This window comes from Magnolia sinica, chromosome 5 (genome assembly GCF_029962835.1).
Source record: "Magnolia sinica isolate HGM2019 chromosome 5, MsV1, whole genome shotgun sequence".
NCBI lineage: Eukaryota > Viridiplantae > Streptophyta > Magnoliopsida > Magnoliales > Magnoliaceae > Magnolia > Magnolia sinica.
In genome coordinates, this window is record NC_080577.1 from 74,001,399 (window position 1) to 74,073,487 (window position 72,089).

A 72,089-nucleotide genomic window follows, 5' to 3' on the forward strand; every position below is an offset into this window, starting at 1 on the left:
GAAAATAAAATCATTATATTTAATTCAAATGAATTAAAATATTTAATAGAAAACTAAAATATCATCATAAGTCCCTCAATTCCTATCAGCGGGGAGATTGTCACTATGTGTTGTGTAGGGTTGAACACCAGTAGCAACAAAACCTTCAAATAAGGCTCACCTTATATTTATATGCTATCCAAAATCGTTTATAAGGTCATTCCCAATTGGATGAAGTGAAAACACCTAAAATATTGCTTGATACAAAACTTTTGTGGCCTATTTAAGTTTATTTTCCATCCAATATGTTCATAAGGTCACAAATACCTGCATGAAGAGGAAAAAAAATAAAATCTTCAATCCTCGCTACTTTTTGCAATGTGGTCCACTTGATAGTTCGATGTCTTATTTTTCATCTCAAGCTTTAATACAAGCTCACCAAATGGATGGACAATTTGGATATAACACATACATCGTGATGGGACCCACAGAACTTGCTAACATCAATAAAACAGCTATATAGCTGGTGTGAGGTACACCAACCAATCCGTATCCTATTTGACGCGGATTAGCTACTAGGAGGTTGAATAGCGAGATTCGTTACGGAAGTGACGTCCTCAAGTTCCATGTGCCCATGTATGTGGGCCCACTGTGATGTATGTGCTTTATCTACACCGTCCATCTATTTGGAGATTTAATTTTAGATTATGAATTAAAGAATTAAGCAGATCCAAATATGTAGTTGACCCCACCACAAAAAAATAAATAAATAAATAGTGGGGAGATTGATGCCTACCGTTGAAACCTTCCTAAGGCTCACCAGGATTTTTATTTAAAATCTAACCTGTTCACAAGTTAACATAGACATGAAAGAAAGGGAAAAAAAATATATTAGCTTGATCAAAAACTTTTGTGGCCTATTTAAGTTTTTAATGGTGGGTGTCACTCTCCCTACTATTTTCTGTGGTGAGGTCCACTGGAGCTTTGGATTTGACTCATTCTTTAGATCTTTACCTAAAATTATATTTTCAAATGGATGGACAGAGTGGATACAAAACATACATCATGATGGGGCCCACGTAACTTAGCAACATAACTTTGGTAGCGAGTCTCGCTACTCAACCTGTCAGTATCTAATCCACATCTGCGGCGTCCGTGGAAACAGATTGGCTACTCCCCTGCCACAGCCAATGGCTGGTGGTTGGTGCTATGTGGGGCCCCACCATGATGTATGTGTTTCATCCATGCTGTTCATCTATGCTTCTAGATCATTTGATGGTGTGAGACCAAAAATGAGGTTTATGTAAGTGTTTGATTTCTAGCTCCTATAATTGTCAAATTTTGTAGTGCCAAAACATCTTAGAATCTGTGTCTTGTGTAGCGCATCAATATATTCAAGACAGTGCAAGGACAATAACGTTCTTTACTTCAAGATCTTCAAATGCATGATTACTTGTTCCTGTTCAAGTACAACATCAAGTGTGAATTCAAGCTTTCAAGCTTCAAAAGTTCAAGTTTTTCAAGGCTTCGTAGAAGTTAAGAAAAAGTTTCTATACTTTGATCCTCAAGCTCAAGCTTCAATATGTCACAAATTCAAGCTTCAGAAGTCTTGAGTTCAAGCTTCTACGAATGTTAAGATCTCAAGTGTCGTGAACTTCAAAGAACATCTATCAACCAAAGGAAAAGAAGTTTCAATGTTCATACATCATGTATAAGGTATGAATGACCCTAGATTGACCATAGGGTAGGTCATTTTGTATACATAATTTAAATTGAGTCACTTTATAAGTGCATTGGCTGTTTCTCGACTAGTCTTGGACTATGTTCGACTATTCCTAGCACTGGCTCGACCAGTCCAAGAATTCCTCGACTAGTCCTAAGGTTGTTACTGATTTTTGGAAATTTTTGTTAAAGCCTCTACCAGTCCTGGAGACTGCTCGACCAGTCGTGTGAACAGTGCTTGACCTGTGCTCGACCAGTCCTGCAGCCTCGACTCAAAGTCCAGCAACTAAAAATGGTTCCACACGACCAGTCGTGGACAGGACTCGACCGGTCATGGAGGCCACTTGACCGGTCGAGCAGAGCCTACGACCAGTCGTGGAATGACTTTATCCTATCACGCTCAAAATTTTAAAAATCTGTTGGTCCTATGACCAGTCGTGCCTACCTCAAGACCAGTCGAGAGTGTGATTTCTACAATTATAAATAGAGCACGAATTTCAGAGTTTGATATTCAATTCAAGCTAAATCAATATGCCACTCTGAAAGATAAGTTAGTGATATTCTTAAGCTATCTAGTGCTCATTTTATATTCTCTTTAATTAGTTTTTTTTGTATTTGATTTTGTATTCTGCATTCCAATTATATTTGAAAGAGGGATTGAAGTATTCCCATTTCTTGGAATCAAAATCAAATCAAGCTAGCCCAAGGTGCTTTAAATCTAAAATCTATCTAGACCTTAGAATCATTTCATAAGTGAGTGTGGACATTGAACTTTTACGTTGAACTTCTACTTTGATTTGGTTCTTCCGGGCTACATCTAAAGGAGAATATCTAGGTATTTTACATTATTGTAAATTTCTGTCTTTTGGTTTCATTGAGATTGTGCTAGAAAAATCTCTCTGTTTTGGTTTATCTAAGTTGATCCAGAAAACCAGGAGTGTGGGGTTTTTTGAATTGTGTAAGCCCACTTGAAAGACACAATTGTGAGGGTTTTAGGTGAACCTTGAAAAACCTATCTTCATAGTGAACGCTAATATCCACTGTGTGAGGATATTAGGAGTGGAGTATTTGTGTGGCTGTTTTTCTAAACAGTTGGTGTACACACAAGCGAACCACTATAATTTTTTGTCTTGTGGATTGAATGTTTATTTCTTTTTGTGCATGTTTGCAATTTCCTTTTTTGCATTTGTGAAGAATGTTGTAATTTCTTTTATGCAAGTGTGGGAATGTTGTAATAGTTTAGATTTCTTTCCTTGCTATTTATTTCTTTATTCCTCCGTATCGGTTTGAGTTTTTAATACACAGAACTTTCTAGGAATCAGGTTGTCCTACCATAAACCTTTGGTTTTTGGTGTAAGGTTGTCCTTAAAACAACTTCCATATCAATCTCTCAATACTCGTACATTTGAGGTAGTATTTAATTTCAGCATTGTGAGATTGTTTATTGCTATCAGTATTTATATTTGTTTAAATTCTGTCCATCTATTTTTTAGATCATTTTCGGATATGAGACCAAAACTAAGGTATATCCCAATCTCAAGTGGACCACATTACAGGAAAACAATGTTGAATGAACGTCGACCATTAAAAACTTTTTGGGGGCCATAAAAGTTTTGGATCAAGCTGATCTTTGTTTTTTCCATTCATCTAAGTCTATATGACCTAATCAATAGATTGGATGTCAAATAAACAGTACATTGGGCCTTAGGAGAATTTTAATGGTGGATATCCAATCACTATTGTTTTCCTGTGGTGTGGTCCACCTAAGATTTATATTCCTCTCAATTTTTGTATCAAGCCCTAAAATGATCTTTAAAAATGGATGAAACACATACATCATGATGGGCTCAGAGAAGTGCCCCATGTTAAAAGTTGGGGATGTGTATAACGCAAGGGAGAAAAATCTCTCTAGCAAAGGATAATTTTGGATTAAAAAAATAATAATTACAAAGCGCATTCTTCATTCCGCATTAAGCTAGACTCCTATCATGGAAAAATTTCAGTGTAAAGGACTCCCATCATGGAGCGCTTTCCTTTTTATGCGTTAACAAACGCTACTAAACATGGAATATTTTCCAAATGCTGTATTAAGTGTAAAAATTCAGCGTTAACAAACAGGCCCTAAGTGCTAAACACTTCACGTGTAGATTTGGATGGTAAAAGAGGTCATAAAATATTTACAATCTATAAAGTGTTTCTAACTTTGACCTCACACTTTTTTTTTCCTACATGAAAGGAAAAGATTTAGACTATTAAGTAATGAATTTACATGCAATTTTTAATACACACACCCTTGTGTGTGTGGAGCAATGTATTGGGCATATGACATCCAATTCGTCCATCATTCCGTCCCTAATGTAAGCCTAACCTTTTAATAGTTTGTGGGACCCACCATGATGAGTGCACAACATCCAATCCATCCATCATGTGCGTTGAAGCTGGCTCAACCTAATGCTATATTTCATATCAAGCCATGTGATTTAAAGATTTTGGTAGGATTTAATGCTCTAAGCACTTTTTGGCAAATATACTTGCTTTTACTTAGTAAAAACTTTACAAGTTAGACGAATATAGAAAGTTGTTTTAATTGTAAGTGTTGTTATTCAATCAAACATGAGACCACACGTATTAACGAACAACCCATATTTAATCAAACGTGTGCTATTCGAATAGTACGCCATGCCAGGGTCATACTCGACTCGAGTTCAATTGAACGTTTGCAACCCTAGGCGCCAAATCAGTCGTAAGAACAAACCTATGAAGGTTGATCTGACTGTACAGCCACCAATATTGCAATGATCAGGTGATTTAGAAGGAGGGGGTTAGTCATTATGAATGGATTCTTTTTACCTTGAGTCAAAGACTTTTATTTTAACGATGATTACATGCCTTACGTTTCTCAATAATGTGGTAATGGAAGGGAAGAATTGAAAAAATTTAAGGCTAAATTGCTAATTTTATTGATTTATAATTGAAACTCAGTACAATCAGTAGATAAATAAAATAAACAGAGAAATAAATAAAAGATAAATACTTGTGATCGCTTGTATGGACAAACAATCAAAGCGAATAATATGAGTAAGATGTAATCAGGGTGTGATCTTTTAAGTAAGGACTCGATTAATCGAAGATTCGACAACAGTAGGCCATGGATGTTTATACTACTCCTAAGCATACTGCAGCGATGACATTAGACAACAACAATCTATCCTAAACTTTGGACATTCTGTAGTGGGACTGGACAAAAGTGAAGGAACTAAAGCTAAAAACTAAGATAAGCAATTTTACGCTATTTAGAGATATTGTGTTTGACGAGGGCCCTGATCTCTTTGTTGGGTGCTCCTTATATAGTTTTGAGAGGGTGATGGTCTGTATCAGGAACTTCTTTCTAGTAACATGATTGTAGAGATTCTCGAAGGTTATAGGATCAATCTGTATCATAGTCAAACTCGGATTCCTCATTGCGTCATTTAATTTCCTTCTGTTTTGGGAGGAATCGACTTACCGAACCTTCATAGTCATCGTAAAAACATCAATCGTTTCTGGGAAGTATTCACATTTTGGTAGGATTGTATGAGACAACCCCACTAAGAGTATCCCGATTGTGATAGACCTCCTATCTCAACGGGTCTTTATAAGCTTGTCGAGCACGCTGCTTCGACCCCACGTGCCACTCGCATTAGGGCTATGACCCCACGTGCCACTCGTGTTAAGGCTATGTGTCCTTTGTCACAATGTCTTATCTACAGATGTGCATACGACTATAATCCATTCTACTTTTAGTGGGTGACGTGTCGCCGAAAAATTTGGGGTGAAAGATATCCTTAAGGTGCAAGCGAGATTTTGTCTGTCATTTGTTCATAGTGCAGACACATGGCGCCATTTTATTGGTCCGTGTGGATGTGCTAGGACGGGTATAAACAGTAGGTACCTTACCACTAAAAGCTAAATAAGGCAAAATGTAAATCCCTTGGGAGTAAAGTTTTTGCCACTTAAATTTAATAAGTATCCAATCCACCTCTTAACAAAATTCATTCCAACTTAAAGAAGAAGAAGAAATAAAAAAGGGTAAGAACCGTTACATTCGAAAGAGCCAACAATCATACCAATGAGAATTGGCTTTTATTCGAAGAGTTAAAAAAAAAAAATGCAACAAGGCAACAAGGACCGTCACTAAAGCTTTAGTGCGGACGTGAATTGGGTACTACCACAGCCGTCCCTATCTGGACAGGGGCTTTGAGGGGCACCATGATGTATAGTTTTTAAACGCAGCATCCATCCATTTTTTCCATATCATTTTAGGTTAAATGCCCAAGATGAGGCAGATCCAAGGCTCAGGTGGACCACACCACAGGAAGCAATGGTGATAATGACACCCACCGTTCAAACCTTCTCGGGGCCCACCGTGATGGTTAATTGCCATCCAACATGTTCATAAGGTCGGATGGAGGGGATACAAATATCAGCTTGGTCCAAAACTTCTGTCGCCCTCCAAAAGTTTTCAATTGGAAGGTGTTGAACCGTCACTGTGGAGTCCACTTGAGCCTTAGAACTACCTCATTTTTTCAGCATGTAAATGGTATGGAATTGCATTAGATGGGATTAATACCATTATTATACAATGATTTCATGTTCGGAAATACCATGGTATTTTGGCTATCCAATCCCCATGTCTGGGATAAAACTCTTGCTATAAGAAAAACACTGGATTAAGCAAAACTCTGTTTGGTGGACCTTGGGATTGTAATCAATGAACAAAATTCACAACGAATGTCGGTTACTAGTACACATATATAACCAGAATGTTGCATGTAACGAGTGGTGTATATAGATGGACGGCATGGATAAAATATATGCATCAATGTGGGGCCCATGTTTAGTGAATTTCAAAATCTACATAAATCCATCCCATCTAATCTCAACTATTTCCATCCTTCCCCAAACATTTGGATGGAATTTGCACGAGACCAAATGCAATTCCATCATACCTAATCCCATCTAATAACATGCACCAAACACCCTTAAAAGCATCAGTATGGAATGGATTTATGACATGAATATCTTTGTCCCTTTCATAAAGTGGACTCTTAACTGTAGACAATACCTGGGTGCTGCCATCGTTTTTATTTATTTATTTATTTTTAAAAGACTCACTCGGATGAATCCCACATGACTTATCCGATGGGTGCTGCCATCGTTTTTATTTATTTATTTATTTTTAAAAGACTCACTCGGATGAATCCCACATGACTTATCCGATGTCTGACTGGCCCCGTTTGTTAAATCTGAAGTTTAAAACCGTTTGTTAAAATTTTTGTTTAATGAAAAATCACGGAGCGCATTCCGCTTTCACCATTAAGCCATACTCCTATCACGGAAAGAATTCAGTAAAAAACCACTTAGCACTTTCCGTCTTCCACATTAACAACGTATTAACAAACACCACTAAACACGGAAAATTTTCCCCATTCCGCGTTAAGTGCAAATATTCGGCATTAACAAACATGGCCTTAGAGTTAGTCGGACCTGGTCTTGTTTGACAACATGAGTTAGGGCGACTGTGCTTTGCTTTTTTCTAGTTTCTTTGACATCTGCCCGAAAATGAAGGCTGAAACAAGAACCTTATTGGCAGGTCTTAGGCTCTGTGCTGAGAGTGGTCTTTGATTGATGATATCAGGGGTAAAAAATTTAGTTGAACCAGGACTTTTGTTGATGAGGTTCGTAAGCTCATGACAAAGCCTCTAAACAACAGTCACCGTTTCCAACCTGGCGTGTGTATGAGCATCTAGACCATGTATTATGTGGGATAACGATCTGGACACAAGTTCAAGATAATAGATGATTTTATGGGCCCCTATTACATAGCTCTTCTTTGCAAACTTGTTAAAATGATCAGTGGGACTGTCTCAACATTGACACAGACGATTAAGAAAAGAGGCAACAACAGCCACCATTTAGCTGAACAAGGTCCTAATATTGGTAGTCGGGAACTCCAAATGTGGGAGGTTTTGAGGGAATACTCGGTCCAAAAGAACCAATGGTCTAGATTTTTGGGTCATTGGATCCATTTTGTCATATTAGAATAGCCATGAATCAAAAAAACCAACGGTCTACATTTTTGGGTCATTGGATCCATTTGTCATATTAGAATAGCCATGTATGCAATGCGTGGGTTTTGGAGCATGGTACTCAAAAAAAACAAAAAAAACAATGGTATAGATTTTTCAATTAGAATATAACATTTCTCCCTCCAAAGAGGCCTAGTTTCCCTATTCAGTCTTAACAGGGAACCTCCTTTTCGGTGACTAACAAATATCTTTTATTCAATATCCCTGAATGTCCCTGCATATCTTGGGGTGAGGAACCTTTGAAATATTCCCATCAAACAAAGGATGTTTCAATTTCCTTCTTAATAGGATCTCTTTCTAATAAGTCAAAGGCAAGCCCCACTTCACAGCCTATTAAGTAAATTTCATTCTTAATGGGCCTTTCTTTCTGATAAGTCGAGGCAGGCCCCACTTCAAGCTCTATTATGCAGAAGGCACTAACACTTTCATAAGTTTTTCAGCTGCACATGAACCTCGTTTGTAGATGTAGGGCCATGGTTGGTCTATCCAAGCCATTTATCTGACAGCTACCACCATGGATGGACCGTTGCAAGAATATCCTATCAATTGATCCCTCTTCTAACTTTCTCGTCGTGTCATGCGAATACACGAACAATCCACATTCAATGGAGGAAATACCAAAGATGCGTTGGGTAGGATATTCTAATTCAGGAGACTGGGGCAATGTCCATCCATGACAGGTTCCCTACATCAATGGCTTGGATAGACTAAAGATGTGTTGGGTAGGTGTGGACGTGGAGGGTAAATTTCCTAAGGGGACCGTAGATCGAGTCTCTTTTCCACTGGTTGCCTCGCTCGATGGCTTTCGTTTGAGCGTAAAAAGGTATTCTATTTGACCAGAGTTACCACTAACCAATTATTACATTCATATAATCAGTTAGAACTTGTATAAACGCTTAAAATTGAGAACTAAAAAAATCTTAACTCTAAAATGACTCGTGAGTTTACGTTAAAGAGATTTCGAGTAAAGAACCACGGTTACAAAGAGTGAAGGTGCTAGGCATCCACTCTACTTGTACAAGTGTATGAAGAATATCTGACTAATTTTTGAGGAATGGAACTACTTCTCACATACAGAAAACGTAATGCGATGCAATGGCAATGGTGATTGATCGATTCGAATTTTTGATAGGCAGGATCCGCTTATATCAGCAAGTGGCAGAACATATGTTCAAAACAATCGAGTGCATAGTATGTATTGATACTTATAATAAAATGATGACTAACCAGCTAAGGTTTCTGGTGGGCCTGCTTCGATTATATCGGCAAGTCTTAGAGCATACATTCGCTAGTCAGATATAAGAAAGTGATAGAATGCAATGTATATATCAAAATGACGGCTAACCGGCTAAGGTTTCTAGTGAGCAGGACCTACTTATATCGGCAAGCCTTAGAGCATACGCCCGCCAATTAGATGTGAGAAAACAATGAAATGCTGATGTATATGAGAAGCAAATGGGTTGAGAAATAAATGAATATTGCACGATACTAATGCTCTGATTTGATAAAAGTTATTAAAGCTTGAATGGTTGGATGAACGATAGTATCGCAAGACTAGATCGAGTGACTCATATTTGATCTTAGGTGGCTCAGGAGGCTTAAGACTTTGACTAGGCTAGGCTAGACCAAGGCTGGGTTCTGTCTCTCTCACTCTACTTAGTGGAGGGATGGCTAGATAGCTAAAGCCCTGAGGGATGAGGAGGGATGCTTGATCCTTCCCGAATGCTCTGGATGGAAGTGAGGGAGTGTCTCGAAATGAGAAGGGATTCCTCAAATGAGAAGAGGGACACCACCCCAAAGAGGGGGAGTGTCACGTGGGATCATCTCATGGGTTGAAGGGGGTGGTAAAAGTGTAATTTTGAGTAAGGAGATGGACATCAAAGCAAATATACTTCAACCGCACACTTGTGTTTTGAAAAAGGGAAACTCCAAGTGCTCGAGGGACGCCACCCCAAAGAGGAGTGCCACGTGGCCAACAACAACCTGGTTGCCGCCGGTCCCCACTTGGATTCCCGGCTTTGGCAGGTTATCTCCTCCAAGCATGTGGAGGCTCTGATGTGAAGCTTGTTATTTTGAGGTTTTGCCTTCTTCTCCGATTGGTCTTGGGTTCGGGCTTAACTAGGTGAGTTGATTGGGTTGTTGGATTAGTTAGGCTGACCGGGCGAATTAACTCAGTAAGTTGACTCGCCGAGCTAACTGAAGGTTCTGCAGTTTTAGGTTCCTAAAGTTTAAGGTTAGGCTAACTGGGTTGAATAGGCTAAGTTCAAGGTTTAGGATTGAGATTCCTAAGGTTTAGGCTTATAGAGTTATGGGTTTAGGTTTGGAGTTTGGTTGTCCATCCATCAGTTCAAACTTAGCTTATCAACCTAGGGTAGGGTGTATACAATAGGATATTCTAATTTGAGAGACTGGGGCAATGTCCATCCATATCGGGTCCTTGGCTCGGAAAGACCAACCATGGGCACCACATCTACAAGCAAAGTTTCCGAAGAGGGAAGTAATAGGAAACCTGATCTCCCCTTAAAAACATGACAAATAGCCTTTTATATATGCGAAGAAAAAAAGAAGAATAAAAGCAGTGTTTTATCCTTTGTTATTCCCTATCCTCCATATGAAACTATCTTTGCTACTCTATCCTTCATCTCTCTTGTATCTTTGTATTAGTAGAAATAGAAGAAAGACGATGGGGAGGGGATGGTCACTGTTAGGTTAAAGGGAAACCAGTACTAGGCAAGATAGATAACGTCCCCCCTCTCTCAATTTCTCTCCCTCAAAAATTCCACAGCCACCGTGAATCAACATTATGCCAAGACCCATATACAAAGAAGGGTGGAATTAAAGATGTAAAACGAGTAGAGATGCTTCAAAAACTCTTCAAGCTATACATTCTAGAAGGTTGGATCTAGTATATACAGAAACATCACGTCTATCATCACAGCACCACATGACCAGTGTCTATCTCAGAATTGCAGAACCGTCTTACCAGATTTGATGGCCCACCCAGCATCCCAGCATTAGGAATCTTGCAACTGAGCTGCCCGACTTGTGAGTGGAACATAACGAACAGACGTCTCACTCCGGATGTTGACAGACCCGTCCGCCTTCTTGTCTACAACCTTCAGATCCTGAAAAATGTTTCCAACTGGAATCACCATTCTGCCACCTGGCTTTAACTGATCGATGAGTGGCTGTGGGATTTCCGATGCTGCAGCCCCCACATGAATAGCATCGTAGGGTGCATGTTCTGGCCAGCCAAGCCTGCCATCTGCAGCCACACAGGATGTAATGGTTACGAACTGACTAGTCCAGACATGAACGGGTGCAATCACAGGTGAATCTGTAGTCTAGTTTGTACATGGTACAATTGCAAGGTTATCCTAGGTTGCATTTGGGTGTTCAATACAACAGAATTGCAACAATTCAGTTCAAATCCCTGCGTGGAAATCAAGAAAGTGGGGCTAGGCCCATCACATTTGTAACTATGGTTTCAAGCCCAACTTAAAATGATGTATGGAATTGAAACTAAGGGTTTGGCTATCATTATGACTAAGATAAGAAGGTTGCCACCTTTGGTTATTTCTTCTACACCGAATGGCATATTGCAAGTTCAACTGAGCATGGAAAAATGCCCTAATCAATTTTATACCTGGATGTAGCAAAAACTGATGAGAACACTGCAGGAGTTGCATAAGTGTACTTTATCGTAAATCTTAGTAGAAACTTTGCTGCTTTGGGTGCAGTATCAAATTAAATTGCAACAATTAGCATAATAAAGTGGAAATGACCAAATTTCCGTGACCATCCTGAGCATTATTAACATCGAGGGATCTCGCTTCAAATTGCTAGTACTTACAAGTTGGACCTGAAAGGAATGTAAATGCATTTCTCAGATGGTTCCTCACTCGGATACTGCACATATATCATCACTATCATTGATGCCAATATCATCAATAAGATAACCTTTAGGCATGTCATTACAATTTGGCCATTTCCTATTGCTCAGTGAATTGGATTCTTGCAATTCAATAAACTTTTGCATCCAAATGCACCCTATATGTTCCATTTATCGTATTAGCTGATATCACATCACTAATATGGCATTTGCCCACAATTCTGACCGAGGACTTGCATTCTTCACAGAAAAGAAAAATAAAAATTAAAATTGGGATTGTCACCAGGCTGAGCCTGGATCAAGCAAAATCAGAACTTTGAATAGAGCCGCGCTAACAGGCCCAGCCCGTTCATTTCAAACATCTGGTTCCTGACCAACCGTAGGCCTCGACAATTGCTAATCCTAAAAAACACGGGTTGTAGGACATACCGCCAACATGTATAGCTAGGGAACCATCCTTCAGCATTGATGCTGCTGCGCTCTTTTTGATATTTTCAATGGAAGTAGTGACCAGCTCAGGAATGTGTTCTATACCGATTGCAAGGCCTTCTGGTCCAACCATCATTGCAAAGCATGCTGTCAAGTACCCAGTTCCTGCAGAAAAATCACACGTATAAAAATGCACTAGTTTTTATATAATGATCTGGATGATCAGATAACAATTCATATAGTTGCTCAGTTTTCAAAATGACAATCTAACCACCACCAAAAATAAAAACTGATCCTAAAGTACAAAAATAAAATACGATCTAAAGTTCTATCCTCCCAGCACATGGTAATGTCACACCCACCCATCCATCAAAGTTGACCAAACCATGCATGTACCATGGTCTGAAAATGAGGTTGTTCCAGCTATCAGGTGCACGCACACATGCATTAAAAAAATAATAACAAAAAGAAGAAAACAAAAAAAAGATGTCTGAAATGAATTGAGCAACAGTGCACATATGACATAAAATACATGTGCACAGGTGCAACCACTTGATGAGACTAGATCTCTCCCACATGCCAAAATGCCACGTGGATAGGGCTGAAAGTAGGGCAGGTTCAACCAGAACGACCTGTGACCGACCCAACATTGGGTTAGGCTCGGGCAGGATGTATCGGGTTCAGTTTCGGGCTTAGGCTATACAAACACCAACCCAATAAAACTTGGGTCGGGCTCAGGTTGCCCGACCCAACCCAAACCTGATCGATATATAAGTTATAAATTATAATTGAATGAGGATCATCTATGTTGAAGGCACACAAAATTCTAGTGCCATCGAGTCTCATTGGTTCACATTGATGACTCAAGATAACAAGATATACCGAATTTCTCTCTCCCAGATAGATTGTGTGCTGCACAACACGACTTTTAAAGGAGTAGTTGTAGTATATTTTAGCTTATTTGTTTAGAAACAATGAAGTTCTTTAAGATAAATAATTTTATATATATATATATATATAAAATTAATAAAATCATATGTACAAAAAATAAAACGTCTATTGAAATATAATAGACTAATATAATAATGAAAATATTAGCATGTATCCACCCGACCAACCCTACCGAGCCCGCTCGGGTTGGGCTTGGGTTATAGGCACCTTGGGTTGGGCTAGGGTTGAGCACCAACCCGACCCAACCCACCCGACTTTCAGCCCTACATGTGCAGAACAGGATTCAAGGTCCTACTCTAACAAGGAGCCTGTCAAGGGATCATGTTACTTTGCTAAGAAAGATTGATGAATAGTCTCAACTAGTTGTTTGATGTACAAAAGGTGTTATGAAATCCCATAACGTTGCATGATATGGAAGTTGATGAGATTTATGGTAAGAGGCATGAGGGAGGGGAAAATATGAGAGAATGGAAACGAGGATTAGATCCTACCATGGTTTTAAGTATTGGTTACAATGAGGCCACAAGGGAGGGGAAAAGAGGATTAGATCCTACCATGGTTTTAAATATTGGTTACAATAAGGCCACATAATCCCTGCCCACCATGGTTTTAAACACTCTATGGGAACCATATTAGCTACCCTGATTAGATCCTACCATGGTTTTAAAGGTGTTATGAAAGCCCATAACGTTGCATGATATGGAAGTTGATGAGATTCATGGTAAGAGACACGGGGGAGGGGAAAAGATGAGAGAACGGAAAAGAGGATTAGATCCTACCATGGTTTTAAGTATCGGTTACAGTGAGGCCACATAATCCCGGCTCACCATGGTTTTAAACACTCGCTGTATTGGAGCCATATTAGCCACCCCGATTAGATCCTACCATGGTTTTAAAGGTGTTATGAAAGCCCATAACACTACATGATATGGAAGTTGACGAGAGTCATGGTAAGAGATACGAGGGAGGGGAAAAGAAACGAAAAAGAGGATTAGATCCTACCATGGTTTTAAGTATCAGTTACAATGAGGCCACATAATCCCTGCCCACCATGGTTTTAAACATTCACCGTATTGGAACCATATTAGCCACCGTGATTAGATCCTACCATGGTTTTAAAGGTGTTATGAAAGCCCATAACGCTGCATGATATGGAAGTTGATGAGATTCATCGTAAGAGACACGAGGGAGGGTAAAAGATGAGAGAACGGAAAAGAGGATTAGATCCTACGATGGTTTTAAGTATCGGTTACAATGAGGCCAAATAATCCCTGCCCACCATGGTTTTAAATACTCGCCGCATTGGAACCATGTTAGCCACCCCCATTATGCAAAATGGGGGCTGGGGTACTAGCCTGTTACAAAGGGGGGAGGGATGCACAATATATTGGCAATGATACAAGGCATTACGGCCAGTTTGGCCATAAAGGCCCCTTTTTAAAAATTTTATTTTCAAAATTTCTCTCATTTTTCCACTTTACCTTCATTTCAACCATAATGGAAACTTAAAAACTAATTTTAGACTAGATCAAGGCCTATATTGTGGATCAAAAACAAGAAACAAGTGGGGCTTGACAAATCGAAGCCAAATGCACTGTTTTGGGAAATATCGTAAGGGGCAGACCATCATTTTTTTTCCTTGGTTTTTCATCTTCTTTTTGTTGTATTCATATGTAATGGGCCACAATCCACCAAGTCATGCTTGATTTGTGCTCCATCAAGACATTTGGTTGAATCTCAGTTACATTCTTATAAAAAATTATCTGAACACCATTGGATATGTTAAAAAACACACACAATGATACACACATACAATGACAGACAAACACACACAGACGATTATATAGTTTGACATGTTTTCCTAGTTTCTCAATGAATTTCTCATGCTTAAAAATCGGCCAATTAGCCCCGCATTGCATATTTTGTGTCTGGCCGGTATGCCACCAGTATTGTTATTTAAAACCTTGTTCTCCACCCATGAATTCTTTATTATAAAGAAACCCTAAACGAATATATATGTGATGGGATTCTGTGGAAATACCTACTACAAAACACACACACCTTAAACAAACATATAGAATGGTAGAAAACACAAACACACATGTAGCCTCCCACACCGCCAACCCCCCTCCCCCCTGGAGGTGGAGCAAAAATGTTCCACATACCCAACTTGCACACAATATCCTAAAGATGTTAAGAACTACAAGCTTTAGTCAGAATATCAGCGATTGATTATTTGATGGCACGAACAAATAAGAAACTTGGATGGCAACTTCTACTGCACAAAATGACGGTCGACCTCTATATGATAGTTTTTTCATGAAAAAAAAAAAAAATGAAAGAAAGAAAGAAAGAAAAAGAGTTTAGAAGTGATGTGGACAAGGGATTTCATAACAGTAACAATAGGCGTAATGGCCAAGCCAAAAACCTCTACACGTAATTGCTGTTATGCTCTTGTAACAACCTCTTTTTTTTTTCTTTTTTTTTTTTCCTTTTTTTCTTTTTTTTTTTTTTGAAAGGTGTATCAATCGATTTTTTTTTTCAAGAAAGAAATCTGAAAAATGTCGAAAAAATCTGCAATATTGGGAGGATTCCAAATATGTATTCTTTTATTTTTTTTTGGAAGTTGTTTACGATAAGTGCAACGGTCCACTCTTTTGTAAGAATCTTGTGTCACTTGTTAGATGATCTTATTAACTTGACAGGCTTAGATTGACACCAAATTGGCCGAAATTTATGCAAGCTATTATGGGTAAATCCGAACTGAGCAGCGTCATGAGCCGCGTCGAGGCCAACGTAGGCACCAATGCTTAAGGCCTCAGACTGACACACATCCGACTCAAAATGAGTGTCCGACATGAGGGTTCTCGCAACACTATGACACCGACTCGGTCTTCATATCCGAACTGATTCATCCATTTCCTCTGTCCGAGTCGATCCTCTACTTTGTCATCATCCACCTACCCATGGGCTTGGCTCAGATCACCGAGCAAGATCCGAGCCAGGAGGTCCAGTAACACACGACCGGAGCTCTCATCCGAAGGACTACGACTCTGGATCGGAGACCAGGGCCCTACCTTCAGCCTTTAGGCCTGAGACCGAGTCTAAGATGGGCATGCCTAATAGGCTTCGACCATGAACTCCGACTACGGGATCCATGGGATCTGGCTATGGGCTCGGATATGTTAAGTCTGAGGCCCGAGTAAGGTTAGTCCCATTGTGAGCTCAAGGGACCAAGTCGCGAGACTAGCTCGGGTAGGAACGTGGCCGAAGACCTCAGAGGTGCAACCCAATGAGGCATATGGAGAGAGTAATCTAGTGCACAATCAAAGAGTAATGGCCGATATCTCCGTGAGCGTGACATCCGCTTGATGGAGTATATCGTGCTGAGTTTAACGGCATCAAACCCTTCGATCCTCAAGTATAAATACCAGAGACACCCATTACAACAGGTACACAATATCTCGCACCCTCTCTACTCTACGTAACTGAGACCCGGATTCCCTAGCCTGACTTTGGCATCAGAGGGTCCCCAGGTTGAGCCAGGGTCATCTTCGGTTACCGTCTTGTGTAGGTCCAGGGTTCACTCCGAGCACGCAGAGCTCGGCGGAGGGTGGTCCAGATTCTTGCATCAACACAAGCCATGACACTTATCCCACCAATGCACATCCCTAAGCATTTGACATCATCCTCCCAAGTAATTTTAAGGGCTTGTTTGATTTTCCTTGATACCATGAAAATAATGTAATAATAGTAATTATATACTTTACCAACTGTTTGAATATGGAGCCATATGCAGTAATTTCCATCCTCGATAACTGGGAAACATATCCTGGTATCAGAAGCCAAATCCGGCACTTTTCAATCAAAATCCAGGACGAAACGACACAAGGGCAGCTCGTCTCAGAAATGACCCCGATGCGTCTCTCTAGTTCAAGAGACTATGGCTTTCTGTATTCCACACCCAACCAAATATAAACAGAGCTCCTTCCATTTTGGTCTTCCCCTACAACCTTCTCTACGAAGCCGCGTCTAGACAGGGAGCCCTTTTGGTAAGTTAAGATGATGGTGAATTCGTTATGCAGTTTCCATGCCTATCCACCCCTTATCTTCCCCGAATGGCTTAACTGACGTACTTAGAATCGGTTTTTCAATGTATTTCATCGAGAATTGGAGTCTCCTTCCCTTCCTCATTTTGCAAGGATAGACAATAGTAATTTGCAGAGACAAGGTCCGCGGAGGACTAACCGGATTCACCAAGCCCTTTTCAACAGCAGTGGTTGCCAAGGGTATGCGACCTTGAAGACAACCCATCCTCATCCCTCTTTACCTTCCCTTCTGTTTTCAATAGAAGCAAGATGTGATCATCCTCTGTCATGCAACCCCTCCTTGTCAACCTCGTGTTCTATTTTCTGTGTAGTGTACGTCTAGAGCATCAGTATCTGGAGTTCCTCTCTACGAAGTTCGATCCAATCACATAGAGCCTGCTTCAGGTACCAAAAACCCCCTTGATTCCAAGCATTCGTCTCTTTTTCTCTCTTCCGCATATTATTTATAATGAAATCTCCTCTTTTAATGTTGTCAATCCTATCCTCCCTTCCCCACGCATCAAGGAATGTGTTATCTGTTACATGCAATGACATGCATGCAATATTTGGAGGTTGATGTCTCTTTGATGTAATCGTCTTCCTGATGTCACTCATGTGTGGAAACATGCATGCATTTTGGCTTGAACTGTTTTGCATCGATTTCAGTACTGTGTAGTTCTTGGCAAAACACATTCTCTGATTTCTTCAAATTTTTGGTGCATGGACAGATGATTGTGACCATCACTAGTCATAGATGAATCTGTTCAATTAGTTTGAAATAAAACTCTATAAATGTGATCCTATAGTCAAAATTATAAAAGGTATAATTTTATTCCAATCTTGATTCTAAAGTACATCTTCTTTTCTGAATGTAATGAGAAAATGGACTCCTGAAAACTTATTACATTCATTTGAACAATTGGGCCCCATATGTGGTGTCATTGTCAACAACCTGAAACATGAGAGATGCCGAACGATCTTCCTTCAATTCTTTTTACATGGTCTGAATCTTTCAGATATGAAATTGACGATACGACCAATATACATATGATATAGATCTAGGTATTAGGGAAATCATGAAGAACTTTGATTGCTATGTTGAAGTCCAGTTAATATTTACTTTGTGAGTTCTTTTTTTTCTTCTTCTTCTTCTTCTTTTGCTATGATCTTTATTATATAATCGTGTCGATTGAAATGAAAAGAAGGTCATGATAGAATGTGGTTTGTACTTTCTACAGAATTTTGAAAATTTTCCAAAATATTTAACTCATTTTATGCAAACCTCTATGATGACAATTTAAAATAGGAAAGATAACATTAGTATAATTCCCTTGCTTTGAAGGCTTTTCTTAATGTTGTACGAAGCACTTCATATCATTACATCTACTAATTGGTAGTGTTAATTGGGAATGAACATAGAAGATGGACATGGATTGGAAGGCTTAGTTGGTAGGTGTTACAGTTGAACTTGAGGGTGGGGATGGGGGGTAGGGGGTTTACAGGAACAAGTAATCCCAACTGATATATACCGCCCCCCATTACTTGGTTGGTTACTAGTTTCTTGGCCACAGTATCATCTGTACATTTCATCAAATGCATCCAACTAATTTCCTTATGAATATCGGTCATAAGGCACAAGTAATGAAGTCCATTTGAAAAGTGCGATGGACCACAACAACAATGCCAGATTTCTACTTGAACAGACACCTTACAAAACGTGCTACAGACCACATAATAAAGTTTTAACCTATGGGAATTTGGTTTGGTAAGAAGATGTATTGTCCTGCGTTATATCACCATTGTAAGGATTGATAATTACAACTCCAATGGTAAGCTCAAGGCCATTCGGAATTGCGTCACTTCATGGCTCCCTTCACACTAGTAGTTCAGTTTACTTACAAGATCTTCAAAATCAGGTGTTGGCTCCTTCAAATATATTTTAGCTTGTTTACTGTACAATTTGCACCTAACTAAAATCCATTCCATCTCTTGTACAAGAAAACAACTTAACATGGGCCAACATGGATGGACCGAAGAAGAGATGGCTGCATTTGCAGCCACCGTATCTGCCACAACGGCAGTAATTGCTGCAGGAGATTACTGTCGTAAACACTTATTTCCTAATCCTTCAAAAAGTGGGGATATCGAATGAGCCCGCATAATTAACGGTATTATTAGATCTCAAGACAATGATTGCAAGGAGTAGTTACGAATAAACAAGGTGACATTCTTTCACTAATGCACGCTACTGAGGGATCGGAATGTACTACCCAAGGTATTCCGTAACGATAACAGTGGCCGTAACGGCCACCACCGTTACATTTACAATACGGGTCGTAACAGCTATTACAACCCCCGTAATGGCTGTTACGGTCTCTCTTTTTTTTTCTTTTTTTCCTTTTTTTGAAAGAAAAAACCCGAAAAATCTTTATCTACCCCTCAATGTTGAAAAAAAGACTGAAAAACCTGTATCTGGCCTGTAACAGACCATTACGGGGCTTTTATGGCTTTCATGAGATTAACGGGCTGTTAACAGTGGTTACGGGTCATTTTTTTCCACAACGGTTGTTATGACTTACGACCCCGTAATTACATAACGCCCTTTACGGCACACAATAGTGCTACCCGATGGAAAATGTGTCAGTATGGAGGAACAACTAATTATGTTTCCCCATACAGTTGGTCATAATGTGCGCAACCATGTAATTGGATGTCAGTTCATAAGGTCGGGGGAAACTATAAGTTGATACTTCTCGAAGGTATTAGATGCCATTGTATCATTATATCCAAAGTTCGTGAAACTTCCTCGTCCAGAGACGCCAACGGAAATATTCATTGAACCCTATTTGGAGCTCCTACTTTTAGGTACGAGCAATTACATTTATTTTGTTCAGCTATTGTTGCTGGCTAATGTAGATTGCACATTATTGCTAATACACAATTAAACATAGGATTGTATTGGTGTAATCGATGGTAAACACATAACGCGAGAGCATTTTCACACTGGGCTCAGTGGGGTTGCCTATGGGATGTAGGGACACACTCAGGGTGGGTGGCCCGTGTGAGGCGGTACCCATGTGATGTAGGGCCCATGAGGGGGGTTTGGTTGAGGTCCTAACCCTGTTGTGCGGCAGCACAACAACCTTCTTGGAGTATGTATATTGACAGTTGTGTCTCTTACAAGATAAGAATTCCTCGCGAATTGATCTCATATGCGAGTTGGTCTTTTGTACTTGTATTCCAAGCATGTCAATGCGGAACAAGGGGTCTAGAACCCACGCAACTCTTGTCATTGCGACGGACGTTTGGCAAGTTGAAATGCTGCCGAACTCACTATTGAACTATTTTCCTTTCTTTTATTATATTGATAAAAATGTACTTCGCTTCGGAATCAAGGGAAACACAAGGGATGTAATATGAATTCAAAATCAATAAAATGATGATAATGATTGTTCTTTCACATTCCTTTGTTATTATTGAATGTAGATATTCCAATCCACGATACATTGTTTCTTGTCAAATCAATAAGCTTATTTTATTGAGAAGCTGCTTAACAACTGACAAAGCAACAAATAAATTCTTTTTTAAAGGCAAAAGGGAACAAACATTACAGCTCCATTAAAGAAGAAACAACATGAACTTTAACATGTTTGACCCCAGCTGCCCAATCTAAGGTGTCCCTCTTTAGTTTTTCAAACAACTTCTTCCCAAGGCTCCACTTTGTTACGATTTATGAAAACATCGTGCATTACGCTCTCCTTAAATATTCCAAAGAACTGCAATCAGACTCAAATGCCAAAGAACTATCCTCTCCTTAACAAGCTGGATGCCATGCCACATCTAGAACATTTGGTCTAATTGTTCAAGGCATCACCTAATCAATGTCGAAAGTCTATTGTCAAGATGCAACCACACTTGACATGCAAAGAGACAATGCATGAATAAATGATCGATCGACTCCGCATCATCCATATAAAGAAAGCAAATGTTGGGAAGAATCATGGCCAACTTCTGAAGGCCATTAACAATTAGGATGTGCTTCCTCCCTACCAACCAAGAAAAAGCCACTTTTGGGGAAGCACCTTAAAACCAAAAAGCATGAAAAAACTCATGACCTCTAACATTCACCCCATCCCAATCTTGAAATAGAGAGACTTAGACTAAGAATTCGCCAGACAGGAAGACACTCCAAACCAAAGAATCAGAAGAAGACGGAGAAGGATGGATATTATGAAGCCACTCCAATAATCTAGCAAAATTCAGCACCTCCTTACCAGATTCTGGAAGCACAATAGTATGAAGATTTCTTAACCTACCAACCTCCCTCTTCCATTTCGTACTTGGGAGGCAATGACTTCCCTCCATAGCTTTTCTTCTTCAAATTTGAATCTTCACTGTCACTAGCCGAGACTGACCACATTCATGGGTTCAATATTTCTAATACTGGGACCTCCCTTGGCTATTGGCTTGCAAACTTCTTCCCACTTGAGTATCTAGAACTTATGTTTATCTTCAGCCCCTTGCCATAGAAAATCCCTATACAATTTTTCTAGCCTATCCAAAACAAATTTCAGGCATTTATATGAAGACATGAAATATATTGGGAGATTGGATAAGGCTGTCTTGATAAGATTGATGTGCCCCGCCAAAGATAAATGCCTCTCCTTCCACTTAGATGGATCCACTTGAAGTCTCGAACCCTTATATCATGTAACTCCACACATTTTGTTACCCATATCCAATTTGCAAATAATACATTTCTCTTCTGCAAAGCTTCTAAGGTCGTTGTCGACAATCTCAGAAGAGGTCTTCATTGTTTTGAGACCATCGTGGGTCTCAAGATTAATCTCTTCAAAAGTGAAATGATGGGCATTAACCTCTCCTCTACTCGTCTCTCTAGGTTAGCAGAGGTGTTCGGTTGTAAGGCGGCCACATCTTTTCCGTCTTTGTATCTCGGTCTTTCCCCATGCATTGGCAAGCCTGCCAAGCATCTTCGAGATGTGGTCATCAAGAGAGTAGAGGGGAAATTATACCCTTGTAAACGTTACTATCTATCCCTTGGGGGGATGTCATTATCTTATCAAAGCAGCTCTATACAATCTCCCCTCTTTCTTTCTTTGTATTGCTGCTCGAAGTCCATCTTACATAGCTAGAAAAGCTTCAGAGAGATTTCCTTTGGAATAAAAACTCTGATAGTCACAAATTTCATCTCCTTGGTTGGCTTAAGGTTTGCAAGCCCTATTCGGAAGTGGGAGCAGGTACCTGGGTTTTGGCAAATGTAAGCTTAACTCTCCTAGGCAAATGGCTTTGGCACTTTGGCACAAAGGTGGGAAAATGGTGGAAAGAAATTATAGCTTGCAAAGATGGTACTGATGAGATATGGTGGTTCTATAACTCCTCTCTCTATATAGCCTTGGCAGTGTGGAAGGCCATTGCTGCCCTTAAGCCTCTTTTATTGGCAGCAATCTCTTTTGCCCTTGGAGATGAGAGTCAAAAGAAGATTCTAGCTAGACTGGTGGATTTCAGATAGACCTCTTATTTCTATTTTCCTCAGTCTAGCCAGGGTGGTCTCTGATATCTCCTTGTCTATTGGAAATTGTTTTTCTAACAATGGTTCGGGGGTTTGATGCCCACCTTGCAAGAGACATTTGTATGAGCTCGAGTTGGAAGATTTTTTGGATCTCTTCAAGCTCCTCGAAGGGATTTGGAAATCCCCGATGTGGACAATGACTTATCTTGGTCGTTTTCTCCCTCGTCAGCATCTCTTCCAAGTCCTTCCTCCTCCTGAAGGAAGGTTCATCGCTTGATTAGGTTTTGGTTTTCCTCTCCCTCACCTAGTCATATGAAGGCCCACCAAAAGTTGTCGCCTTCGTTTGGCTTCTTGCAAGAGGCAAAATTACTCATGGTGACAACTTATAGCACCATAGAATGGTTCTTCCCAACATTTGTCTTCTATCGTGGCAATGCAGAATCTATCAACCACCTGTCTTTTCACTACCTTTCGCGTGTGAAGTGTGGTTTCTATCTTGGCTAGAGTTCATTCCCCTCAGGTAATGCTTATCTCTATTTCCAACTTGTTGTTTGCCTAGCATGTTTGTGGTGTTGGTAAAGATTTTTTTATCTCTTTGGCGTTTGGCAATGTTGGTGACTCTCTAGGCTATATGGAGAGAAAGTAACAATCCCTATTTCTAGGATATCTCCTCTCCGTTATCCAAGGTGTTGGATATGATTCTTCGAGACGTGGGAGATTGGTCGGAAGAAGGTAGGTTTTTTTCCCCTCCTTGTTATGGCCCCATAACAGTTCATAATGTTGCATTTTTAAGGGGTACCGATTATGCCATTGTGTCGCATAACACGTATAGTACACCTTGATTGTGGATTGTAGCTTGGTTATCGCAACGTAGCGAAACCAAAGCAAGGACACTAAAACTCATTTCATGAAGAATAGAGTGGAAGCATATAATCTCACACAATACAATCCATCAAACAATACTTTGCCTCATCAGTGGAACATGCCACAACAATTTGCTTTTTTTACTCTTCCAAACAGTGTTCCAAATATCACTGATATTATTAATAACATCAATGATTTATCGATATAGCCACGTGGCCGATACAGATATTAGATGATTACTATTACTATAATTATAATTATTATAATTTACTTCTATTGGCGATAATATCACCCATAGCGCCAAAATAATGTCGATATTATCGATATCGCCGACATAATGATGACCCACCAGTACAAGCCAACACGAGACATCATTGAATGATTTAAAAATTAAGACATGAATGTTGTTCTCTAATTACATGTGCATGCATGCATGCATGCATATGGACGGAAAGATCAATGGATGGAGGAATGCATAGATGTATCATGTATGTATGGATGGATGCATGGATGTATTATGTATGTCATGGGGCCAAAAATGACAAGCCATCCTATAACTCCAAGTGGATTTGAGGTCAATGTATGTTTTTTTTTTTTTTTTTAGTTCTTGTAAGTTAGTAGATGTATTGCTTATATATTATTATAAGCATTGTTATTGACCAAGTACCTCAGCAACACCACCACGATGCTAGCGCCACCATGGCCCCACGACGGAGTCACGGCACCCAAGCGGTGGAGCCCTAACTCGGCACCACCGCGGCCCCACGCAAGGTGACCTCCTTTAACTTCTACAAATACCACTCGGGGGTTTCATTTGATTCATTCAGAAGAAACCTCTTTGAAGACCTCCAACTACTCTCTCTCTCTCTCTCTCTCTCTCTCTCTCTCTCTCTCTCTCGACACTCGCTCATGAATTGGTGAAGAGAGATGCACACTCATTAGGCTAGCGAGTTGGGGTGATGGCCCCGGCGGGCTACCGGCATGGTGCTTGCCACTAGATCTAGACTCCCCTATCCAAGTGAGGATTGTTCATATTGTGTCGGCTGTACAGAAACAACTATATGCTCCCTGCTTGCCCAAACACAACCCAAAGCTCCTTGTCTTGCAAAAGGCACAACACTAAACTGCCTGCCTCCTACCTAGCATAGCCTTATGCTGCCTGTCTCATACCTAAATAGTGTCACACACCAATCCTTTTCACTCTCACTTCCATATGGCCCCGTGTTAATCCGAGTTCAGCCACACATTTGATACTTGATACTGGCTCGTCATGAGGGGAAGGCACATTGAGCACGCGTCACTACTCACTCGGATGACAATTCAGCTCTCAGGAGACCCTATGCTCATTGTTAAGGCACCATGTGTCATTTATATAGATACACAAGATAGACGCTAAGGTCAATTGTTCCTTGACGCAACAAAGGCTATGACTAGTGATTAGAACATTCTGAATACGAAAGATCTCCGATCAAGGCACATGTATTGAATACATTACTTTCTTTTATACTCAAAGAAACAATACTTTTTTTTCTCTCATTTTAATGAAAAAGCTCTGTATTGTTGTCCTATGAAGTAGGCATACTGCCGAACCACATAAATCTTTGTGCCACTTGTATTTTGGTGCTTTGATTGGAGGGGAAAGTATATAGTGCCATTATAAAGGTTCTACAGCCTGTATTAGGTGGGCTCGTCTCCCTCTCGTGGTTGGCCGCCCTTGAAGCATATGCCCCCTAGGGTTCATGCCCTTTCAACAACACCTCACATTTCCTCAAAAGCTCCAGCTTGTACAGGCTCATGGACCCTTCATGCATTTGGATTATATCGATACCCCTTAAGTGGTGAGTTCATTCTAGTTATTATCTCATTCATATGAAGCATGCATTTGCTATAATTTATGTTGTATTAGAATCAAGGGTATTTTTTATGGAATGTAATTAAGGGCATGTGCTAGACCACAGCTTGGAATGTATATCCAAACCCATATCAATAAAAGCCTCTTCAAAGGGGTGTATTTTCTTTCTTTATGTGTAGCTTGATAATGCTCTACAAATGCCCATGGAAGTCATCCCCATTCCCCCAAAAATCCATCTCAACAATTGTATGGTATTTGAATGATATGAACTCATTTTGATAATGATTGCATTGTATTTTTTTAAGAGAACATGTTTTAGGCACCTATAAAAGAGAAACTTACTAGGTGTAATTGTTTTTTGCAATATTTTGATTCCTATTTGTGAAAACATGCGTGATTCAACATCTCCTAAGGCTACGTTGGAAAACTCCACCTTTTTCCCAATGTTTCCCTTAGTCATCAATATTTTCCCGAATATCGACAATATTAAGATGTTTTAGTATCATCGGTCATCGATGCATGTAACTATACCAGTACTCTGAATATTGCTTCCTAGACACCGAATTGCCCCAATATTACTAACAAGCTTACTCATCTCTAAGAACACTCACTCCAGCCAAATGAGGATGGTTGAAAGTCGATCCATCAAATTCAATTTCCCGCACCTGGAAAGCGCAAGCTTTATCTTAACCTCACTTTTCTCAAGGATAGTTTCCATAATTACTTACCAGTCCTTTAATAAATACAATGTTAAACCCCTTGAATTTCTTCCTAACAAGAGCTCATTCAATGAAATAGCCTTTTATGACATCCTTAGGCTTACCCATAGGAGATACCACATTACTAAAATGTGATTTTAGCTAGGATGAAGGATATTTTAATTGCTCAGTAAGGATATTCTAAATTGGTTCAAGCATCCATTGTTAGGTAGGGTATCAATACCGATATGCAACCTTCACTCTTTAATAACCTTGCACCCATAAATTATAAGGTGGCCAAGTAATTTGCAAATGGATATATAGTTTGGCAACGAAATTGCTAGTGTTTTGAAGGCAATTGAATATTTAAGAACTCTAGTTAATACAAGTGTATGTGGTATGCTGCTTACAGATCTTCACTTCCTTTGTTGAAGCCTTTTTTTTTTAATCCTTGATTGACCTTTCCCATCCTTCTAACAAACCAAAACCAAACCATAACGGCCGAAGTGGAAAGAGATTGGACTCACGAACTCATGATGGTTTTGACCTTCATTCTCTAATTTCTAGAAGTGGGCATAGCTCCTCTTGGGCCACAGTAACTTACACAACTACTAACTCGCAAAATTCTGATTATTGATAAATGCACAACTATGGTGGTCAACAGATCAAGTTCAAGTAGGGTACAATATTCAACATACCGTACCAATCAAATCTTGGGGGGAGGGAGGAAGGGAGGGAGAGAGGGGGAGAGAATAATATTATCTTAATCATACTAGTATACATACGCATATATTAATTTATATGACCTTATTATAAATATTAACAAGGTACCCAATCCGACCTAAATTTAGACCGGTGTTTGGATTACCATAAACCATGTCCTATGGACATCAACAACATTCAATTCCCTCTAGCAACAATCATCCAAAATTCAACAAATTTTGATGGCTTTGGTTGCCCCCAATGAGCCTATATTTGTATGAACCATATTCCTTGTTCCGAGTGATAGGTTAGTTCAATATATAGTTTGAACAAGGAACATCAATGGCATAGGTCTAGAATATATAGAGTGATCGAGATACTCTGAAGGGCCAGCAAGACAGTGTAATTGATATGATTCTGATTCTAATGTTAGGGTCAAGACCCTGTTTATATTATAGGCAAGGTACTGCAGGACTTGAGGATTGAAGTACCTACTGATAGTCCTGTGTGCATCTATAACACCTATAAATAGCAATACTTCTATATTTTGATGTTTAGATTTTCCACATTATATTAATCATAACCAAGGTATGCCGCATCGATTTCGATGGCTGGATCAGTGCCCACAGAAACTGATACGCATATCAGCCGTCACGGCCGATACTTGTGCTCCCCGTAGTGTGGTCTCTTTTTTATAATTAAAAACCAAAAAACAAAAACAAAAAATTGAGGAAAATTTTCAAATATTTAGAGGATTCCAATTATGTATTCCTTTTTTCACCATGTTTATCATGGCGTAACAGCCCAGTCTTTTGGTGAGAATGTTGTCTCGGGCTGTCTAATGATTTCATGAACTTGACAAGCTTAGACTGATACTAGATTGGCTTGAAGATCAAGCAAGTTATGGCACTCATCCCATTAATGCACGTGCCTAAGCATTTAACATTATTCTTCCCAAGAAATTTTAAATTAAAAAAAAAAAAATCGAATGAATACTATCGTCGATTTGGGGGACCACTCTAATGCCCCCAAATTGACCTAAAATTCTTGCAAACTATGACACTCATTCCACTAATGCACATCCCTAAGCATTCAACATCATTCCACCTAAGTAATTTTAAGAAAAAATTAAATTTAAATTCGAATGAATAATGTCACCAATTAGGGGGACCACTTGAATGCCCCAAATCAATCTCAAATTCACGCAATCTATGGCACCAATCTCACTAATACATATTCCTAAGCATTTGACTCATTCTCCCCAAGAAAGTTCAAGAAAAAAAAAAAAGAATTAAATTTGGATGAATAGTGTTGCCTATTTAGGGGACAACTCGAGCGCCCCCAAATTGGCCTGAGAGTCATGCAATCTATGGCACTCATCTTGCTAACAAAATGGGCTCCAAATTTTGCTTATTTCACCATTCGACTATTAGATCGGTGAACATTTATTGGACAGTGAAGAATTAAAAATTCCAGTTGTCCTATTTCAATAAACAAGTGTCCTCAAATCAATGGCTATGATCATTCAAACAATCTAATTTTGTAATTGTAACTTAGCAACAACAGTCTCCACATTTTAATGGTTTAGTTGATTTAATACATGCATGTGTACAAATTTTTTAGTGTAACCATATCAAGTTTCATGCACCACCAGAGCATCTTATAAGGAAAAGAAAGTTCTCAAGTCAAACTAGTTGGACCACGATCTACAGTCCACCCAGCAATAACTTGGAATTGGTAAGTGAATGCAAAGTCCAACCTTTCCAATAGATTGGTCCCAAAATGAGGGCCACCTGGTGCAAAAATAATTCATATCTACTCATTGGGTGGGCCATACCATAGACAAATTTCCAGCCACTGATAAATAACCAAAAATACAAGTGTGGTCCACTCAATAAGTGGATATGCCTGAATTTTGCAACAGTGATTCTCGTGATGGGGCGAACCTATTGGATGGAGTGGATTTCTCACACACACAAGAGTTTGGAAGTTATCCGCCGCTGGACCATAACTTGTTCAACTGGTTGGACAGATTTTTACTTTTTAAACACATGGACACAAAGCGGCCACTTATTCACTTAGAGAGAGAGAGAGAGAGAGAGAGAGAGAGAGAGAGAGAGAGGAGGCACTTGCACGGCTGCAGCCGAGAAAGAAGAAGAAGAGTAACGGCTCCTTTACGACTATTATGGGTCTGTAACAGACAGTTATGCAATAACAGCCGTTAAGATGTAGTTTTTCAGGGCTCACCGATACAACCCGTTATCATGTAACGGGGTCGACCGATACCGTTACGTGATGGCCGATATGGCCGTTACATAACCATTTCGGCACACCTTGAATGTAACAATACCGTAACATGTAGCAGGGTATCATATCTAATTCATTTACGAGCTAAAAATGCTACTATAAACCAGTTATAGTGATCAATATTGTTGAATACGTTTATTTAATAAGCAACATTGTTGAGAAAAACTAAAACCACCACATACAATTTCCACCAATAAATAGTACAAAAAATAACTCAGTGACATAATTCCTTTCAAATTCTAGGTGATGATCATTAGGCATAAGCATTTCATATAGTCAGCTTGCAGAAGTTACAAAACTTTCTACCAAATGAAGTGGAAAAGTCGAGCATCCAAGCTCAAACACGGATAATAAGACGGGAAAGAATATAAGCATAATACAGATGTGGAAAGAGTTGCACGTATACATTCTGCCACAAGCTAATATTCAAACTTGTTTGAATTGTTTACTTAAGCATTTGATCCACTAAATTAATTTGTAGTTTTACAAACAAGATTTTTTAAGTCCTCGTAGCATGTTAAATTTGATGAGACTAATCATGTTGAGAGAATTTCTATGGTAACAATCTTATAACCATCCTTTCTATTTATATTATTGTATGATAAGAATAGAAGGAAAATGTTAGGATTTTTATTTTTATATTAAGAAATGAACCTCAGAGGATTCAGTGAAAATCATTTTTTAAGTACTTATGAACATCTGCCTATTATAGAAATTGTGCTTTATCCAACACTACATGCTAAGATATACAGACAAATAGATCATTTTTTAACAAAATTATTAGATATAATTTTATATTATGCAAAAGGGTTTACATCTTAGATATGAAACAGAAATGCAAGAAGCAAGAATCCAATAGAAAATCCAAATCTGTGTTACATAGACAGTTGGAGGGTAAGATATCCGAAGCAGCAAGAAGAAACTATAGCAGAAAAACATGTTTCTATATCTTCTCCAGACACAATATGCATTCATAGCCATAACAAAGCATGCAAAGCAGTTGTCACCAGAAACTAAGGGAAAGAACATGTCCTCTGGATTTCAAATAACACACCCATATTCATAACCTAACACAAAAAACATAGGTAAGCTCTTTAAATAAGATCAATAGACAAATGGCTGTTTCTATGTTTTGTGTTCTAGTCAGATCTGAGTTGAAAAGTAAAATGTTAGAGACTTAGAGCAAGCAGAGTATAGAAGTATGGATAAGAAAGTAAAACCTGAACCAACATCTAATGCACGCATTCCAGGCTGCAAATGATCCTCCAACAGTTCTAGGCATGTGGCATGCATATGAGGTGCAGATATCGTAGCATTATAGCCTATCTGCATAGGGCTGTCGACATAAGGTGGGTTCCCATCAGGTACAAACAATCCCCTATCAATGGTCTCCATTACTTCTGCTACCTTTTTTGACTTGATTACGCCATACTGCTGCAAATGCTCCACCAGTGCTTTGTTCTTATCAATGCCACTTCTTGTCCAAAATCGCTACAAAGACATCAGATAAAACTTCAGTACCCAATTTTTCTAGTAACTAAAAGAAAACCAAATAGGAAACAACACCTCTTGCATTAAGAATAGATCAAAGGAATATCATATTTGCCCATGAAGAACAAATCAACGTACAGGCCTATATTGCAACATAAGAAGAAATCCTCAACAATATGATCCTCGGCCCGAGGATATGACTGGTATCCTCTTGTCCTAAGTTTGTAAAAGAGTAGCTTGCTATCCAGTGATTTAGAGTGTTCAACTGATGAGCACCAACATGCATGTGTTGTGCTCCATAGATCAATTTAATGGGACAACCATAAGTGCATAACACTTTGATCCGTGGCCAGCAAATAGATGGTTAAGAAAATAAATATAGCAGTGGTCCACATTCAGTGAGGAACCATCATCATTGCCATCTAAGCCCTTATTAAATGGGCTTGGCTACATGAATCTTGTTCCGCCATTCCACTCCATCCATATCCTTTTGGGCCTTCCCCTTTACCTTTCAGAGCCTTCAAATTCTACCAACTCACTCCTAACCAGCGCGGTTCTTGGGCTCTGTTGTGCACGACCAAACCATCCAAGTCTACTTTCCCTCATGTTATTACCTATTGGTGCTACATCACGACATCCACATTTCAGCTAAACTCAGACTATGAACATGTTTGTTCCTTAACTGCCCAACATTCTGAGAGCCCATAAAGCATGGCTGGGCTTCTAGCTATCTTAAAATATTTCCTTTTCAATTTGAGCGGCATGCGACGATCACATAAAACTCCAAAGGCACACCTCCATGCCTTCCACCAAACTTGAATTATATGGGCAACGTTCTTCTCAATCTCTCCACTCTCATGAATTATTATTGTTATTATTTTTTTTATTTTGAAAGATCACTCGCATGGACTATTGACCCAAGGTATTGGAAGTGGTCATTTTGGGAAACTTCTTGGTGAATAATCTGAACTAATTCCCCATTTTCACTCCTATTGATATTAAAATTGGACTCCATGTACTTTGTTTTAGTCCCATTACTTTTAAATCCTTTATATTCTAAAGCATCCCTCCATAAATCTATCACTGTGCTTACACCTTTCCTTGTCTTGTCAATCAAAATTATATCATTTGCAAACAACATACACCATAGGATCTCTTCCTACAGATGCCGCATCAACTCATCTGTAACCAATGCAAAAAGGCATGGGTTCAATGTCGACCCCTGGTGCAAGTCAACAATAATTGGGAACCCACTTGTCTCTCCACCAATGGTCCTCACATTTGTTATTGCTCCCTCATACATATCCTTAATCACGTCAATATATCCTCTTAAAACTCCTTTCTTTCCAAACATCCACCAGATTAACTCTCTAGGGACCCTATTGTATGCTTTTTTTAAGTCAATAAAGACCATGTAGAGATCCTTCCTCCTCTCTCTACATTTCTCCATCAATGGCCTAAGTAGGAAAATATCTTCAGTGGAAGATCTCCTTGGCACGAAACCAAACTAATTTTCTGATACATTTGTCCCATGGCTTAGTCTTTGCTCAATCAAACTCTCTCGAAGTTCCATCATATGGCTCATAAGTTTAATCTCACGATAGTTAAGTCAACTTTGCATGTCTCCTTCATTCTTATAAATAGGTACCACGGTACTTTTCCTCCATTCATCTAGCATTTTTCTTCGATCTTGCAATCTTCATGAACAACTTTGTCAACCAAAGTAACCCAATATCCCGCATATAGTTCCAAACCTCTATTGATATACCACCTAGTACAAGGGTCTTTCTTGTTTTCATCTTTTTTAAAGCATCTTCCACTTCAAACATCATAATCCTACGAAAGTATCTATAATCTCCAACACTATTTGAGTTTACGGTTCCTTCTATCATTGTGCTCTTAGAGTGGTTGCGAATTTAATAAGTTCTAAAAACAGCATGGTGTTCCTTAAAGGCTGTTATGGGGACATAAAGGCCATTACGTAAAGGTAACAGTGGCAACCGTTACACGTTATGAGGTCGTAAAGGTCGTAACAGCCGTTATGGAAAAAATGACTCGTAATTGCCGTTAACGGCACGTTATGTCCCCTATAAAGGCCGTAATAGCCCGGTAATGGTCTATTACAGGACAGACACAGGCTTTTCATACTTTTTAATCAACACTACGAGGCAGATACAGGTTTTTTGATGGTTTTTCAATAAATAAATAAATAAAAGAGACAGACCTTAACGGCTGTTACGAAGCTGTATCAGCCGTTATGCCCCGTATCGTAAAGGTAACGGTGGTGGCCGTTACAACCACCGTTGCCGTTACGAAACACCTTGAAAAACAACTTCTAAACATTTCACTAGTCTCATTTATTAATAACATCCTTTGGTTATTGCTCCTAACACATATAACATAATCTAGGTCTCTACCCTTCCTCTCTCTCACTTTTGCAAGTTCGATGACATCTTTCTCACCTTCTATTATCCCCAATCTATTGTAAAGATCATCAAAGCCTTATATTGCCTCACTACTTTCTTAGCAAACTTTTTGTCATTTCTATATTGTTCAAAAAAATTCATCATTTTTAGTCCCTAATTAGGCTTTGAAACATGAACATTTCTCGTGAATAGCTTCTTATAAATCCTCGTTCTCCACTACTAAGTTTCCTTATAAGCTTTTCCATTTATATACTCTTAAAACATCTTTTGCCACTTTCCTAATGCACTCAGCCATCTCATGTCACATAACATTTACTCCTTCCTCAACATTCCACTTTCCTTCTTCCATTAATTTATTTCTAAATAATGCTCTCTCCTTTTAAATTCCACTACCTAGTTTTTGGACACATTAATTTCACTCCCTCTCTTCTCTTAATGTTAACATCCATAATCATTAACCTATGCTACATAGTCAAAATCTCTCCCAGCATTAAGCTACACAGTTAGAATCTCTCCTAGTATAACCTTGCAATCCTTAAATCTATTTAGCTTGTATATGATCCACTTTCGAAATTAATTAAATGTACATTTCCTTTTTTTAAGTATGTATTCCCTAGAGCTAGATTGTAGCCATAGCGAAATCAAAGATAGCATCCCGCATTTCAGTTCTTCTAACAAAACCATATCCTCCATGTATGCTCTCATATCCTCCATTTACTTTCTTTCTACATGACCATTTAAATTTTCATCCTACAAATATTCTCTCTCGTTTGGAATTCCTTGAATGGTCCATCCATATCCTCCTGGAATTGACTCTTGATTATATCCTCTAAGCTTACTTGTGGCACATAAGCACTAATTACATTAATTATCTCCTTTCCTAACAAAAGTATTATAAATAAAATCCTATCACTTACTCTCCTAACATCTACAAGTTTATCCTTTAAATCTTTATATACTACTATCCCTACCCCATTTCTATTATTGTCCTTTCTGCTCAAGTTTATATTCATCAATTTTTCTAGATTTGGCCCCTTTACACTAGGCCTCTTGAATGCAATCTATGTTAACTCTCTTTCAATTCATCATATCTACTACTCTACACTCCTACTTGTTAATGTTCCTATATTCAGTGTGGCAAGACGAATCATGTTATCTTGGACTAGCTTCTTACTGGCATGCATCTGAAATGGCACAGGAACCCTTGCCTACTTCTCACAACAACCAGGTGCTGTTGTGGCGATCGCTTTTGGACGATGTCGTAGCCAACCCTTGCCCATTTCTCACTACACCCGGGTTCCAATGCAACGCATCATTGATAGGGAACGACATAGTATGAGTTTGGTATGTCATATTATTTGGATTCATGATGGAAGTTGTGGCATAAGCTTCACACTAGCTGCCAACCTGACACAACCCCACTTTATCTGGGCTGGGGACCAGCAATGAGAGTACAAGGCTCCCACAGGCACAATGTAATAGACTATTACATAGGTTGACTACAAGCAAGTGCAGAGTTTGATTACAATCAAGGAGTTTGGGATACTTTTGGGGTGTTGTCCATCCACAGTAGGTCCAATCAGATCAACGGCTTAGATCATCAATTCAAGCCCACCTAACAAAATCAAGGCCCAAGGACTAAGATATCGTCAGACTAAGGATCAATTACTGTCTTTTCTAAAGGTTGGCACCAGCTGCCTAGGTTGATGATGTGTTAAATTTGGTGCAGTTAAATCCTCGCAAGTAGAATGTTCACTAATTTAGTCATCATGGCTCTGCCCACTATGGAGAATGAAACAACATACCTCCAACATGAGCAAGGATCCAATATGAATTCTCACTATTTTTCTTTTCTTGGTTGAGTGAATTCTTATTAGCTTGTTACAAGTGAAACCCTATGTGACACCCATGTGGGCGCACCATGATCAGCAAAGACCATTCAATAGAATCCAAACATGGATCACACAAGACCTAAAAGTAACCATGTTTATATTCATAGCCATAGTATCAAATGAATGAAAAATGAATTGTCCATAAAACAACCCTCATTCTAACCTATTCCACGCTCCAGCCCATATACCTCCGTTAACAGATAGTTGTGCAATCCTTGAGGGCATTCTCGTAGTTTCTATGTACCATGGGCCCATTCTCATTATCTTGTAAATCTTTTACATAGGCATGAGAAGTATCCAAGAAGCCTATAAATATCATACCTCTATTCAATCCATTCAATAGAGATAACAATTCCTACACTTCAAGGTTCTCTCTTGTTATGCAATGGTCATGGACTGAGTATGTGTTAGTTCTTTCGTATCTACCAGTACCTACTCTCTCTTCTCTATTACACTAGTTATGCAATGGTCTTGGACTGAGTATGAGTAGTTCTTTCATGTCTTTCGTGTCTGCCGGTAGCTACCTTACATTGAGTTACATGTCATTCTTCGCCATAAGAAGCTCGTCTTCAATGCCACTCTACATTGAGGTCCAGTTTGCCTCCCACTCTTCTTACTCCACATGGCCATGGTGATGGCTGCAATGGTGATGGTCACTTCGGATATCATAATGGAGCAATATCAGTGCTCAGCAAAATGGTCGAGCTGGTGGCTTTAGTTTATTTCTTGGTTATTAGATGACATGGTGGTTTGGCTAAAAGGTCACGGTGGTCAAGATGATGGCTATTGGTCCACCTATTTCCAGCCCAACAACATTCTTTGTGCACCCATTTCCAGTCTCAGATCATTTGTCACATTTTTCAGTTTCCCGGTCACTCAACATTAAAATGTCATCGCCTACCTTCTTTACATGCTTCTCCCTTCCATCCTCCATAGGCTCATACCGCCTCCTACAATTAATCTTCTCAATCCAATGCACTAACCTTGGTTGCATGATCCTTCTAATCTGGTGCTGCTTCTGCTTAGAATTGCCGGCACATTTCTTAGCTGTTTATACTTCTGCTAACATTTGGAAACAGATGCTTCCCTGCACTCACACCTGAATCTGTTGCTGCTTAGCTTCACACTTCATGCAACCATAGCACTAAAAACTTTCCAGAATATCTCGCACTTTCCTGATTTATCCAGATTGGTACCCTGACAGGATGCTACTTCTCACATGATCAATGATCCTGATATGCTTCCTTGACTAACACCTTACACTGTTCACACTCTTATAATGGTTGGTAGTGCTACTCGTCTCCATTTGTATTAGATCCGCCTCCATTCCATCTACTAGCGTAAAGATAATTATACCCAATGATTTGCATTATATCTTCAAAGAACCTAATGTTTGTTTCTCAAAACATGAAATTTTTTGAGTTACTTTGAATTCACTCCTGATACATTCTTTGTAAGGATCTGACGAATGGTTGATTCCTTGCTCTGGGAACTAGATTTGGTGGCCTCTATGTGTTTCTCATCTGATTGTGTTCCTTTCGTGGCGTCATCTTTCTCATCAGTTACTCTGTCCTCCATATGGCATCAACATCTTAGTCATCTTGCTACTCCCACTCTCCATTTTCTGCAGTCTAAAATAATGCCATTAGTGTTAGTCCCAAGTGCCATCTTCTTTACTTTGTTTGCAGGAGCCGTCACATTGGCAAAAATTGTTACCTTTCCTTTTCACTTAATAACAAAAGATTTGTTATTAACTTGAAATTGGGCATCCTGACCTATTGGGTCCTGGCATCCCGCACTTAGTTGCTAAATCCTTCTAGTTAGTTGGAGCTCTTGCTTTAAATCATGCTTTAGATCTGCGCTCATCTGATTGTGTTCCTTTCGTGGCGTCATCTTTCTCATCAGTTACTCTGTCCTCCATATGGCATCAACATCTTAGTCATCTTGCTACTCCCACTCTCCATTTTCTGCAGTCTAAAATAATGCCATTAGTGTTAGTCTCAAGTGCCATGTTCTTTACTTTATTTGCAGGAGCTGTCACATTGGCAAAAATTGTTACCTTTCTTTTTCACTTAATAACAAAAGATTTGTTATTAACTTGAAATTGGGCATCCTGACCTATTGGGTCCTGGCATCCTGCACTTAGTTGCTAAATCCTTCTAGTTAGTTGGAGCTCTTGCTTTAAATCATGCTTTAGATCTGCGCTCCCACTCCTATTTCTTAGCAGTTTATACTCTCTAACATTTTGAAACAGATACTTTCCCACTTCATGCTACTATAGTCATCTGCCTATTTCCTCAAATTTTGTTTTCACTTCTATGCGATAATGATAATTTTAGTTGATATAATCTACAAAACCAACTCAGTGTTCCAAAACATACCTGGCACATGTCATAGCATTATGTGCACAAAGTAAAGCTAGTAGCATAGACTAATTATGCTTTTGGTACTCACACATTGTGCTAGTAGCACACTAGGTAAAATAGTGCTATTTTGCATGCCTTCTTTTCTAGTGTTAATTGGCCGCGTTATGCCAACAATTGTATCTCAAGAAAAACTTTGAATCCAACTATTTTGATAAGAAAAATTTTAGTGCCTCACACTAGCCATGTGAAGGATGGTAGCATGAGTGAGATCCAAACCATCCCATCAGGTGTGCCACCTCATTTTAACACAGAAGCCCAAAAATTAAGCTCATCTAAACTCATGTGAGCCACAACATAGGAAACAATTGGCATGAGGATGCCAACCATTACTGACGTATGGGCCCAAACGTGGTTTGTATCTGATATCCAATCCATTCATCAGATGTATCCTACAACAATGAAGGGACACTCCAATAATCAGGCCATTCCAAAAATAAGATGGACCCCGCCACAAACTTAAGTAGTCATGATTTTCCATCATTAACTGTTTTCAGTCCTCCAGAGATTTTGATCTGCCTGATTTTTGGGATCAAGGCTAAAAAAGGTGTGATGCATCTGATGGACAGTGAGGTGTCAACATAGATCATTCATCCCACGTCAGAGGTAGGCGCACCCCTCGTGCACCCACTTTCTTCCACATGAGGCTTGACTATTGGAACTTCCAACTTTACAAGGAACGAGGCTAAAATGGTTGGTGGAGTATAATGGTTCATGTACATGCGCTCAAGAAAATTGTACTTGTGCAATGATTATACAACAATCCAGACCTTCCAAATCATTGACTAAACTATGGATGGAGTATGACCAAAAAATTGAACTCCACCTTTGACATAAGTGTTGATTTAAGAAAGTATCCATTTAACACTTTGCACTACTGCGCCCTTGCCAAACTCCATGTATCCATTATCATGACAACTTTTATCATCACAAAATGATATTATCCAGGCAACACTATCCAAACAATTGTATGACACATGCCTAGTGTTCCTGTCATCGGCGATAATAATGATAATATTGCTAGTATCGCCGGGTTGGCAATACCAGAGCTTTCTTTAATCATAGGATTTCCAGGTATTGGTGATATATCGTCGTTATATCGCTGATTTATCGACCTTTTTTCACATACAGCTGCAGTATTTATGATATTATTACCAACATTGGGTTGGGGGTGTGTAAATAGTGATTTTGGAGAATTTTTTGTGGGGATCTTGTTTGGGACTTGATTTCGACAATTTTTTTTAAAATCTTGTGAATCAAAACAGATTATTGGAGGATAAATGGAAGACCTAAAGGTTCATGGGCCAGAACCCTCAAGGTATGGAAGTTTGTAGAAATTTGTGGTTTCTTTCTTCTTCTTCTTCTTCTTCTTCTTCTTCTTCTTCTTTTTAACATTGAATTTATTCCCAAATCCAGGTCAATGCGTGATTCTCATTCTTTGACATGGATTTGAGTGGAAATTCGAGAGATTAGATTATAAAAATGGGAGAAATTTGGGGAAATTGGAGAAAACCAATTTTCCCTTTTTCTGCCTAAATTAAGTAATTTGGGGCCTAATTTTTAACATGATAATGAGTGATGGCTGATCTATCGATTCAACTTTTTTCATTTAGATTCCTGTTTTCTTATGATATTTTCTTATTATGGTTCCATGCTTATGATAATGGGTTGCATTGGTGGAAATCAGTTTATTTAAGAAAAATATTTTCAAAATATTTTTTATTTAAAAAAAAAAAAAAAATTCCACTGAAAAACTATGTTTTGTATGAATGCATGGTTGTATCATGAAATGCATGAATGTATGTGTGTATGTCTGGATGCATGCCTGGATGGATGGATGGGTCATGGATGCGTCCATTTATGCATGCATGGATAGTTTGATGGATAGATGGATAGTTAAACATGTATGGATGGATGGATGGTTAGACATGTATGTACGGACGTCCGTATGTATACATGCATGGCTGGATGGATGGATGGTTAGACATGTATGCCTGAGTTTATGTATGTATGTATGCATGCATGAATGAATGGATGGATGGTTAAACATGTATGTGCATGTATGCACGAATGGATGTATGTATGTATGTAAGCATTGGATGCATTTATGTATGTATGTATGCATGGATGGATGGATGGAAGGTTAAACATGTATGCATGTATGTATGGATGGTTAAACATGTATGTATGCATGGATGGATGGATGGTAAAATATGTATGTATGCATGGATAGATGGATGGTTAAATATGTATGTATGCATGGTTAGACAAGTATGTAGTATATATGTAAAAACTTATTTTGGTTATTATTGCACTAATTTCTTACAACAACACATGCTTTAGGCCTCCATTAAATGAAAATTTATTATTTATGCTTCTTCTTTTTTACAATTTTTTTATTCATAAATATGTAAATATGTGTATTTTACCATATCCTAAAGTTTCACTGAAAATTTTCACAATTTTCCCCATGTTTCCTCAATGTTTCCCTGAGTTAGCGATACGTTTCCTGGTATCAGCAACAATATCAGTGATGTCGATACATGGTTTCATATCCCCAGTCAGCGACACATGCAACGATAGCGATACTACAAACACCATGCACACATGCAACGATACCGATACTACAAACACCATGCCCACCAAACAGGCCCATAAGCCCTCAAATCAACCCACATCATAACCTATAGCTCAATCACACATCACTTTTTAAACTTAAAACAATCCTAACGTCAGCCCAAACCTATCCCTATTAAATCTTATTCCTCACTCCTAAGGCAACAAAAAATAACGCCTATAAGTAGTGGGACTTGTGGATCTCTTTTTAGTCCTAAGATGGTGGGGGAAGATCAAAATGAGAAGATAATGAAGAAGATCAAACAGCTAACAGACCAAATGGGTGCTATGAAGGGTTAACTAGATGCTAACGGGGATGTTATGACAAATTGGAAGATTGTCAAAGAGGAAAATAGCAAAATAGATGAGTCCCAGCCACGAGGCAATGGACTATCTAAGGAACCCAGAGGTCCAAAAGGACATGTGGAGACGGGTAGCATTTCTCTAGATAACTCATGTTTCTCACACCAAATAGGGAGAAGGGAGTACGAAGTTATGGCCCACCTTGAACACCAACCTCCATGATATCCTCGACAAGGACCATGGGTCCCAATTATTATAGCTGCATTATCCATGTCATTTGTTATCTTCAGCCTCATAACTTGAAGACTCAATGAACCACATTCATTTTGAGATTGTAGTCGTCTTTGGGGAGTTGCACAAAGCATGAAGCAAAGAGGCAAGAAATTTGGTTGCGAAAGCAAGTAAGCAAATGCCTCCTATTAGGAAGTGGGAACAGGAACGTGGGTATTAAAAGTGCGAGTTGAAGTAGGAGAAGAACTTTGACCAAAGGATCATGCAACTGATGAGAACAAAAATGGAACTAAAGGGTTCGACTCTTTTTTCTTTTTCTATCGGTAGGGCTCTACTCAATATTAGTGGCACCATTTTAAGGCACAATTGTGGTGACGTGAATACCCTCCTATGAGCACTAGGGTGGAATGTGTAAGCTGAAAGAGAGGATTTTGACTCTTTTAACTATGAGTCACATTTAGAGATCTTATCTAACTATGTTGGGGACACCTCAGTGTGGAGAATGCATTGAGACCATCCCACTAACACCTTGTTGTTGAGTGCATCAAGACTGGCCTAATGCAAGGTATCAGAAAATGGAAGTCAACACGTAGTCCGTTGTTGCAACAGCTTGTAAGGAGAGATCCAAACAGAGATGGCAACGATTAGATCTCATAGCATAGATGAGATTTATTAGCTTTTCCCAAAAACATGAGCGTATTAAAAGAGCGGCCACTAGAATGATCTTCTTTAAAAGTCCACCCATACACCTTCACTCCACAGGGTAATAATGGTCGGCATAAACGGAAACTATCAATTATCCACACAAACACAACAATGCAATAATTTCAGAGGCACAACAATCATAACCAGCTAGGGGAGAATAACTAACAAGTAACAAGTGTGGAGAACCTTGAAGAAGCCAAAATGAAATATTAGAGTCAACCGATATCTTCCCTACTTGAGAAGGGAAATTTTGTACATGCTAAGCGGTGGGGTTACCTCTCCCACTACTATTGGTGGGTTAACTAGATGCTAACGGGGATGTTATGAAGGGTTAACTAGATGCTAACGGGGATGTTATGACAAATTGGAAGATTGTCAAAGAGGAAAATAGCAAAATAGATGAGTCCCAGCCACGAGGCAATGGACTATCTAAGGAACCCAGAGATCCAAAAGGACATGTGGAGACGGGTAGCATTTCTCTAGATAACTCATGTTTCTCACACCAAATAGGGAGAAGGGAGTACAAAGTTATGGCCCACCTTGAACACCAACCTCCATGATATCCTCGACAAGGACCATGGGTCCCAATTATTATAGCTGCATTATCCATGTCATTTGTTATCTTCAGCCTCATAACTTGACGACTCAATGAACCACATTCATTTTGAGATTGTAGTCATCTTTGGGGAGTTGCACAAAGCATGAAGCAAAGAGGCAAGAAATTTGGTTGCGAGAGCAAGTAAGCAAATGCCTCCCATTAGGAAGTGGGAACAGGAACGTGGGTATTAAAAGTGCGAGTTGAAGTAGGAGAAGAACTTTGACCAAAGGATCATGCAACTGATGAGAACAAAAATGGAACTAAAGGGTTCGACTCTTTTTTCTTTTTCTATCGGTAGGGCTCTACTCAATATTGGTGGCACCATTTTAAGGCACAATTGTGGTGACGTGAATATCCTCCTATGAGCACTAGGGTGGAATGTGTAAGCTGAAAGAGAGGATTTTGACTCTTTTAACTATGAGTCACATTTAGAGATCTTATCTAACTATGTTGGGGACACCTCAGTGTGGAGGATGCATTCAGACCATCCCACTAACACCTTGTTGTTGAGTGCATCAAGACTGGCCTAATGCAAGGTGTCAGAAAATGAAAGTCAACAAGGAGTCCGCTGTTGCAACAGCTTGTAAGGAGAGATCCAAACAGAGATGGCAACAATTAGATCTCATAGCATAGATGAGATTTATTAGCTTTTCCCAAAAACATGAGCGTATTAAAAGAGCGGCCACTAGAATGATCTTCTTTAAAAGTCCACCCATACACCTTCACTCCACAGGGTAATAATGGTCGGCATAAACGGAAACTATCAATTATCCACACAAACACAACAATGCAATAATTTCAGAGGCACAACAATCATAACCAGCTAGGGGAGAATAACTAACAAGTAACAAGTGTGGAGAACCTTGAAGAAGCCAAAATGAAATATTAGAGTCAACCGATATCTTCCCTACTTGAGAAGGGAAATTTTGTACATGCTAAGCGGTGGGGTTACCTCTCCCACTACTATTGGTGGGTTCGAAAATGGCATAGGAATTGCTGACTTCATCCAGGTGGCCACTGCAATTACGTCTCGATCAGATATCCAAGAGGTGACTTGTACACCAACTATACTGTTGCTAGCTCAGAAGTTGATGGATCAACGGTCAATTCCGCTCTGGGCCACCTCTTACTCTACCATTATTATAGGGGTACGAGGTCCGAGACAAATAAAGATTAATGTTATTGGGGATGAAGTAGTATGAATATTCCCCCACAAGAGTTGGTCAATAAGTTGCGGCTTAAGGTGGAGATGAACCCAAAGACAAGCCGGATTGCATGGACAAATGATTTTATGTGCTAACACTACAGAAATCCTTGAATTTCTTGTCCATCGAGAAATTATGGAACAACGAGTATGGATGAGAATCTTGTTACCTTTCTATGACCATATAATCTTATATGGTTACTATTGTTCTTCGACCTTTAGATTAAATTTGTCTATCATCTCTCTCGTAACCATTTTTTTCGCTACTATCACTGTTAATAATTGCAAATGCATACCTTTTTCAAAGTCAATCTTCTTATCTTATGTTGGATGTTATGGTAAAAGACTCACCACTTTCAAGATCTAGCTCAAGATTGCCCTGTTTGGCATCTCTTTCTCTCTTCCTATATCCAATGTCTTCTCCTAGAAAGGTAAGTGTTAGTGCACTGATTTGTGCACCTTATTTGTCAATCAAGTGAGTCCATATGTCATGTAGCCGGTTGAGCCCTTGGGAGCTGAAGACCGAAGACACAAAAAGACGTGGAGCATCAAGGAGCAAAGAATAGGTATATGAGCCCTTGACCTAAAACAACCTAAACCTTTAAATGATTTTAACCCTAATAGGTAAACATTTTTATTGATCATCATTTAGCCTTAGGAGCCTTAATTGAACATGCTTAAATTGGCTTTAGAAGTCCCAAGTTGTTGGAAAACAAACTGCACAATTTCAGGCAACATTCGGTCCCACCAAATCCCCATTCGGTCCCACCGAAAGTGCTCAAAATAGGACAACAAGAAAAGCCCTGAAATCTAGTGTAATTCGGCTCCAGCCAGAGCGTCATTCGGCTGGCTTTGAAGCGACCGAACCTAAACTTTGGTCTGACCTAAGCTTGAACTTATAGTTTTCAGAAATGACCATGTCCTGACAGTTCCAGTCAAACTAACCCTGCACCACCAGTTTTAGTCGGACCGACCCTATTTTTGGTCGAACTGAAGATTAGCCGTTAGAGATCCGTTGCAGCCTTTTTATTATAAATATTGCATCCGAATCTGTGGACAAAGGATGAATTTTTGGCATTTTAAAGACTCTAGTGCATACAAATCTCAACCAAACATCCTAGGCTCTATCCCAAAGAGATCTATGCTATCTTTTTATTGATTCTTCACTCTAATGAGCATTCCAAGCTCTTGTAAAAGAAGATCATGATCTCAAGCCCTCTTTAGAATTTAGACACCAATTTGATTGGCAAATCCTAACGTCTATCAACCTCTAGAGTGTCCATCAAGGTGAATCCCCTAAGAGTTCAACTTTCCATTAGTTGTAGGAGATTCTACCCTAACTCCGATCACCTTGGTCACCTCAATAGAACATCGCATGCAAAGTGTTTAATCTTAGAGTTGAACCATTGGCAAAGCATCAATCTCAACGATCGGGGGAGCAAAAGAGGAGCTGATTGAAGCACGGGAGGGCATCAATCAAGCAACTCGAGACGATGGGTCAAATGGGCTCAATTCGACAAGTGTCAATCAGTGAGTCAATACTCTCTTTCCTTGTGTCGAATTGAGGGTAAGAGTTTGTAACCCAAACTTAATAGGTTTTTGTGTAGGACCTAGGCTCTTATGTAAGGTCGAATTCGCCGGACACGAGTGTGTACGTGTTAGTCTCCATAGGAGATTCCGGCAGGAGCAAACGTAGGTTGTTGGACTAAGACCGAGGTTGTTGGTTAGTCGATAAAAAACCAACTAAAGTCTCTTGCAGGAACCTCCGACAGGAGTGTACACTATGTGAGTCCTTGTGTAAGTTACAGACATAAGTGAGTACGCGGTAAGTCCTTGCGTAGGCCACTGGCACAGGTGAGTACGTGGTAGGTCCTTGTGTAGGACTGTAAAAGTTAAAAGTAAATTTGATTTAAAACCTTTGATAGTAAAATCCAATACACTCGAGAAGAGTGCGTCCACCGGGAGTAGAGTAGGGAAATTAAACCACTATACATGCTTGTATTTGGTATTGTCATTCGAGCACTTTTCTATTTATGCTTAACGTAATTGTTTTGTTGAATTATATGTATGCATGATTAGATGAATGGTAGGATTTAAATAGTTAGCACATCCCACACACATGTATACCATCATTTATAAACTAGTTGCATAATTGGCATATCTTTAGTAGTTTATGTGATTGAACCCTCTATTGGCTTAGAATCTTTAGAGTTAATTGCCTTGTTTAGTTTAATTGGCATATTAGTTTACGTAAACAATTGTGTGTTAAAAGGCATACATTTTATTTGGTCCTAAATTCCTAATCACCCCCCTTCTAAGACATAGCCACCATTCTATAGCTCCGCCAAGCTTTCGCGCGTAGCCGTGGCATCCTACACCAGGTGCAATTTTAGTAAGTGCTCCACTCCACCACAATTTACATTTTGCTGTAGCATTTTATTTACGAATCTTTTTGTCTTTTAATGATTTTTCAAATCATAAAATATTTCTTTATTAATTTGCAAGTTTTAATTCAGCAACTCGTTTAGTTTCAGACAAATGACATTAGTTTGACCGATGCAACTCAGCTTCAGACTTGGACTACTTGCGGACGAAAATCAAGATTTTTATCTAGGTTGATTTATTATCTGCATTGGAGATTATTATTTGAGCGTTTGTATTGCTTATTTGCATTGATTCAACTTCATTTTCCAGTGCCTACTTGCATCCGTATGATTCACCACGAAAATCAAACAAAGCCCATGGAACTTTCATCTAATACCAATTAAATGATGCAAATGAAAAGAAATGTATCCCTTCGAATGGATTCCACAATCTCTACCAAAAAAAGAAAATCACATTAAACAAAAGGAAAAAAGAACAGACTATAAAGGCCAACATTGCAGCTATGAAAAGTTAGGAGAAACTGAAGTATTCAATCATCATCATCATAGCCTCATCACAACTATTTGGGTCTAGCTTTACCAAAAATGCTTTGCTAAGCATTTTCTAGCTAAGGCCTTATCCTCGATAAGTCAAAAGCTTTCCCATGCCTACTCATCGCCACGACAAGTCCTAGTTCTAGGTCCTCCCCTCATTCTCCATTCATGCCCTAAATCCAGATCAAAGTTCCCCTTCTCAGTTCTTACAGAGGTTGTCTTCAAGTAACTGAGCACATGGACAAACCATCTCAATCCACACTCCATTTACCTCCTATAGGAGCTACTCTTAGGTTACTTTGAACAACCTCATTCTTGATTCTATCTTTCCCAATCTTACCACACATTCATCTCAACATCCTCATCCCTGCAACACTCAGCCTCTGCTCATGTTGCATGCTTTATTTTCTTAAAGGGCATGTTGCATGCTTTATTTTCTTAAAGGGCATGTTGCCAGCATAGCCAGTTCAACAATCATAAAAACTATCAAATTACTCTTAATTCAACTTACAAACAAACTAAGACTTTCTAAAACCTTTTAAATCTCATAAACAAAATTAAATTGGTATAGAACTTCCCTACAACTAGAATACTTTTGGGTCTTAATAGAATCAATAGTCTAATTAGATTAGAAACTTCTATAAAAACAAAGATAGTGAGTTTGCACTTTATAGTTCTTGCCCAATTAGACTACCCCCAACAACTAAACAAATCACAAACTAGTTTCTAACTCTTAGGGCTCAATATGGTCAAACTACCCTACCCCATCATCACTTCCAGAGTTCATAGTGGGGCCCACATACCCTGGCCGGACCCCCTTTTTGTTCCTCTTTTAGGATTACTGGCAGGCCCATGGCTGGCTCCCTCTAGTCTGGTAACCTTATACACAAGAGGGCCCACAATCTTGGAAGATGGAGGCCAACATACATATAAGAAACGTAAACAGCAAAGGCTATGCGAGTCAATGCAATGGATGGTTCCAAGAGCTGTGCAGAACTTCGGCCAATCCACCATTTTAGAAGTCAACCCCAAATTGCAGCAAGAGAGGCTTTGATGATGATGAAACGAATATCTAAATAAACGGCATCAAACAAAAACAATCACCGTCTCCAACTACCTTATGATGTCCACATACGAAGGTTCTCAAAGATGAAACAAGACCCATCTCAGAAAAGCTCAGAAAAGACAGGATCCCCGCCTAGTTAGCGCCTACACAGGCAAATTGCGGAAAAGAAAAACACTCCGAAATGGGATTTCCCTTGAAGGAGTCGGTCATCTACTTGTTTGGAATGCTTATTTATTCTCTACCATGAATAGAAGACGAAGGGGCGAAGTAGCTACCTCCATTTGCAGGAAGAGGCGAACTCCGCTGCAGAAGCTGAGGTTCTTGTAAGGAGGAGAAGATGGTGGAGGACGAGGAGAAGATAATGAGAAGGAAGCGATGAGGAAGCGAGATGGGCGAAGGATGGAATCTGCAGACGGGAAGGTGAGGAGGTGTCGTTTTAAAGGGGGAGAGTAGCGGCTAACGTACGCTGACATGTTCACGCTTCGCGGAGGATCTCTGCATTTCTTGATACCCTTCATGCCCACTTGCATGAGTGATCTCCACCGACTCCACGGCACACGTGCGAGTGGGCAACGGGTTATCCGAATCGAATCACGTCGTATTTATCCGAAGGGGCGCGTGCAACCACTACAGCACCGGACGAGACTAGGAACGGAAAGGGGTTCTGAGGGGCACCGTAATACATGGGTTTTACTCACACTGTACATTCATTTGCCAAATCATTTTAATGCACAGGCTTTAAAATCAGGAAGCTCTAAGCTCAAGTGGATCACAAAGTGTGAATTAAACACCTAGGGGTGAAAATTTTTCGGGGCCTCAAGTTTTGGATAAAGTGATATTTATATTTTCTCTTCATCCAGGTCCATGTGACCTTATTAACAGGTTAGATGGCAAGTAACCTTCAAGGTGGGCCTAAAAAGGTTTCAATACAAGTGTCGTTATAATTGTTGCTTCCTGGGTGGGGGGAGCATATCAAGCGCGGCCCTGGCCTTCCCCAAGAGAGGGCGGCACTAAACATGAGGCCCACCTTGACGTACGTATTGTATATCCACTGTGTCCATTGGTTTTCTGGATCATTTTAGGGCATGAGCCCAAAAATGAAGTAGATTCAATTCTCAGGTAGACTATACCATAGGAAACAATGTTGATTGACCATTAATGAGCCACAAAAGTTTTCAATCAAGCTTATATTTTATTTTTCTTTCATCCACATTTATGTGACGTTATCAACAAGTTAGATGGCAAATAAACATAAGGAAACATTAATATAGGCCCCAGGAAGTTTTTAATGGTAGAGGATTCAATCACCATTGTTTCGTATAGTATGGTCCACCTAAAGAATGGATATTCTCATTTTGAGCCTCGTGCCCTAAAATGATATAGAAAAACAAATGGACCACGTTGATATAAAATACATACATCAAGATGGGCCTCATAATAAGGGTTGCACCATTTTGGGTGAGGTCGGGGTTGCCCTCAATTTGCTTCCCCTATGATGTAATTTATCCAAAAGGATAGCAATCCTAAGTATATGACTGCGATGTAATTTTAATTAGGTGAGAGCGAGATCAAATCTGCAAGAACTTATATTTATGCGTTCTTTAGAATACTTTAGAACTAGAACTAAAACTAAAACTAATTATAGAATTGGATTAAAAGAAATAATGATATAATTGAGTAAAGTAAAGAAGAAATCAATAGAAGCAAAACACTAAAACGCTAAGAATCCACTTATAGCTATTTTCAATGTCTAATTTACTTGATTTAATATCTCAACTGGAATCGAAGTCCTATCCTATCTAGTCAGATAATATAGCGGTTAATTCATTATTCACAAACCAAAAATAGATTTGAACTTCAATTGTTTCAGTCCTCATATAAGACACTAAAGTATTGATCATAAGGAATTCGAAGCATTTATCATGCTATTAGTTTACGATAGATTAATAGATTGTATAGATTAATTCCTTACAAAATAGATGAGTAATCAATCTTAACTTTCCTAAGCATCCAATGTACCTGGAGTCGACAACGGATCAAAGTAAGTTAAAACTAAAACTTTATTCAAACTAATATTAATGAATTGTTTAACATTCAAACCAAATAATTTGAATCAAAATAAACTAGGACATTAAAAATCACTATAAGCTTCACCTCTTAGCCCTAGTTAAGAGATTTAGCCAACCATAAATATGATTGAACTAAACTCAAAGAAAAACACACACACACACACACACACACACATATATATATAATAACTCATTTGGTTATACGAATTTCATCAAAATCTATCTAAAGTCTTTGTCTCCTTCAGGTCGCACTGAACCCTCCTTCACTGGCGCCGAACCCAACTTCAGACTGAATTATCTCTGAAAATTACAATTTCTTGCTAAAATATTTTATGCACATTCGATCCGACCGATCCAATCTCAAGTGAGACCAAACAGTCTGTTATTTTTATTAATGGACTATATGATTTTCTAGTCTTTTTTCATCCTTTGCACTTAAATTTTTTGAATCTTTGGTACTTGAATTCTTCATTAATGTCCTCCAAATCTCTAATTCTATACTTGGTCATTATTTGAGCATTAAATCTTCACTTTAATCATAATTTTCATCTTAAATATCCAAATCACCTTGCATAGCAAAACACACGTAGTTAGATCGATTAAACATACATATACATATAAAACTAATACACAATAAAGGAGAAATATATAATATTTTACACTCAACACACACCTCAACCAACATTTTGCTAGTCTTGAGCAAAACATACAAAAAATAAATATTCAAAAATCAACTTCAAACTTCTCTCAGAAAATATTTTGTGTAATCCTATGCATATATAGGTAGAATTCAATGATACATTAATGAAATATCGCTAGTATAGAACCTAATATCATTAGTAAATCATTAAACTAAATTCTCTTTCATTAATCAATCAATAGAATATATTCAAACATCAAGTTCTTATTGTGCTTAGTGAATTCCAATTTATAATCTGTAAAAGTCGGCCTTCCTGCCATAATGTTGATATATGATGTTTACTTGAAAGTATTCATATCAACGGAAGCCATTAATTCCAAACCCATTTACCTTTTCACTTATTTTTTTCATTTTTGATTTTTCATCGATGGCTTTCATACTATCGTCTCTTCTTCTCTCTTTCTTTTTATTCTTCATTGTTCTCTCTCTCTCTCTCTCTCTCTCTCTCTCTCTCTCTCTCTCTCTCTCATTTAGGCACATACAATAGGTAGCCATTTTCAATTCCACTCTTTTTTCACAGGATCTTTTTTATTCTTCTTATATCAAGGTAAATAAGGATCTTCAGGATTGGTTCTTAACATTTTTTAATAATTATCAAGCTAAACACTAGGAGTTCAAGTTAACCTTGAAGACTATGAGTTAGATGTAAATTGTGAACTAGACTCTAATGATGTTTAAATCTTCCTATCAATCAATTCATTAAAAGGACTTATTCAAAAATCTACTAATCAACTAGACTTTAGACTTTCAAATAATACTTTATATCTCATCATCCTATAATTAAACACACTCAATTACATAAAAAAATCAATATTCAAAAAGAGTTTTGAAATATGAAAATTAAAATTTTTTGAAAAAAATTGTTCAAAAACTAAGAAAATATTAATTGATTCCATTAAATCTCACCCCAACCTAAAATCTACATTGTCCTCAATGTAAAAATAGATGCGATGTATCATAATATAAGACAATGAAAAAAAAAGAAGAAGGAATAAGTAAGAGAAATCACTTGAGGAAGATCAAAGGAATGGCATAAAGTATCCATCATCTAAAGGGGTTTCCCCTAGATGAAAACAAGTAAATACAAAACCTAAACTACTCTATCTTAATCCTAAGAAAGTAGTAAATGGATAGAAGGACCTCCATCAAACTAGAAAGTCAGTCCTGATAGACAGGATATTTTAAAGGCATGCGCATATCCTCTGAATTGAAGTTATCGGCAAATAGCTTAAGGTGGTTACCTTTCACTTTGAAAATGTTACCATTTGCTAGATTTTCTATCTTGACAACCCCATGAGGATAAAATGGTTTGACTTTAAAGGGGTCGGTCCAACGAGATTTCAGTTTTTTTGGAAAAAAGATGGAATCTCGAATTATATAAGAGAACTTTCTAATGTGATTTAAATTTTTTTCAAAGGATGTTCTTGCCATGGAACACCTTCATCCCGTCCCTGTATATCTGAAAGTTCTTATAGGTCTCATTCTAGATTTCGTCAAGTTCATTTAATTATAATTTACAAAATGAGCCAGCTTTGTCGAGATTAAAATTGAAATTCTTTATAGCTCAATACGCCTTATGCTCCAACTCTACAGGCAAGTGGTAAGCCTTCCCATAGACAAGTCTATAAGGTGACATACCAATACCAATAGAGGTTTTATAAGTCATACAGTAAGTAAACAACGCATCGGTTAGTCAGAGTGACTAATCCTTACAATCAAGATTAACCATTTTCTTTAAAATTTATTTGATCTCTCTATTTGATATTTTTGCTTGGTTGCTTGTTTGTGAGTGATGTTAAGACTCAAGTATTGCATATTTATCCTCTCAATTATATTAGCTTTCCTGGCATCTAAGTGTTAATTTGATATAATTATATATGTTTTCTGTATGGGAGGTGATTTGGAAGTTTAAGATGAATACGTACTAAAAAGATGGATTTAAAGCTAAACAGGTTACCAAATTTGAAAATGATGAAGAGTTGGAGATTTGGAAGACATTAATGAATATATCACATGCCAATGCGCTCAGTGATCTCAAAAGGTCCTATAAATCTCGGGGCAAGTTTGCCCTTCGCTCCAAATCGAACTACGCCCTTCATGGGCAAAACCTTGAGATACACGTGGTCCCCTACATCAAACTCCAAGGGACGACGCCGGCGATTAGTAAAACTCGTTTGCCGGCTCCGAGCTGTGCGCATCCTCTGTATGATGAAATCAATAACCTCTGCATCTGCTGCACAAGCTTGGGACCTAGGAGACGCTGCTCTCTGACCTTGGTCCAACAACTCAGAGATCTGTACGGTCTGCCATATAATGCCTCAAAAGGAGTCATGCCAATGGTTGCCTGATAGCTGTTGGTATATGTGAACTCAGCCATTCGCAAGCGGGTCCAAAGGCCAAGTCGCACAAATCGCAAGAAAATGTGTCGACTTTGTGAGACGGTCACGACAACCCAGATGGCGTCATGACCGCGCTGACTCCTCGGCAAACCCATGATAAAATTGGTAGATATGTGCTCCCACTTCCACATTGTAACGACCTTGGAATTTTTGTGCTAATCTTTCCTTAAGTAATTGTTTTGGGGTAATTAGCGCTTTACTCGATTGCTTGTGAAATCTGCATCAATCACTTTAAATTGTATCTGCACGGCTCTAAACGTGTAGATTAGTGAGCGCTACGTTACTCTGAAATCTGGGATCCATCGCTAAATCCAGTTGTTCTGGAGAATTTTTGGAAGATCTGGATCGGACCTGGACCGCGCGTCGAAAGTCCGATGGCGATGATCTTAGGCTGTTGCGGTCACCGAGTTGGGCTTGATCTTCACCTCGAAAATCAAGTCGATCCGATGTTCTGGGTCGATTTGCTTGAGTTCGAAGTGAAGAGTGTAAGAACGGTTGGAATTTATTAAGCTTTTATTAAAATCTGAGTCGTGTCGCTTGCGCGACGATTTTAAGCATTCTGACCGTTGGATTCTGACCCAATTTCACCCTCTGATCAGGATGGTTGGCCCAGGCATATCCTAGTGCTTGTGGACCTGATCGAGTTTCCGTGACCGTTGAATTGAGTGTGGTCCGCCATGGATGATCTGAAGAGCCGGTCGGTATGAAATCTCAGCTTGACCTAGATCCATGGTCAATGAGCTTAAGTCCGACCTTTCGTGGTTATAGGCCCACCAAAAGTGCTTCGTTGGATCGAGAAATGCGTGCTTTGGTTATAACCTAAGTATACCTTGACCCTGGGGTTATTTCCATCATTTTAAGGCCTATATATAGTCCTTAAACCCTAGCTCTTATTTCCATACAATTTTCTCTAACCCTAGCTTGGAAAGAGAGTGGAAAAGAGAGAGAAAGTGAGAGAGATAAGTTGGTGAATCATCTTGATTCTTCCTTGTTCTTCTTCATCTTCGAACCTTCATTTTGAATCGTTCCTCTGACGATTCTGAGTTCCTTTGGGGTAAGTTAACCTAACCCTAACCTGTGTTAGAGCTTAGATTAGACTTGGTGTTGTTGTATCTCATTTCTATCCTTATTTTAGGGTATTTTAGCGCCGTTGACGAAGATAACTCGTCTAAATCAGCTCGGCGGTTCTTTCTTCGCTTAAGGTGCGGACTTTAAGTGTATAGGTTATGGTTTTCAAGGCTTTCAATCCCAGTTAGTGATTTATTCTTGCTATGGGTGAGATTTCACATGCCAAATGTTATGTTTACATTGCTTTCCTAATATGCATGTGCTATATTGAGATTTGTGTATTCTAAGTGTATTTATAAAGTACCGTATACGTATAAAATACGCACTTGTGTTTGCCATGATTATTTGTCATGTATGTATGCTAGATGCATGTATGACGACTCCTTGGTAAAAGGAATTGTCTAAGTGCATGTATTTCAACATGCGTCATGTATGTTGTTCCATGTATGCTAAGTGTTTGTAGAAATGCATGAATGATCTAAGTGTAACTTATTACACTTGTTGTGGGCGTTGAGAAGTGATTCTCAATACTCCTATGGATGCGCATGTTTTCCTTTATGCAATTACATTCCAAGTTATTTAAATTCAAGCATCTCCTATGCTTACATTTATGTTAAGTTGATATTCTTCAGATGTGTATGTACCATGATTTGAGCTGTTGATCCATTACTGCTTTACATTCCATATGAATATCTGTAGTTGTGTAAGGTGTTTGGGACTATGCGTTGTCCAGGAAATCAGTAATTGACCCTATGAATCGTGGTTGAGATTGCTTTCGCCACGTAAGACGTATTAGACGAACCCGAGTCGTATTAGAGTTGTCGGCAGTGGTTTGGCCACGCGGAGTGTTTGCGCAATCTATGTCGCTTAATTCGATGTGCGCTCGTGCTAGTCGAGTTCGTCAAGTAACCCGATTGTTCGATGTATGTTAACCATGTATGGACGCTACTGCTTGAATCTAGGGTACCGAACTTACCAGTGAAATCCTAATAACCATGGTACCTGATCCGCTAAGACTCATGAGCCGGACATGGTGGTATGGGACACCGTGGTCGAGCTGTCGGCCTACACTGGGGTGACAAGCCTCCCCATAGTGACCAGTGAGCAACTAAACTCGTGAGCCGATTATGGTGGTATGGGACACTATATTAGTGCTGTCGGCCTACATTGATTGGTGATGAGCCCTTTGTAGTGACCTCGAGCATACCTGGATACCGCAAGGAGGTGACGAGCCGATCTGTGGTAGTAAGGGCATGAAAGGCGTGCATTGATTGGTGACGAGCCCTTTGCTACGACCTCAACTATATGATCGTATGAGATATCTAGGATTGACGACCCTAGTATGGATCACTGTTTGGATGGTGATATGAGGAAGGTATCTTAGCTTCCCAATCCTGTTGTGTGAAATGGACTAATAACAACTTGGTAATCATATCCATGCACCGCATTTGCATGTGCTTTGTAGATGTGGCTCACTTTGAGGCGATGTCATGCGTAACGTAAGATAAAGACGCTGAGGGTGTACGCGTGAGGGCACGCATCATATTGCATTCATACTTGCATTAACAAGAGTACTTAGGATTTAATTACTTATCCTGCTTTATCATTACTGTTTGATTGAACTGATAACATGTTAACCAGTGCCTTATTGTTTCACTGAGTTGATCACTCACTCCCACGTTTCTGGGGCGGTGTTACACACCCACCAGACTCTGTCTTAGACCCTGATGTTGCAGATGTGGATGCGACGTTTGAGGCAGAGCGGGAGCTGGATGACGACGAGGCTGCCTTCTCCTATATGCAGTTTTCAGACGGGTTCTAGCAAGCCTCGGTCTGATGCGCGGGATTTCTGGGATATATTTTGGGGACTGAAATGATGTAATTGATACTTAAATTTTGATAAATAACACTTTCACATGATCTGGATTGTATATGTAATTCAGGGATTTACACTTGTACACATTTTACTCTAAGTCTTCCGTTTGCTTTACTCACTTGTCCCTGAATCATATCTGTGTTTTGGCTTAATCTATTCCATGTTTTATGCACTAATACAGTCAACATACATTCATCATTAAATATGTTGCATAAGTGATGTTTTGGAACTCGGGAGCTGAGTTATACTCGACCCCCGAATTTCAGGGCGTTACACACATCAGGACACTCAATGGCTGCAATAGACCAGGGGGTCTCTGATGATCGGCCTTGACATGCTGGCACGTGTCACACTCGATCACAAAACTGGCGATCTGGCACGTCATCCCTGCCCAAAAATACTATCGCCTCATATCACGGTACATCTTCGTTGAGCTAGGGTGGATAGAAAACCGCGATTGATGTGCCTCGGTCATAAGATCTCTGCGCAACTTAGGAATATCCGGGACACATAATCGACCTTTGAAGCGAAGTCCACCATAAGAACCAATCTGCGAATCTGTCTGACTCTCAGATGCTGCCTCTTCTCGATAATCTTGTAATGACTCATCTGTCTGCTGAGCCTCAATCACCCTTGCGATAAGAGAGGGTTGAATCGACAGGCTCGATAGTTGAACGATAGAAGACTGCAAACCAAAATCGAAGTCGTACTCTGCTATATCCTCATGCATCCTCCACTCCTGAATCATCATATGTGCCACCAGGCCTCGTGGCTGACGGCTAAGGGCATCTACCACCACGTTCGCCTTGCCTGGGTGGCACTGGAAGTTAAAATCATAGTCCTTCAGAAGCTCCATCCAGCGTCTCTGTTTCATGTTCAGCTCGGACTGAGAGAATAGATACTACAAACTCTTGTGGTCAGAGAAGAGCTCGAATCTGACCCCATAGAGATAGTGTCTCCACACCTTCAGTGCGAAGACGACTGTTGCCAGCTCTAAGTCATGCGTGGGGTAGTTCAGCTCATGGACCTTGAGCTGACAGGATGCGAAGGCTACAGGTCTGCTATGCTGCATCAGGACAGCACCTAAACCAATACGTGAGGCATCGGTAAATACAACAAATTCATCACTCCTAGAGGAAAGAGTGAGGATAGGAGCAGACGTCAGACGGTCCTTCAGCTCCACAAATGCCTGCTTACATGCGTCAGTCCAAACAAAATCTACGCCCTTCCGAGTCAACCTGGTTAACGGGGCTACAATACGGGAGAAGCCCTCAATGAAATGCCGATAATATCCCGCTAAACTAAGGAAACTGCGGATCTCGGACGCAGTCGTGGACTGATCCCACTGACGTACTGCCTCAACCTTCGAGGGGTCTACTGCGACACCCTCCCTCATCACTACGTAACCAAGGACTCTCACCTCTTCTTGCCAGAACTCGCGCTTCTCTAGCTTCACATACAACTGCTGGGCACGGAGAGTTTGTAAAGCGATCTCCAGATGCTGCATATGGTCCTCATGAGTCCTTGAATATATTAGAATGTCGTCTATGAAGACCACAACAAACTGATCGAGATATGGACGGAAGACATCATTCATCAACTGCATGAAGATCGCAGGTGCATTAGTTAGTCCAAAGGACATAGCCTGAAACTCAAAATGACCGTAACGCGTCATAAAACCCGTCTTCGGGATGTCCTCCTCTCAGACACGAATCTGATGATACCCGGAACGCAGGTCAATCTTTGAAAAGAACTGTGCACCCTGTAGCTGATCAAACAAGTCATCTATCCTCGAGAGTGGGTACTTATTTTTAATTGTGACCCGGTTGAGCTCGCAGTAATCCACACAGAGCCTCAACGAGCCATCTTTCTTCCTGACGAAGAGTACCGGCGCTCCCCACGGAGAACTGCTCGGACAAATGAATCCCAACTCACGCAACTCGTCTAATTATCGCTGCAGCTCACGCAACTCCATCGGTGTCATACAGTATGGGGTTTTCGAGATAGGCGTGGTACCAGGCACAAGATCAATCTGGAACTTAATATGACGGCGCGACGGTAATCCCGGAATCTCGTGGAACACGTCGAAAAAATCACAGACCACTGACAACTGATCAATACACAAGGCAACGGGCTCCTTAACTGTGCAGGACATGAGGCAAGATAACGACTCTCCTCTGGGCTAGGCAATGAACTGGAACTGTGGTAAGCCAGGAATAAAGAATGTGACGGTCCTCACGGAACAATCCAACACGCCGTGGTACTCGGCAAGCCAATCCATGCCCAGGATGACGTCGAAATCTGACATCGGCAGCACAAATAAATTGGTGGGCAAAAAGATATCACCAACCAGAACCAGGCATGATAAACAGAAACGCTCCAACACTTTAGTCTTCCCCAAGGGCGTCGATACGGTCAACCCCTCGTGAGTAGACTCTATCGGCAATCCAATCGAATGACAAAAATCCTCAGACATGAATGAATTGATACACTTGAATCAAACAGTACACGTGCGATACATGCGGAGACGGAAAGGATACCCTCAATAACTCCTCTAGATGACTGCGGATCCTTCTGAGCTGCGTAAAACCTAGCCTGAGCTGGCTGGGGAGGTGCCTGTCCCTTTTGAGGTCCCTGGTGCTGCGCTGCCTTTGCGGCGGCCTGTGCTGCTGTCTTTGCTGCTGCTGGGGCCTCAACGGCTGAGGTGGCTGCGGTAGCTGCTGATGGGGTTGCTGTTGTGCTGGAGGCTACTGTGGCCCTCTCGACTGCTGCAGATGAGGGCGAGGGCACTCAGACAGGTGGTGCCCTGTCTCATCACATCCAAAACAAGTCCCTACAAATGGCTGTTGCGGTGGTGCTGGAGGTGCTGCTGGTGCTCTAGCTGGTGGGTGGCTCCTGTACCTATGCGGTCGTCGCTGCTGCTGGGAGCTACTGGAGGGGGCCTACCGCTTTCGACCCCTCCTCTGATCTCGATCGCTCTGCCCGCCGGCCCACTCGGCCTCATAAATCTGAGTCCTCCATGCTACTGCCTGAAAAGTCGGCAGCTCGTGCCTAATAACACGGCCTCGAAGCCCATAACGTAAGCCGTTCTCGAAACGGCGGGCCTTCCGCCCCTCATCATCAACCATGTATGGTACAAACCTCGATAGCTCCACAAAACGGGCCGCGTACTGTGCTACTGACATATCTCCCTGCACTAAGGTCTCGAACTCCAGTGCTCTCTAACGTCGAATGTGGTTAGGGAAGTACTGCTCTTCGAATTGGTTGATAAAGTCCTCCCATGTCCAGACATAATCAGGTCCTGCAACACGGGTAACAGAGGTCCACTAGTGCTTGGCCTCGCCCTGGAAAAGAAATACTGCCAACCGGACTCGCTGCTCGGTCGTACATGACATGGTATTGAAGATCTTCTTCACATCGGAGTGTCATCTCTCGGCTACAGTCGGATCTGGCTTGCCCTGGAAACGCGGAGGATCGAGTTGTCTGAACTCACGAAGAAAGGCGCTCGTGCGCTCCTGTTCTGCCTGGGCTAGTGAAACAACTGGACGTCTGCCCTGCCCTTGAAGTACAGCAGTCACAGCTTGCAACATCTGTTGTAACTGCGAGGCACTCACAGGCACAGTCGGATCCGCACCGACATCAGGTGGAGGAACGCCATCCTTAGGCAGGGGAGCATGGATCTCTGGCGGTGGAACGGGAGCAGGAGGTGGTAAAGATGGAGCCTTAGGTAGTAGAGTGGGGTGCGCTCTGGTCGCTTTCCTGGGCGGCATGTCCTATAGGAAAGAACAATGACGCCAATCAACCTTGAGAATCGCACGTTAGTGAACTCAATCAGAAGGTTTCGCACTCGGAACCTAATCGCCCCAACTCATAGCAAACATGTGATGTTGTTCTCAGTTATTTCCAAGTTATGCTCTGATACTAACTTCTGTCACGTCCCAAACTCGAAAACCGGGCTCACAAAATTTCTGATCGCCGAATCCTGCACCGACAGCCTCCGTAGTACCCCATTCTCGGGTCCCGGCATTTGTACACAAGGTTCTGATCTTGGGATCCTACAAGGAGAATTTCAAGTAGGATTTTAATTCAGTATAAGCATAACCATAAGCATAACTCATGAACAATAACCACAAGAACACCATCACAAAATCCACTATGATCAAAAACTTTGAATACAGTGCGTATGGAGGGAAATACAAGATAATGCAAATAACGAAAACTCCAAAAGCTCGGCTGCACAGCGACAAGGCTATGGCTGCGTCCTGGCGTCACCTGTACACATCAATCGTGCATAAGCTTATAGAAAGCTTAGAGGGTGGTGTAAGTGTGTGTGCAATATAAGCATGCTCAGAATGCAGGGTCAGAGAAATGTGGAATCATGCTGAGGAGTACATGAATGCAATCAGCCGTACCAAGGCTATGATGTGCAAGATATGAATGCTATCGACCATGTTAAGACATGCGATGCTAGATGCAGTTCAAGCATGTCAATCCTCGTCATATATCAGTACAGTTCTCATTTTGGATGATCACCGGGGTTCAGTACACTGCAAATGGCACTGCCACTCTCCTAGCCGCACAGTGCAAGTGAGTGTCAGAAACCTTACTATCCGCTTGGCCAATAGTCTGCCAATATCTATCTGGCATGTCGATAGCGGACCCATTCACGAGCTGGTCAAACTCAGCCTAGTATTGCCCCCTACTCTCGTGCGATTAAGAGACGCGGCCTCCTGGTATTCGGCCGTCGTGCGCTCATATATCCACTCGGTCTTGACGTTGGAGTCATCCTCTAGTACCAACGGGTTTAGGGATTTTCACCCAAGGACATCTATGGCGCCCCGATGCTTAGTAACAATATTTTCGGTATCCGATCCTGCCATCCACGATATGTCTGTGGAGGTCATAACCCTAATGTAGTTAGGGCGTATAGAAATCATGTCATATAAATGCAAAGTGCACGGATCACACTACCAGTCATGCATCAATCTTGCGCGTACCGCGTGCTCATGAAGGGTAACTCCGCCTATCAGGGAGCCCATAAACAATCTGCCCGAAGGCATATGCTATGATCAGTCACTCCTCATATCAAGCATACATATGATGCGTATGATCATGAATCATGGATCTATACTAAATATGTTATGTGGTGATGGGCTCTGTCATAACAAAGACGGGCCTAGATGGCTTACATGCTACAAATATGGGCCTATTAATGGGCCCTAGGGAGAGTCATAATGCGGACATTTAACCAACATTATCCTTACAATGTGGATGTCAAACCATCATTGCTCTCAAGGCATAGCCCATTATAAAGGTCAACACATACACCATGGTGGAATCACACTACAATGGGCCTTATGTACATCTTATTGGGCCTCGACCCATGGGCCTCATATATATCAAAGTGGGCCTCGATAACGGGCCACAATTACATCAAGATGGGCCTAGACACATGGGCCTCATATATATCATGAATCATATCAAAAGATTAACTAGACCACGCTCCAAATAACAGTGGTGATAATGATTTCCACCATTGAAATTCTTAAGGCCCACCATAACATTTATTTTCTATCTAATCTGGTCATGGGGCCACACAAACTTGGACTAAGGAAAAATAATAATTTCCTAACAATCCAAACTTTTGTGACTACAAAAGTATTTCAATGGTAAAAGCTCAATCCCCACTGCCTTTATACTGAGTGGTCCACTTGATCCTATATTTGTCTTATTTTTAGTCTCAAGCTGTGAGACGGGCTTTCAAATGGTTGGATGGTTAGGATGCAACACATGCATCATGGTAGGGCCCATAAAGGCCCACCATCATATATATGTATATAATATATTATATAATATATACAATAATATATACACACACACACACACACATGCACACACACGAGATGCAGCCCCCACATGTGGGGTGGGTCCCATATAGATGGACGGCATGGATGAAACATATACGTCATGGTGGGGTCCCCCTGCCGTCCAGCAGCCACCTAAGATGGCTGGACAACATAGATAAAACACATACATCTAGGTGGGCTCCACCGTCCATGGTAGTGAACGGTGTGAATAAAACACGTACATCACTGTGGGCTCCGCGTGGGGCCCACCATAATGTTTACAAGCCATCCAATCCGTTCATAAGGTCACGCAGACCTGGATGAAGAGTAAAAACAAATTTCATATTAATTCAAAACCTTTGCTGACCCATAAAGGGTTCCAATGGCAGACGTTAAATCTCCACTATTTCTTGTGATGTGGGCCACCTGAGCGTCAGATCGGCCTAATCTTTGGAGGGATTACAGCCCTAAGGGGCCCCATCAAAATGCATGGTGTGGATGATCGGGACACATCAAGGTGGGGCCCATGGCTGGGACCGTGGGTCCCTGCCAGGCTGTCCGTCCTTTTATTTTTTATTATTTTTCTGTGATTTTTGGTAGGTGGGGCCCGCTTCGGACAAATCTGACCTAGCCATTGAATTTCATAGCTCGGGACAGACCCATCGAGCCCAATATGTAGCGTGTTTTGGTGGATAAAGGCATCAAGGCGGGTTTTAACGGTTAACCCCACTATTTCCTATGGTATGGCCCACTTGATTATCGGATTGACTCCATTTTCCGGCTGAACGCCTAAAATAGGTTGAGCAATGAAATGGACGACGTGGATTGTATACATACATCAAGGTGGGGCCTACATGAGCGGCCCACCATTTCCTTCCCTTCCCTTTTTTTAGTTAGCTCGTTAGTACACTCCCATGTCAGTACACGTATTCCATATTAGCCATCCTTATCACGTCTAGCGTCCAGAGACGCTGAACAACGAGGATAAATAGGGACATCATGGTGGGTCCCACATGCATGTGGCCCACCGGTTTGGACCACTTGATATTTATATTTTCCTTCCATCCGGGCTCACTAATGGGCTGGATGGTGTAGATCCAAACACATTCATCCGATGAGTCCCACATGAAATATGTGATTCATGGTGGGCCACACTCACCCCTTCATCATCATCATCATTCAAAGAGAGAGAGAGAGAGAGAGAGAGAGAGAGAGAGAGAGATGGTGATAGAGGGGGCCCTGCCACTATGGGCCCCTCATGAACACAATACATACATCATAATGGGTCCCACCAACAAGTGGGCCCAAAAGTTGAAATCAACGGTGGATCACCCACCTCTAGGCCTTCTCCTTGCTCCCCTAGCTTCCTTAGCTCCTTGCCTTCAAGTTTGATAGTGGTAGATAATGAATAAACGGTTGCGATGGGAGATGAGAGGGTAGGGAAAGTGGGCCACACTTGTGGTTTGGGAGGGGAAGAGCTTGGATGTGAGATGGTGTGTGCTTGGGAAGGAAAGAGAAGAAATGAGAGAGAGAAAGAGAAGTAGTGGCTTAAGGGATGGGGTGATGTGGTGGTTGTAAGGAAAGGTGATGGGGGGTATGGTTGTGGTTGAAAATGGGAAAAAAGAGGAATGGTGAGGGGAGAGAGAGAGTGGACTTTTGAAAAGGTAGGGATGGGTTGTTGTACTTAGGGTATGACTTGTACTTGACATTGATTGATGGGACATATCGTAGAGATTTCCTCGATAATCGCAACTTGCGGCGTTTCTTCAGAATGAACACAGGCCCACATCTCCTGGCCTGGGTATCGGTTCGGTGCGTGAGTTACGGCGTTGGAACCGCTACAATGACGTGGTTGCTAAGATACAAGTTTCGGTTCGAATCGACTTCGGTATGCGAGACCCGGTTTAGGATTGCGCGCAAACATCGGATACAGGTCGAGGATTGCCAGAACTCGACCGGAAGGACCGCGGAAGCCAACGGAATGGTACGGACTAGGACATGGGCCTTACAGACCATGCAGGCCTGGTTGAGGGAAAAAGCCCAAATATTAGCTTGGTCTACGACCGTGTGACCCACTATATGGACGCCATCGTGATGTGTTTGTTTTATATCCCCGTTGTCCATCGCTGCCACCATCCAGCAATCTTGGACCCCACCATGTTTGATGTGTTTCATCCAGGCTATTCACTGGCTAGCATCTAGCATCCCTGGACATAGAAAAACACAAATATCAGCTTCATGTAAAGCTGGTGGGTCCCACATGTGTGGACCCACCTCAATGTATGTATTCTATATCAGCACCGTCCATCCATTTGCTCAACGGTGGGACCCACCCTGCACGTGTGGAGTCTCCACTTTAATGTATGTGTTTTACACCCACGCTGTCCGTCTGTGGCCCATCATCATGTGTATGTGAAATCCACACCGTCCAGCCATGTGGACAGTGGGTCCCACATGCTATATAGTTGTTGTATTGATGTCAACAAGTTTTGTGGGTCTGATCATGAGATATGTGTCATATCCAACCGTCTATCCATTTGCTAGACGTGGACCCACCCCACAGGTGCTACACGTGTGAGGGAGGGGCCCACCTTAAGGTATGTGTTGTATTCACATCGTCCAGCTTGCTGGACAGTGGGACTCCATTGTGATGCATATGTTGTACTCGCACCGTCCATCTTTAGATGTGGACCCCACCATGATGTATATCCACACTGTCCGTGGGACGGGGGGCCACCATGATATATGTGTTGTATATTCCCACCATCCAGGGTAGCAACCCACCCTGATGAATGCGTTGTATATCCAGGCTGCCCATCTATTTTTCCTGGATTAAGGGCTGCCCCATTAGGCCCATTTTGTGGTGCAATAGGCCCACCTAGATGTATGTAATGTAGGCACACTATCCATCTATTTTTCTAGACCTTTGGGCTGACCTGTGAGGCCCACCTTATTATGTATATTGTGCATGCTGTCCACTCATTTTTTGGACTATATGGGTTGCCCCATCAAGCCCACTATGTTGTATGTGATGCACTCACTATCCATCCCTTGTGCCTAGCCCATGGGCCCTTGTGTGAGGTCTAATATGATGTATATGTGGCCCATTTGATGAGGCCCAACGTAATGTATGAGAGGCCATTATGATGTGTAAACCCACTGGTGTATCTGTTTCATTCAGTCCGTCTATGGGCTGGAAGTCCAGCAGGCCCACCGTGTTGCATACACACTGTCCATTTAATGGGGCCCATCTTGTAGGCCCACCATGTTGTATATGTGATTATATTCATACTGTCCATCTATTTTGCTGGACCAAAGAGAGCTGACCGTTCAACCCCTTTTTGTTGGCCCACCTTGATGATGTGTTTTATCCAGTTGTCCTCCATTGTGTGGCCCACTTGGACGTGGCCCACCCCTTGGTGGGACGTCTAGAGTTGGGGCCCACCATGTGCATAATTTAGGGCCATCCAGGCCCCATGGACACCCAGATTGGTTAAGGTGCTGCTGGACTCGTAGTTCGGTAGCAGGCCCACCTTATTTTATGAGTTCTATCCATGCTTCCATCTAGTGTGAGGTCCAATTGTGATGTTGATTGCACCATGATGTTTATGATGCTCATCCATTTTTCTAGCTAGTTAAGGGCCATGGGTCCCATTGTGAGATGGTCTCTATAACGGGCCGCATTCTAGGAGACAATGGTGGTTAAATGTCCACATTGCAAACTCCTTAGGGCCATTCCCCATCATAAGTTAGAATCTAAGGCGGGTTTACCTTAGGTGCAATGATGGTTAAATGTCCACGTTACAAACTCCCTAGGGCTCATTGTTAAGCTCATTTTCATTTTCTCTTATTGGGCCTTCATTGAGAATAATGCTTTCCACCATACCATATAATACTATTAAAACATTGGAACCCATCTTATGGTCATGAAGAGACCCATTGTGACTGTATAAGGCCATGTGTGATTGTATGAGGCCCATCATGATCGTGTGAGACTCATTGTGATTGTATAAGGCTCATTGTGATTGTATGAGGCCCATCATGATTGTGTGAGACCCATTGTGATTGTATGAGGCCTATTGTGATTGTATGAGGCTCATTGCGATGTGTGAGGACCATTGTATTGTGATGGTATGAGGCCCATTGTGATTGTATAAAGCCCATTGTGATGGTATGAGGCCCATTGTGATAGTATAAGGCCCATTGTGCGAGGTCTGTTGTGATTATATGAGGCCAATTATGATTGTATGAGGTCTATCATGATTATGTGAGGCCCATTGTGATTGTACGAGGCCTATTGTGATTGTATGAGGCTCATTGCGATGTGTGAAGACCATTGTGTTATGATGGTACGAGGCCCATTATGATTGTATGAGGCCCATTGTGATTATATGAGGCTCATTGTGATGGTATAAGGCCCATTGTGATTGTATGGGGCTGATTGTGTGAGGCCTGTTGTGATTGTGTGAGACCGATCATTGTTATGTTTGATAATCATGCATGGCATACACCATGATTTATACCCATACACATCATGTTCATGCTTGTTATGAGGAGTGATTGACCATAACATATGCCATTGGCTGATTATTTTCGGGACTCCCTGAGAGATGGAGTGCCCCACATGAGCGTGCAGTATACACAGGACTAATGCATGACTGGATCGTATGACTCATGCATCTTGCATTTGTGTGATATGATTTTTGTTCACCCTAGCAACATCAGGGCTGAGGCCTCCATAGGCATATCATGGATGGCAGGATTGGACACCGAAAATGTTTTGGTTCTACATAGGGCGCCATAGATATCTATGGATGAAAGTCCCTAAACCCTTATGGTACTAAGAGGATGCTCCAATGTCGAGACCAAGTAGATGTATGAGCGCACGAGTGCCGAATACCATTAGGCCGCGTCTCTCACTATGTCATAGTCTGTTGGAAGGGGGTGTGGCCTTACCCCCCCGAGGGTAGGGGCAATGCTAGGCTGAGTTTGACCAGCTCGTAAATGGGTTCACTATCGACGTGTCGGATAGGTATTAGCAGATTATTGGCCAAACAAATAGTGAGGTCTCTTATGCTCACTTGGACTGCACACATGTGGGAGGGGCAGTACCATTTGGAGCCTATTAGACCCTAGTGATTGTCCACAGAGGAACTATACTGATATGTGGATTTAGATGAGGACTGGCATGACATGTGATTGCATCTTGCATATGACATTGGCCGTGTAGGCCTTGCACCGCATAGCCTTGGTATGGTTGACAACATTGTACTAGTCCCTGGTGATGATCCCAAAGATGTTCGGTACTGGTATTATGACACCCCGTCACTTTGTACATGTGGGCGGGCACATGTGGGCGAATGCTGATATGGGCGGGGCCTAAGGGCCTGGGTGAGCTACCAATGGTTGACAAGCTACTGTGCAGGGGTTGCGTACTCAGTATTCGACTCATTCATTCATTCATCCACTATCCACTTGGGCTGATGGTGCGCAATTAGGTCATTATGTGTACCTTTACAATGGCCAGGATTTCGGTTGGGGCACGCGACCAATCTGAGATCAGAAGTTTACCACATTGAGTCTAGCTATCCAAATTTAGGTATGGGAATAGTTTAGATAGAAGTCCCTTGTGATAAACCCCATAGCTTGTAATACCACATACTATCATCCCGACTACACACTCCAGCTTTGTCATTCCTTTGCATTACATATTGCATTGCACCCTTAGGATATGATATTTGGGTTACTATGATTCTACATTACATGGCCTAGATATTTTATTAGCCTATTATGTTTTTACATCGCATAGCCTGAATAAGGCTGATGGTATTTATGGACTTTCTAGTATATTTTCGTATTACTCTGATATTGCATCCTGAGCACGCTCATATTGTGCATACACTTACACCACCCTCTAAGCTTTCTATATGTTTATGTACGATAGATGCATGCAGGTGATGTTAGGATGTAGTCGAGTTGAGGCAGGAGCATGCGACTGAGCTTTTGGAGTTTTTTTTTGATATCTCTATAGTGTATTTCCCTTCATGCCTTGTACTCAATTTTTTTTTTATTATAGTGGATGTGTGGTGATGTTTCTTGTTGTTGTTGTGGATTATGCTTGTGGTTAAGCTTCTCTTTAGGAAATTTTATTTTGAAAATCCTCCTTGTAGGATTTCAGGATCGGAATCCGACATATGGGCATTAGGAGCCGAGAATGGGGTACTATGGAGGCTGTCGGCACCGAATTTGGTGATCGGAAATTTTGTGGGCCCGGTTTTCGAGTTTGGGGCATGATAGAGTGAAAACAAATAATCATCTTTTAGTAGTACTTCTGCAGAAGAAAGCAACTCTTCTAAGGGCGACGACTTATAAGAGGAAGGGGAAGTAAATATTAATGAGGACAACATCGCAGGCAAAGCTGTTATTTGGTTGAGAGGTCCCATAAAATGTATCTACCTTGACTGGCCAAATGAACACTTATGCAAAGGAAGAGCCCCTCGATTATGGAGAGTTTAATTACTTTCCAATGGCTAATATCTTCATGACTTTTTGCGCCAATTACTCCCATCTTCCTCGCGAGATGCCTATGATCCCACCAATCAATATTCCCTAGTATGACCCTCAGATCCTTCCTAGGATTGTGGAGGTCTTCTCGTCGAGGGAAGCAAAACTTTTTATGTCAGCAGTGCAGACAGTGGCGGCAGTGTTGATCTCTCTGAATTGGCCTTTGTCTACCCATGCAACTTGGAGGTTGAGTAGGACATGACAATCATTTTGGCAACCACTAGGGTGGCTGATATCAATGTAGAACATGTCTTGACGGATATGTAACACCGTAAAAATCGACACCTAAGTACATAAACTCTGATTCGAGTTTTCGGTTGTTAACCAATTAAAAATGTACGTGTGACCTTGTTCATATTTATATTCATTTCATAAACGAGCAATCAGAATAGCGCAATTCAAATTAGCAAAACCAAAGCGAGGTAGAGATAGTAAAATGTAAAAATATAGGGCTAATATCCAAAAGTTATAGTTCCAAAAGTGGTGGCCACCCATGTGAGAATTATATAAACCATAATAATTACAATAGGAATAAAAGATCAACTACCAAACGAGGAGAAGCTAAAGATCTACTAGGCGCCCTGAGTGCACCACTAACTGGTCCTATTCCGGAGTTATCTACATATGTCAAATAAGAGGCGTCAAACACCAACACAGTGAAGAATTACCCCCAAGATTGTTACTTATGACATTTTATGGAATAACAGGTTCATAACAAATACATATTCATACATGTAATACACTCAAGAAGGTTATATTTAACACACAGATACTAAGCAGTTACAGATGTTATCAATACAACTAAGCACAAGTAATAATGACATAACAAACAAACAGTTTCCTAATATAGTTGGTAAGTATATTAATGTTATAATGAAATGATGTATGCTACTTACAATCCAACACTCCCTCACAAACGACTTCAATGCCTATTTCACAAATGCCAACACTCCCTCACAAGTGACATCAATGCCATTTTGAAACCTATCCTAGAATATGCATGATTAGCTGAGTGATTATTAGTCTTGTTTCATATAATAATTTGGTGAAGCCAGGATACCGCCATTATATCACGAGTCATTATCCAGATCACATAGCTCGTTGCAGCACGTGACGGCTCCTCATTAATGTCCTTTGATCCAAATTAAAGTATCAACACATTACGGGTCGTCACCCAACACCGAGTATGACACAATTAATTTATAGGTGTGAGCTTGTTTCTCAAAACTAAATCAATACAAAGGAAATTAGCTCGTCACCCAATTCCACTCACGCCCGGTCGTTCGAACGGTACTCTAGCACGGAACTATTGGCCATATAATTTAATGGGGGCTATTCAAACAACATATCATCACCTTTATCAGTGCTAACTGGTCACTATGGGAAGGCTCATCACCTCAACATAGGCCGATAACTTGAACACGATGTCTCATACCACCAGCTTGGCTCATGAGTCTTTGGAGATCGTAACATACTATGGTTATGAGTAGACTAAATCAATGATAAAGTGGTATCCCAGATTCTATTAAATATTATACAATCACCAAGCACAAGATTGATCGAGCTTGCATTAGACTGATGAGATTGACTACGGAGGACCTCGGGCAAACTGGCATTGGGTTCAAAGCATCACGTGTAGCTCCAACTACTGCCGATCATCCGTGTTCAACTCCAGTCAGTCATATAAGCCTGAGATAGCCTCTCTAAAGTGGGTTATCCACATATTTAAATAATTTACGAAGTTCGATCCACCACAACAACACAATTCAATCATATTAGCATTTCTAAGCATTCAATATTGAAGAATTACAATATTAAAAGTTTCATGTCATTCAAGTATTTCATCGAACATGTTATCAACTAAATAGCAAACAAATACATTTAGTCATTCTAAAATAGCAGGTAAAAGCTTGAGGGTAGATCTTCACATTATAATCGAAATCCTCAACTCGGATACGGCCTTAACGCCTTAAATTTGGAAAAAATGCTCTAAATCCTAATTCATTGGTAATTTCATTGTTAGTATCGTAAATTCTAATCTAATTAGATTCTTATTAAGGGCTACAAATTCTACCTAACTTAGCTTGAGCAAACTCCAACTCGATTTGACGAGTCAAGGCTCGAAATTGGCATACAACAACATCCACATGGGGCCACGCCTAAATACGGCTTTCATAATAACATGAGTCACTCCTAATCAATTATTGAGACCCCAAATCTTAACATGAACAAACCCTAGAGTTGTGATTTTAGGAGAAAACACTAACTCCTAGATCAAATAGAAGAATCTATGTAAGATACATAGAATTCATCACTAAGGAGCTTATATTGGAAGGTGGGATGCAAATCTTACCTTCAATCATAAGTGGAAGCGGATTTGGTGGAAGAAATGGTAGCTCTAAAGGTTTTCGTCGAGAGGAATCCGGTGAAAGTAATACAAAGAACCCCTTTCTCTCCTAGTCTCATTCTCTCTTCCTCTCTTTTACTAGGGAAAATTCGGATGGGGGCAAGGGATGCCCCTAAAATTCATATTTATAACACCAGATTCAGTGCAAATGGCCCTAAGGGCTAGGTTTTTACTATACTAGCCCTAAGGGAGTATGTTTCTACCCTTTGGGGGCTACTACGGGGCATAGGGGTCGACACCCACCATAGGATAGTTATCCCTAGTGATGATCTATGCATAGACACAATCGACTCGCCATTTGGATGTGTCAATCGATGTGTATGATCAGAAGTTAGTTCAACGGTCACCGAGCATCGATCAGGCCTGCAACTATATGGATTTCTGTAGGACATTATTATATGTTGTTGCCCTAAATTTGGTCACAGTCTAACGACCTAAAGGCCACAACTTGGGCAAAGACCAGACATAGGCAACTAACTTAAGTTATGAATTGATTTCAGGAATATTCACACATCCCAGGCACTTACCTTGTGAGTCCAAGTTGCGTGATTTGAGACACTATCCGGGCTCAACATCCGCGATGGACGTCAAGCTTAGGAAGATGGTTGTTATTCTATAGTTTCAAGTATAATAGACTACTAACGTGCGATCTGTATCTAATATGGTGAATTTGAAAATTTTTAGGATGAATTGGGCAGCAAGATTTCTCATGCATAATGATTAAGATTTGGATTAGCTAAATTCATAGTGTGTCCTATTTACAATTAGCAGAAATGATGATTTAGTTCTAATCACCCTATTTCAGAACTCTAATTTAATTATGCTATAAAATACTTGAATTAGTAAAATATACTAAAAATAGAATATTCTAATTTAATCATATAGGATGATTCTTAGCATAATTTGAAGCAATTCCTAAGAAGACACTGAATAGAAAAACTCTAAGATGAAAAAGATATGTGCAGTCCATCGGATACATAAATTTGCAAAAATTTTCAGTTCAATAAGTCTAATCTCGGTAATGTTTTTTTTTTTTTTATACTTTTAGTTATTATATTATTTTTATATTTTTATAGTAGTTTATCATGAAGTATAATTTATTCCCACCAAATTTCATTATATTTTGAATTATAGAAAAATTCTAAAAATTCCAAAAGTACCAATTGCCTAAAATTAATGATTTTGATATAGTTTCTAAAAACTCATAAAATTAACTTTTTTAAGTTTTTTTTAATTTTTTTTATGAAACTAAACTCATCAAGCTTCAATATGGCTTTTGAATCACCTCAATCAAAGTTGTACAAAAATAGATATGAAATTTTGAAGTCAGTTCATAGAAACTATCAAAAATTGAAAATGCAAGAAATTGTTAAACAGGGGGTGTCGATGGCACCATTGGGTTAGCAGTGGCATCGTCGGGGTTGGCCCACATTTTAAAATATTTAAAATTCTACTCTTTTGAATGGTTTTGTTGGACCCCACTTCACTCCTTTTAGTCCCAAATATGTGTGAATACATGCATGAATATGCACTCAAATCAAGAAATCAAAGGTAATGCCCAAGGACATCTAATTCCCAATTGGTAAAATATTCTGGGGTGTTGCAAGATAAGTCCACAATTGCATCTTCCAGTGCCCCTGTTATAACTAATCGTACAATCCATTTTCCATCGGAGCACACCGCTGTATCAACTCTGATAACTCTATATTCGAGCACCATGGTCAGGGAACCATCTTTTAATGTTGCTCCTACCATGATGGTCCTCAAACTGCCAAATATCCCTACTACAGTTAGATCCTTAACCTCATTAGCTCCTTCATTTGTGGCTTTAGCAACCGATATAATTTTAAATCTTTACACAATGGTTTTCCCCAGTAGATATAATTGTCTTATTTTATATATCTCATATTATTATTTTCTTAACTTTTCTTGCAGCCGTTCTGACTTCAAGCTTTTCTACAAGTTCTAATTCAATGGTAACGGTATTGAATCTTCTCTCTCTAGAAAAGGTTCATTCATACAAGCTTATCTTAATCAAGAATACCCTTTCTGCCATAGACTACATGTTTTAAGATCCTGAGAAATTTCCTCTCCTCATCGATGACTTAGCAATTCTGGACAATTCCGCAAAGTTTGCCAAGATCA

At 40.3% G+C, this 72,089-nt stretch overlaps 1 protein-coding gene across 3 annotated transcripts; it reads right to left on the bottom strand.

Moving 5' to 3' along the window:
• Window positions 1–10,645: 10,645 nt before the first annotated feature.
• On the bottom strand, window positions 10,646–47,548 carry LOC131246154 (protein-L-isoaspartate O-methyltransferase-like). 3 transcript variants are annotated; one of them, XM_058246060.1, is made up of 4 exons: window positions 47,291–47,548; window positions 30,363–30,633; window positions 12,151–12,315; window positions 10,646–11,094 (listed from the first exon to the last, which is right to left on the bottom strand). In XM_058246060.1, exons 1-4 carry the CDS (start codon window positions 47,543–47,545, stop codon window positions 10,844–10,846), a joined length of 942 nt encoding a protein of 313 aa, XP_058102043.1. In that variant the 5' UTR covers window positions 47,546–47,548; the 3' UTR covers window positions 10,646–10,843. The 3 variants fall into 3 exon arrangements, with proteins under 3 accessions (XP_058102043.1, XP_058102044.1, XP_058102045.1); XM_058246061.1 differs by lacking the exon at window positions 47,291–47,548 and adding an exon at window positions 47,067–47,265; XM_058246062.1 differs by lacking the exon at window positions 47,291–47,548 and adding an exon at window positions 30,772–32,530.
• Between the last annotated feature and the right edge of the window lie 24,541 nt (window positions 47,549–72,089).

Excerpts from the sequence above, each read along its gene's own strand:
- LOC131246154 (XM_058246060.1), bottom strand. The coding sequence starts at position 47,545 with ATGCAAGTGGGCATGAAGGGTATCAAGAAATGCAGAGATCCTCCGCGA. Across the intron at positions 30,634-47,290 it reads GCCTCTTCCTGCAAATGGAG|CGATTTTGGACAAGAAGTGG; the intron begins GTAGCTACTTCG and ends ATGTCTTTGTAG. Across the intron at positions 11,095-12,150 it reads CCTAGCTATACATGTTGGCG|ATGGCAGGCTTGGCTGGCCA; the intron begins GTATGTCCTACA and ends GTGTGGCTGCAG.